Below are 72,089 nucleotides of genomic sequence, written 5' to 3'. Positions count from 1 at the left end.
AAACCTACACATGTGTGTTTATGGCAGCTTTATTCATAGTTGCCAAATCTTGGAAGAAACAAAGATGCTCTTCAGTAGGTACATGGATAAATAAACTTTGGTGCATTCAGACAATGGAATGTTATTCAGCACTAAAGAGAAATGAACTGTAAAACCATGAAAAGACATGAAGACTCCTTAAATCCTTAAATAGGATTCCACATATATAACATTCTGGAGAAAGTACAACTATGGACAGTTAAAGGATTACTGGTTGTCAGGGCGTAGCAGGAAGATAAGAATGAATACGTGTAATACAGTGATTTCTAGGATAGTGAAAATACTCTGTATGATACTATAGTAGTAGACAATGTGGCGTTACACATTTGTCAAAAACAGAGAATGTACACCACCAAGAGTGAATTCAATTGTAATCTATGGACTTTGGTGTTAATGATATGTCAATGCAGGTTAATTGATTACAACAGATGTACCACTTTGGATACAGGGAAAAGGAAATGTTTTTACTTCCACTTAGCTTTGCTGTAAAACTAAAACTTTTCTTAAAGTCTATTTAAAGAAAAACAACAACGAACTGACGGCAGGCTAGATTGGGCAATAGTTTGTTGACTCCTGATTTGCAGAAGTCATTTGTTGAAAGGACACCAAAGTGTATTCCAGTTATAGTTGCTGCATAATTGTTCATCCCAAAACAAAACAAAAATTACAATATTGGACTTTTTTAAAGCTTATTTTTATTTTCAGAGAGACAGAGAGCGAGCAGGGGAGAGGCAGAGAGAGAGGCAGAGAAAGAATCCCAAGCAGCCTCTGCACTGTCAGTTAATACAAAAATAAAACCAAAAGAGAAATGGGAGAATGATGGTTTTAGCATGTAAGAATCTATATTATTCACAAAATTAGCAGGAAAAAAATGAGAAAGAAAACATTTTCTTAGGGCATGCAGATAAAGCCTTTGATCAAGTTCTATTATTTATTTGTAGAGTAAAAAAAAATACACTTAGCAAAGAAAGAAAAGATAATCCTCTATTGGCTGAAAATATCTTCAAGAAGACCTATAGCTACCAGTATCATTAATGCTAATTAATGGGAAATTGTTGAATTTCTTCACTTATAATGAAAAAAATACAAGAATGACCATTTTTAGTTCTACTTAATCTTCACTTGATGTCCTATAGCCTTTGAAATAAGATATAACGGACAAAGAAATTTATAAAAATTTAAATGTATAAAAATTATAATTAACAGAAGACCAAGGTATTCCCTATGAAAATCCAAGAGAATTTCAATTATTTAGAATAGGTGAATTTCACAAAGTTGTTTCATATAAAGTCAATATAAAAAAGAAGTTGTATTTCTACTTATCAAAAACATACAACTAGGAAATGAAATTAATTGCTTCAAAACTCAAATATCTGAAAATAAATTTGGCAAAATATTTGTGAGATCTCTCCACTAAAAACTATAAAACACTAGTGACAGAAATTAAGCAAGACTGTTTGAATTAATATGCTATCATGGATTGAAATACTTATTAGCACAGACATGTCAGTAATTCCCAAAATGATCTGTTGATGCAATACAACTTGAATAAAAAAATGGGGAATTATTTGGGGTAAGTTAATTATAAAATTTATAAGAAAATATGAAACACTAAAAATAACCAAAGCAGGTTTATACCAAAAATTGAAACAAAACATGTATTACCTTATCCTATTACTAATGGAGTATTACTAATGAAGCAGTGAGATGTTGGCCCAATGGTTTACAAGTAATATACTCACAAAGGTATTCAGATAAATACTTATATGTCCTGATTTTTATGATTCTTCAGTATACTATATAAACACTATTTTTTAAAGATCCTGGTAAGTCAATTTAATATCTCTATGAGGGAAAAAAAAGAATCTTTACTGTGTATCCATAACCCACACACAGATACACACATATACATAATAAATTATAGATGGATTGTAGTTGATATAAAGTTAAGGGATAAAATAATGCAAATTTCAATGGAAATTGGGCGAAATATCTCTGTGACTTAATGAAGGAAGCAACAGAGTCTTATATGACACAAAAAAAGCACAAATGTAAAACTGTGATATATTGAACTGTATTAACAGTAAGAAAGTGCTTTACAAAAGACAAAGATAGAAAACGTAACCCATACTAGAATATATATTAATATGTGTATATGATACCTACCATTAGTTATCAAACTGTGATAGATCTGCACATGGGTCCTTTGATGGATCTGACTATAAGTCAACAACTAAAGGCAGAAGTAATAATTTGCCATAGTTGGGATCTACTTTCAAAAATTAAGGTATTAAAATGATCATGATACATAAATATATGCTAAATTTATTAGTCATCAAGCAAAGGTAAGTTAAGCATCACCATCAAATGTTGCTACCAACTACCAGATTGTTTACAATAAAAAGTTATATAATACCAAGCATTAGCAAGAATGTGAAACAATAGGAGTTTACTTCATAGCTGATGAGGAAATTGATACTATCTACTAAAACTAGACATAGCAAACCCTATGACTCAGTCATTGCCTGCATAGACATCTAATCAAACAAATTTGTTCATATGTCTGTTTCCTCCAAAAAATCCAAGAATATTTATAATAGCATTATAAATAAAAGCCCCAGATGGAAACACCAGTAGTTCAATGGATCAGTAATTGTGATATCATAGAGTTATTGAACTTTATGTTATGCAGGATTAGTGCCACTTACCACAGTATGGATGAATTCGTGAATATTGAGTGCAGCCAAACAAGAATGCGTAGATGCACACACAATCATGTTTACAGGTAATCTTACATAATCATGTATATACTTAAGAGCATATATGAATGTATGATTTTATATCTGTAAATCCTAAAAATAAGAAGCTAATCTATGATCTAAATTTCAGGAAAGCAGTTCCTATAGAAGGAGTATTGGTTTGGTAAGGAGGGAGGTGCTTAAATGGGGGAACTGTCGTTCGGGCAACACTGACTTTCTAGATATGTGTGCTTGAAACAAAGTTATACTCATTTTATGAAAAATCTTCTGAAATAATGACATGATTTCATGAACTTTTCCAAGTGTTTGCTTATATTTATTGCAAGTTTTACTTAAAGAAAATATAAAGTGATTTTGTTTTCCAAATATTGTTTTGCACTATATTTTATGGAAATACACCTTAAACATAGCAAGTAAAATACACTATCATTTGAACCATATTGAATAAATATTTCATGAAGAAAATAATGGTTTGGATAAACATATATTCAATGGCTACGTGAACTATGTGATAACATAAATACCATTACCAACAGTGGATCTGAACAAAAATAATCATTAGTTTCCATAATAAATTGTGACAATAGTATGGATAAAGTTCATTATGCAAGTCAAATGCCTGAGATGGTTATAGAATTTTAACTGTAAGCACCTACATAAGAATGCTCATTAACTCTGGGCAAGATGGCAGAGTAGGAGGATCCTAAACTTACCTCACCCCACAGGTACAACTAGATAACACTCTCATCAGTGAAAACAACCCAGAACATGACCCAAAGATTGGCCAAACAAACTCTATATCTACATGTAGAGAAGAGGATGCACTGAAGAAGGTAGGGAGGGTCAGGATGTTGTGTGACCCAGGGGGTCTGACAGAGGGAGGGAGCCTCAGGCACAGAGAGAGTCTATAGGGGAGCCTACAAGGAGAAGAGGAATCCCTATAGAATTTGGCTTTGAACATCAGAGGGGCCAAATTTTGTGAATGTTTACAACCAGTGGGACTTAAAGCCTGCAGCTTTAAAAATCACTGGGTTTGCCTCTGGGGGCATAGGAAGCTCAGCCCCTGGCCTTAAAGACACGGCACAGCAAGCAGCCCATGGAGATACACCTTGGAAGCAGCAGTTTACAAAGGTGCCTGGGATTTAAGGGAAGGAGAGTTAATTACTAATGTCAGTTCATGGAGGGACTTTTCCAGGAATGAAGCTGCCAGGTGCCATTTCCCTCCCTAGCTCCTCATCATAAACTGGCAGCCACCCATGGAAACCAGCCCCGCACCATCACTCACTATCTAAACTTGCTTACACTCTACCCTGCCCCCTCCTGCCAAGCCTGCCTCAGTCCAGGTGCTACAGATCTCCTTCCCCAGAAGACCCTTACAAATCTTACCAGCAGAGCCTCTCCCAGCCTCCCATGGAGGACAGAAGTTAAACATGCACCCCCGACACACATGTGGTTTGAAGAGCAGCCCCAGCTTGTCCCAGTCCCCTACCGGCTACCCATACCCTGTGGAGGAGGACCAGTACGCACAATTTGAGGTACCACCCCACCCCCACAGCTTCAGTCTCTGCTTCAGTTGTATGTCCCCTGTGGAAGAGAACCAGTGCCACCTAATTAAAAGTGCACCATACACAAAAGTAAATTCAGAATGGATTAAATACCTAAATGTGAGATCTGAAACACTAAAATTCCTAGAAGAGAACACAGGCAATAACTTCTCTGACATCAGCCCTAGCAATTTCAAGAGATATAATGAGATATAAGATATGTCTCCTGAGGCAAAGGAAACAAAAGCAAAAATAAACTATTAGAACTTCATCAAAATAAAAAGCTTTCACACAGTGAAGGAAACAATCAACAAAATTAAAAGGCAACCTATGGACTGGGAGAAGATATTTGCAAATGACATATCAGATAAAGGGTTAGTATCCAAAATATATAAGGAACTTATAAAACTCAATGCCCCAAAACCAAATAATCTAAATATGAGCAAAAGTCATGAATAGACATTTCTCTAAAAAGGACAGACAGATGGCCAATAGATGCATGTAAAGATGCTCAGTATCACTCCTCATCAGGGAAACGCAAATCAAAATTACAATGAGAGATCACCCCCCACCTTTCAGAATGGCAAAAAAAAAAAAAAAAAAACACACAAGAAACAAGTGTTGCTGTAGATGTGGAGAAAAAGGAACCCTTTTGTATTATTGATGAGAATGCATCATACTGGTACAGCCACTCTGGAAAATAGTATGGAGGTTCCTCAAAAAGTTAAAAATAGAGCGACTCTATGATCCAGTGATCACACCACTGAGTATTTAATCCCAAAATACAAAAACACTACTTCAAAAGAATACATGAACCCTGATGTTTATAGCAGCATTATTTACAATAGCCTGATTATGGAAGCAGCCCAAGAGTTCATCAACAGATGAATGGATAAAGAAGATATGGCATGTGTACACACACACACACACACACACACACACACACACACACACACTAGCATATTATTCAACCACAACGAAGAATGAGATCTCGCCATTTTCAAGCACATGGATGGAGCTACAGGGTATATAATACTAAGTGAAATGTCAATCACATAAAGAAAAATATCATATTATTTAATTCATATGTGAAATATATGAAACAAAATAAGAACAGTAAAGAAAAAAAAAGACACAGAGAAAGCAAGAAATGGACTCTTAACTATGGAGAACAAACTGAGGTTATCAGAAGGGAGATGTGTAGGGGGTTGGGCAAAATAGGTGATGGGGATTAGGAGGGCACTTGTGATGAGCGCTAGGTGCGTATGGAACTGTTGAATCACTATTGTACACTTAAAACTAATATAACACTGTATGTGAACTATATTGCAATTAATAATAGACAATCTTAAGAATAAACAAAGTAAAATTTTTATAGTACTTAAGTAAAAGAATACTAAATGGTGAGACATTGAAGATAACATAAGTAAAGTAATGGAACATAGATCTTACAATGTATTTAGCAAAATTTATTCTAAAAATGAAGTTATTATAATTAGTAAAACTGTGGTCCACATTAATAAGGATTTGTAAAATAAACCCACCAGATAAGCCCCCCAATGAAATGGGAATGGGAAATGACACTTTTCCCTTTTTTTGGCCCCCTGAAAAATATTTTTAAAAATATTTTACCCAGTGTCCTCAGTATTACTTGAATATTCAGTGTTAGTTACAGTTAAATAACATAACACCTGGAATAAAATTGATATATTAAATAATCAGGAAACATGTAGATATCACATGCAGACTAACAGTGTTTGACATACTCAAGAATAGGGGTTTTCATCATATGTGACTTCTGCTATAATTATGGAAATCTATGTACAGTTATATATTATCAACAAAGGCATTTTTTCTAACTGGATTTGGCTTATGTGTGGTGTAATACTTCAAGGGCTTTGAATTCTGCGGCCATCTGAGGTCAAACCTTATCTCCACCTAAATAGGTGATATTTGGCAGTTTATCCCCTATGTCTCTCTTTCTTCATCTATAAATGAAGGATATAATTCCTACCTTCACAGATGGCTTTGAGAATAAAATAATACATTCAAAACACTTTGAATATAGCACACAAGGAGGACCTCACAAATATGATCTACTGTTATTTAATATGCATGCACTTCATAACTACATAACCAGGATTATGAAAAGCATGAAAGAAAATTCATTTCTAATGGATGCACAAACGTTTTAATATACTTTACAAAATCAACCATATAAACAAAGTTATTACATTAAATATGATCTGAAAAAGCATCTTCAATCATAGAACTTGGAAAAGGACACACACACACACACACACACACACACACACTAAAAATCCTAAATATAACTCTAAAAGAAAAACTGGAAAATTATTTCCAAGTGTTGCCATTAATTTACAATAAAGAAAAACAATACAGATAAACTGCAAAGATGGGAAACATATTCTTTCCAGACGCTTCTCTAAGCCCAAACATAGCTCTGAGCCAAATTCTGAAACAAAGATTTTGGCAATTTGTTAACATGCTACTAGGTCAGTTAATACCTCGGTTCAAGTTCAGTTAATACCTCAGCTTATTGACTTTCAAATAAGCATAGTAATAACCTGTAATTCAAAAGTGTGTTGTTATAAATGCAAAACGGTCAAATCCATTTAAAAAAAACTTAAAAGTGAGGCATGATGTCTAAATTATATGCAAATAAATATAAATTAATATAAAATAATTTATGTCAACTCTCATGATTACAATCCTTACTATCTTTACAGTAATTTATTTGTTAAATATGGTTCTACTGATCTTGCTGTAAATACTCTATTACATAACTACACACTAATCTTGTTAGATTAGGTATACTGTTGGTACAAATTTCTCCATATATAATTTTTGGATGAATTATTAAACTATATAACTATATGCATATATATATACGTGTATATATATATATATATATATACACACACACATGTATATATATATATATATATGATTTCTCAACATATACTACATGGTAAGGTATGCCATTCTTCCCTATTCTTTGGCTTACAGGGATTTCCTCAAACTTTCCATCCATTCATCTTTCTTATGTTATTTATCATTTTTCTTCTAGTAATATATTGTGCTTCAGTAGTTTTCTCTCCAATTTCTACTCAGTCACTCCACTATCTGGAAACGTTTTACTGTCATGCCTACAAATGTAAATTTCCTGATTTCTGCGTATACACATTTTCTAGTTGCAGCTGTAGTAGTATCTCTCTTATAAAATGAAAATATCCTTCAACGAGATTACTTATATGATTCTTCTATATATCCTGATAATGAGAATAGTGAATAAAAAATAGCACATTAATAAATGGATGTATATGTGTGTTGTGTTACACTTACACATACATAAATACACACACACATACGCTAGAAATAAGCCAAATCTAAGTTCAACAAATTTGAATCAAAATATGCCTTGTTTTTATTTGGGTTGAAATGGAATCCTATTTTCCCCCATGAACCATTATGTTTATAATTGTAATAACCTAATTATAATTGTAATAACCTAAACTTTTGCGTAGATGTTTACAGATTTTAAAAAGATTTCAGTCATGGCAAAAAGAATGAATGACTCCTATTAAGAAAAACTAATAATTTTTTTTTTTTTCTAGATACAGAGACAACAGTATGCTGGATTGTCTCCTTGGCAAATTACTACTACGGAAATATGAGGCTGGTCACAATGATATGTGCATTGGTGCTCATTCATCTGTGAGAGAGTAATTTCTGGGCTGCTTAACTAGTACACATCCTAAATCTTCCTCTGCATCTGCAGAACATGTGCCTACAACAGAAGGGTCAATGTTAATGTAAATTTACTAGAAGGAAACAGCATGACTAATGACTTCCTCAAAGGAAAAAAAAAAGTAGCATTATACAATGCAAATTTTAAAAACACATTCAATGTTTTATTCTCTAAATGCAGTCCTCATTTTGGATTCAATATAAAATCTTATTCAGTGTTTATATTCTTAGCATATGTCTCAGCAATTAACATGGGACAATTAATCTTTGAAAATACCAGACAGTAAGAATAGATGTATCAGCTTCAATATTTATCTAAGCAACAGTTCCTAAGGCAAGAAAAAAGCAATACTATCTATTTGTTTATAATACATCGTACTATAATATATTGTACTATATATATGTATATATATACATATGTACATCTATAAAATACAAATCTGTACTATCAATATAAAACCTATGTTCTATGTAAAGCATATACTGTATTTCAAACATTTTATGTGCTACTTTAAATATTCTAAAGAGAAATGCAATCCATTTAAATGGATTATTATTATTAATAATAAATTTTGCCTATGTTTCACATTTAGTAAGTTAAATGTCCTTAGATAATATTTTCCTAAATATCTTTGGGTAATATTTTCTAATTTTCTATCATGGAATACTGTGTTTCTCTAGGTTGACTATCATTAATACGTTACATATTTTCATTTTCATTCTTCCCTTTATATTGTTTCTTCTTCAATTAAATCCCTGAAAAAATAAGCATGTGTAGAATGTGTTGTGATACATGGCTTGGAGCACAAGTAGTGGTTTGAAATAACTACATCTATGTAGGGTGATTTCCTACTTCCCTCATCTCTCTTGGTCTTTACCTCCATATTTCCCTCTCAAATCTGCTCAATTCTCAGGTTTCAGCAGATGTTCACTGAAGACACATGTTCACCATATGTAAAGTTATATAAACTTCTTCAAAGTCTTTGCTAGACATATGCTTTTTATAGCTCTCAGTTTTCCATAAGATAGGATCATGTTAATCACATGTTTAAATCTCCTTTAAAAAAAGCCACAAAACCATTTTTTATTAATGTGATATGTTATATGTCAATTTCATCTTTGTTTAGGTTTACATAAGGCAAGCAAAAATCTATTTTGAAGGTCTGAAATGTAAAAGAGCATGGCTTGAAAAGCAACCAGCTAGGAGAACTTAATTCTAATGTTCAATTTTTTGATATATCAACATGTTGGGAAAGAAATTCTGGTAGGTACACACTAAGAATTTCTGGAGACTTCAAATAAACTGAAAAGTGTGAGATATGAAAGTGTAATTAAGCTTTGAGATTTTATCTATAATGTGTTTGGAATATATTGCTTAAACCATTTTGCTTATATTTATTTTTCCCCTACCCTTTTCCTTTGCACAGATTTCATCAGATGCATGACGTGTTATCCAGAGTAATCCCAAGAACCATTCATTTCGATGGAACTCCATAGAATGGATAGGCTTTAATCCTCCCAGAAGGACTCATCCGTGTTTACTGATATAGATAAGCCATTATGTAAGTGGAGAAAATATAAATCTATGCTAAAGAATTTCAAATAATGGAATACTCTACACTCAATAAGTGGAAGCAGAACTCCTACTAACTCCCTAAAATTTAGCTACACTTAGTGACTTTCCACCAAACAATGCAGTATGGAAAAAGGAAAAGACAAGTAACTCTATAAGAAAGATGCCTGATAAGCATTCCAGCCAGGTAATCTAGGTCAACATGAACTTTAATAAGTCATGTTGGTAGGAGCATCTGAGTGGCTCAGCCGGTTAAGCATCTGACTAATGGCTCAGGTCAAGATCTCATGATTCCATGGGTTCAAGCCTGGCCTCCTGCTCTGTGCTGACAGCTCAGAGCCTGGAGCCTGCTTCAGATTCTGTGTCTCCCTCTCTCTCTGCCCTCCCCAACCTCCTCCCGCCCCCCCCCCCCACACTCTTGTCTCTCTCAAAAATAAACATTAAAAAGAAATTTAAAAAAATAAGTCATGTTGGTAGTATTAGCCCCCTTGATATTGTATAATATCATAAGATGCTTTATCCCCATGATCTTCCTCCTCAAAGCTCTTACCATCTAATTATGGGAAAAACATCATACTAATTCTAACAGAGGGCATCCTATGATATACCTAGCCAATACTCAAAATGGTCAAGGTCTATAGGAACAAGGAAAATCTAGGAAAGCGTTACACTTAAGAGGACCCTAAGGAGACATGAGAACTTAATGTAATGTGGTATCTTGAAACAGAAATTTGAGTGATATATGGACTTTAGTTGAAAATAGTGATCAACACTAGTTTATTAATTATAACAAATGTATCTTATAAGATGTCAATAATGGGGAAACTGCATTTAGGGTATAAGTAAACTCGCTAATTTTTATTTTCAAATTCTAAAGTCTAAGGCTATTTTAAAAAGTCTATTTTTATGGAAAGTAAATGGGGCTGATCTGGCAGTTCTCAGACGTTAGTAACTTTCTCAGGCAGGAGTGGAATGTTAATTTATAAAACAAATGCATACAATGAGGAAGATAGAATAGATACTGTGAATTAGAAGATGAAAACAAAGATCACATTCCTAATAAATCAAGTTTTATAGTTTTGTCTAGGGTTGTTTAAGTGATATAATATTTTTGATTCTAACTGAAATACATTTTCTTTTGGATAAGGAAAGGGAAAATGGCTCAATCAATGCTTTAATATAGCTTGCCTATCTGAAATATAACATATATGCATATTTTTACTGAATTATGGGACTCTAAAATATTTAACAGCTGGTGTGCTATACAATGTACTCTATTGACTCACTAAGACAATATGATCCACAGAAGGATGGTAATATGAAAAACTGCAGGTAGCCAACTTTGGAGAAAACCTACCACCGTTGTTTGCCTACCATAACTTACATATATCCCACATTCAAAGTATACCTACTTTCTTCCAATGCCCCCAAAGTATCATTTAATCATGGTATCAGGATCTAATCATCTAAATCAGATATAGGTATGTATAAGTCTCCTAGGAACTATTCCTCTTGATCTGGAGACGTATCAAGTAAGACTAAGTTAACTGTCTACCTTCCACCCACCCTATATACAATGATTAACTGATTATCATGAATATTGCATCACAATCTCATTTTAAAGAGAAAAGAAAGAAGCTCATAGGATCATTAGTTGATGGCAGTTCTGAAATGCAGCCAGGCTCATGTTGCCAGTTCCGCAAGCCTGGGAACAGAGAATTTTCCTTTAGTAGGTCTGTATTCTGACTTCTGGTACTGAGAATTTAATCCAGTTTTACAAAGGCTCTTGGTTTTGCCCCCTGTTATTTTGACTTAGATATCACCTTTCTTTTCTGTTACACATTTTCCAAACTTATAGTTAAGAACTCATTTTCAACTAACTCTGTATAGAGGTAAGCTGACAGTGCATCCCTCATATTTACCTAACACTTTGTGGGCTTAATGGATATTATTTAAGTTTAATCAAAAGTTGCATGCAGGGGCACCCGGGTGGCTCAGTCAGTTAAGCATCTGATTCTTGATTTTGGCTCAGATCATATCATCTCATGGTTCTTAAATCTGAGCCCCACATGGGGTTCTGTGCTGACAGTGCAGAATGTGCTTGGGATTCTGTTTTCCCTTCTCTCTCTGCCTCTCCCATGCACATTGTCTCTCACACACAAAATAAATAAACAAACTTAAAAACAAAGAAGTGTGCAATGGCAAATACTTAGAAACACTTCTTTCGAAATCAGAAATAAAACAAGTATATCTCTACTACCATATTATTTAATATTAGACAAATTGTGATGTAATTTTAAAGTGTAGGGTCAACAAAGAAAGAAATAAATCTAATCTCCAGAATCTTTCTATGCACATTCTCATATTCTCATGGAGGCAAGAGTCCTTTTGGGAAGATAGAGACTACTGCCATGGACAATTTATACTGAACTTTCATATATTGCCACCACCTGCCTCACCAGGAGACCTAATTTGCTTAGCAATCTTATTTTTACCAATCTCTGCTCTATTACTTTGTTAGGGATGCTATAACAAAGTATCATAAACTGGATGGCTTAAACAACAGAAATATATTCTTGCAATTTGGAACCAGAAGTCAATGATCAATGATTGCTTTTGTCTCAGAGCTGTGAGGGATAATCTGTTCTAGATCTCTCTCCTACCTTCTAGGGGTTGACTAATGGTCTTCAATGTCCCTAAGTTTCTGGACCATCCCTGTATCTGCCTTCGTCTGCATATGGAATTCTACCTTTGTGTGTGCATGTGTCCAAATTTCTCCCTTTTTATCAAGGCATCATTCATAGTAGATTAGGGGCCCACCATAGTCCAGTATGACTTTATCTTAACTAATTACATCTGCGCAATTAAGTCCACATTTTGAGGTACAGAAGAAGGGAGAGCTGTACAGAGGGACAGAGTTTCCTATCACATATTTCTAGCCTGGGAAAATATCAAATATCAAAGTACAGTTTCTACTGAATACATCCTTTTTGCTTCATTACAAAGTCAAAAAATTGTAAGTTGAACCATTTAAAATGGGGACCATTTGTGTGTGTGTGTGTGTGTGTGTGTGTGTATTTAAGAAATAGGGTTAATGCATGATCCTAAACTTGTCAGAACGAATATAACAAGATGAGTCAGGATTAATTACTGAAAAGGGATGAATTTGAAGTGTGGTCGATTTCAAAAGCTTAACTTTAAAAGTATAAAACTGGAGAATCTTAAATTCTGCTCTCTCTCTTAAAAGACCATGGTGGCAATAAGTTAGGAAGCTAAATATTTCATTATTCTATTAAGAAGGATTATGTCTACAGGCACACAGGCTTATTGCTGCCTCAGAATCAGCAAAGTCCTTACCCAGAGATTCTTTTGAGAAATCTACTCAGTCAGTAATTAGCTTCCCTATACTGTGTTCCAAAACAAACAAAAACATTCAATTTCATTTAAATCTAGCTGAAACTCAGTCCTTTCCCCCAAAATCCAACATAATCTCTCTCTTTTACTAGCTAAGGCTACATTCTCATGTTGGTTTCTCTGCATGAACAAGGATTTTGAATTCGATTCATATTTTCAGATTGGACTGAACTGTGATGTTCTTAAACATGTTTTTAATAATTTGTTATACATCCAATTGGAGATTTAGGCAATTGGTTATGAATCTTGTGTATAAACTTATGTGAATAAAATACTGTTGGTATTGAAGGACTGGTTAAGTAAAACTATGGAATGAAGTTAGATAATAGATGAAGATGGTGACTGAGTTCCAATCATTCTAAAAAGCACACATTGAATGTAAAAAAGAAGATATAAGTGGGGTGAACTTTAGTAGATTAGTAAAAGTAGAACAGGATGGAATCCTCTTAGAGGAAATTATTTCAAAGAAATAATCCACTGGGTTTGTGCTGTGGAGATGTTGGTTAAGATGGTTATTTGCTGTAGAGATGACTGGGCACTTTGACAACTGAAATAAAAAGTGTTGGTGAAGGATAATATGGAACAGAGACATTTAATCCAGTGTAACAGAGAGAAGACAAAGAATCTATATATAGATGCAGATAGGTTAAAAGTTTTTGTAACAAGCCAACTGGGTAGTTTTATCCTGATTACTTTTCTTTTCTTGTGAAATAAGGAGTGAGGCATCTGCTTAGAATGGGAGGTGGGGAAAGGGTTTTGAAGATTTGACAGGGTGTGAAAGTGTGTTATAGCTCTGTGTCAGCAGGGCAGTGAGCAGGGAAATGCAGGAGACAATGCTTAGGGACAATCTGAGATGCAATATCCTAAACTGAGAATAAGTTGCAGTTGGCAAAATTCTAAACTTTTCTCCAGTCACCTTCATTGTGTGGCTGAAAACCACAATAACTACAACAATATGGAGAGTGAGGATTGATTGGGTTTTGTTTGCTTTTCCCAGAAAGGCAAGAAGGTGGAAAGAATGTCAAGCAGATAGATTCCAGCCATTGTGGAATCTAAATTAGGTAAAATGGGAAAGGGTGATAAAGAGCAAGGTGAAAGCTGGATTAAAAATCTTATAGGTTTGTAGACTTTGAGATGAATAATGCCTAAATAAGTGAGCTGGAAAGATAGAAAGTGGTAAGAACAGAACACAAGGCTTCAAAATCAATATTGTAAAGGTGATGTGGTTATTGCTACTGATCAAGTTTTGGGAATCACAATAGTCGTTGCGGACCAGGGTAGGTTAGAGAAAAACATCACTGGAGAGTTGAAACTCAGGAACTACAAGACCAGAGTTCGGGGTTGAATGTTTTTGTATTTGTTTATGTGATATTTATATTTAATTTGGATTTATATTATCAAATATTTCTTAAAATTGTAGTTTTTCAATTAAACTTAAACAAAATAAGAGTAAACAGTTTATAATAATCAACATTCCTGGGGAGTTAATTTTTGTTTTCTTGTGCTTTTTTTTTAATGTTTATTTATTTTTGAGAGACAGAGACAGAGCATGAGCGCAGGAGGGCTAGACAGGAGACACAGAATCTGAAGCAGACTCTAGGCTCCCAGCTGTCAGCACAGAGCCCGACGTGGGACTCAAACGCACAAACTGTGAGATCATAACCTGAGCTGAAGTCGGATGCTTAACCACCTGAGCCACCCAAGTCCTCCAGGAGTTAATTTTTGAATGACCCCTTTGGCTAATCATTTCTTTCAGTGTAACTGTTTTAGTTGACCTGAGTCATGAGCAACTATTTATTGCTGCTGGAAATAAAATTTAACTGATTCAAAGCTGAAATGGGACTCATTGTATGGACATTTCTGAATTTCACAATATTCCTAAGGCTCTTATTTCATGTTTAAATGTCAAAGCTGCATCCTTTTTGTAAAACTTAAGCAGAAATATTTCTTTGAATTGCTGATGAATAATTAACATTTGTCATACCATGCTGACAGGTGTTCTCTTGACACACAGTCTTAAAGGCTTTATTCTCCTTTTCCCATTAGCATATGGTCTACCTTATAATCAACACTTGATGGTCCAGATGTGAAGTTTACAGTAGATGTTTCTTGTAAATGTCTAGTATGTCTTCTGAATTCTCAAGGCTACAATTTCAAACTGTAATTGATAAATGAATAATTAATGACAAAATTTAAATCTTACCACAAAAACAAATTAAAAGTTTGGGGGGAAAACCACATAATATGCTGTTAATATCTTCTTTTAAGCATTTAATGTTCCATTTTTTAAAGATTTAGTCTGTCCACTGTGAAAACCTCATCTTATTTTTATCTGATAAAAATATCTTGGGGCGCCTGGGTGGCGCAGTCGGTTAAGCGTCCGACTTCAGCCAGGTCACGATCTCGCGGTCCGGGAGTTCGAGCCCCGCGTCGGGCTCTGGGCTGATGGCTCAGAGCCTGGAGCCTGTTTCCGATTCAGTGTCTCCCTCTCTCTCTGCCCCTCCCCCGTTCATGCTCTGTCTCTCTCTGTCCCAAAAATAAATAAAAACATTGAAGAAAAAAAAAATTAAAAAAAAAAAAGACCCCACAGGGGTCTTTGTTTAAAAAAAAAAAATATCTTAAAGAAATTTTATTGGGGACATATCTTCAGTTTTTGAAGGAAATGTGAATATAAGGGAAACACTGAAGTGAAAAATTCAGAAGATATATTTTTACGTTATTTTGGTAATCATTCCTCCAAAATGTTAAGTTTTTTACTTAGAAATGCTTCACTTCAAAATACTTAAACTATAGAAACTTAAATGTCTGATTTAGAAATACATAAAAAGTAAAAAATTGACTGAAATATACATATTGTACTGCTGAGAAACAACACCATTTCCTCAAAAGCCTTTTAAGATTAACAATCATTCTAACAACTAATTTTGGAGTTATATTTTGATAGAATTTGTTTTGAAAACTAATGTTCCTTCAACAGACTATATATATATATATATATATATATATATATATATATATATATATATGTATATATATACACACACACACATATATGCCAGGATTGGGGATACAAAACTGTTTCATAAGGCATTTCTCTCAAGGAGCTTAGGTATAATCTCTTACGGCTCTTCATCTATAAATCTGGGGTGGCAGAGTATTGGGAATTTAACTGTGATACCATTTCGCCCTGCAACTAACGATCATTGCTGGAATTCAGTGCATATATAACTTTCAGGTCGTGGCTCAGAAGCTATCTAGGTGGCTTGTTCTCTCTGGAAAACGACAGCCTTCTGGTAAAGGCAGAATATTTCTTAAAAGCTTTTGCAGGAAAATCAAGACAATGGTAACGTTCATAGTGTTAATAGATTAAGTAATAGCAAAGCCTAGTCAATAGCAGGATGAGATGGAACCTAGGGTGGTAGATAATGACAATTTTAAATAACATATTACATCTTAGCTCTGGTTGATGTCAGGATCCAGAAAATAATGCTGAGAAGACAGATCCATGACCATCTCTACCATAGAGCTTATAACATATGAGCTGCTAGTTATAACCTCAGGCTGGGCTGTACTGAGGATATGTTGTTTATCAGCCTCAGTCATGCTTTTCTGTGACCATTCTCTCCACTCCATTTCTAATATATAAAATAGCCTTACTCTTTCAGTCCAGTGTTCTTGTCCTCCTCAGGAGGATAGTCTCTCTTGGGGCAATCAGAGCTCTGTTACCAGACCCAGTACTTGTTTAGAGATCACTAGTCCAGATGTACTCTGACAGAAGTGATGAAGACAGGATACACTGGGAAATCACGAACTGAATTGAGTTAGTGTATATATCTGGAGGTTTAAGCTGTGATATATTAACCCTGGAGTTCTGGAGAATAATTGGACCAAAAAAAAAAAAAAAGCTGTTTTCTTGAGAAGCAGATGTGAGGCAGAATTTTGTGACTTTGTTCAATTTTTTCCTGGTCTTGGGCCACATTTTATTGCTCAAGTGTCCCTATATATGAAAGCCAGTTATGGTTGCTTTCCCTTCCACCTATAATAAAAGAATCCTAAGTACAAGGAAAATTAAATGCCCAGAAGAAAGCACCAACACTGTAGATATTCAGCAAGTATTTGTTGAAATGAACAAAATTCCTAGGATTTCTGAGACAAGTGGGAAAATAATCAATAGTTTTGAAGAACAAATAGTACTCATATAATTCAATACTTTCTATAGGGATCATGGATTAATTATAGGAAGAAAGGTTTGGTCTGTTTACTATCAATTTCATCTGATCTTCAGAGATGACATTCATTTAAAAATAAGTAAAAGTAAGGAAGCTCTAATATAATCATGATGGCAACTTTGCATGAACTTAGAGGAATATCTGGCAGACTCCCTGGTAATAGTTCATATAGACTTGAAACAAACTTTTTATCTCACAAAAGGAAAAAAAAAAAAAACAAATGGAAATAGGTTTGTTTGCCTTTGTTTTTTTAATACTCTAATCTCAGACTTCACCTCGGATACCAGACCCCATGGAAAAGACAGTCCCAGTTGCACAGTGGCAATTGATCTGGACATGAAATTGTAAGTGCCTCTGATGGCACCACAAGGTTATGTAGGGAAAGCTGATGCCCTGGCATGGGGGATCTTCATCTGAGTACAAGGAATTAAATGGGCCTTATGTTATATTTTGGACAAGAGGCTTGCATATGAGCATGTACTAGTCTGCCATAAGATGTATATTATGAACTGAATTGTGTCCTCCCAAAATTCATATTTGCTTGTATTTGGAGACAGGAATTTTAGAGAGGTAATTAAAGTTGAATGAGGTCATAGAGCAGAGCTGGTGCCCTTAGAAGAGATAAGGAACTAAGGGATAGCGCTCTCTCTCTCTCTCTCTCTCTCTCTCTCTCTCTGTGTGTGTGTGTGTGTGTGTGTGTGTGTGTGTGTGTGTGTGTGTTCACACAGAGTAAAGTCCAGGTGAAAATAAAAAGTAAGAAAGCAGCTGTCTTCAGGCCAGGAAGAGAGGACTCACCAAACACCAACATGGATGCCACTTTGATGGTGGATTTCTAGCCTTCAGAACCATGAAAAAACAAATTTTTGTTGTTAAAGGTACGGAGATTTCCCATATACCTTCTTTCTCCACACATGAATAATCTCTCACATTATTAGCATTACTCATCAAATGGTACATTATTATTATTATTATTATTATTATTATTATTATTACTATTATTATTTTTACAAAGTATGAACCTGAATTGACATATAATCATCTAGATGATAATATGAGAGGCTATTCATGGGTGGCAAAAGGAGGTATAGGGGGTATCACTAGATCTTCGTTTCAATTGTGTTATAAACCTAAAACTTCTCATCTTTAAAAAATTATTTTATTTTAGAAAACAATGATAACATTGGAATGAAGTCTTTTCTTGTTCTCCTTTTAAAATCATTAGCTTTTCTGATATTTCCTAATCCTTCACAATTCTCTGTGACCTTATAAAGTCATTATCAAGTTTTGGGATCCTGGCAATATATGTAACAGAACAGCTGGTATTTGTTTTTTCCCTTTCACTTATCCTCTCAATCTTTCCCCATGAACTTTAAGTTCATTTGCATAGTGCAATGGTATTGCTTGAAATAAATTATCCAAATTTAAAATACAGAGGGTAGCATAATAACATATTAAATTAGTTGTCATAAAAATGATCAAATATGTCTTATCTTCCACCAATTTAAAAGATAAGCTGGAGAAAAGATTGTAAAAAGAAAAAAATCCAAAACCAGGACTTAAAATTGAACCTTTTTGAATTTTCGAAGCAATAATAATAAGGGTACGAATACTAAAAAGAAAAAGGCTCATGGTATCTACAAAGAAATCTAAGTCACGTCATACTATGTAAGATCCATTTTCTTGTTAGATCATTCTAATAAAATTAGAAGTAAAGAGACTTTAATTGGTCGTGTATTAAAAGAGCCAAATAATGCAAACAGAAATCACTACTTGTTTTGACCATGCACCTTGAGGGGAAAAAGAAAAAATCTAATGACTTAATTTATCATGAGTAAACATTTTTATAGATTTTATAGCAGCTAAATTTTTCCCATGGTGTTTTAAAAATAAAGATGAAATACTGTAAAGAGTCAAATTGCAAATTGTTGTTGTTTTGACCCTTTGCAAGGCCTAAATCTATAAAGGTTCTTCTTACCTAAAAAATATAATATTGAAGGGTCATACAAAAGTGGTTTTATTTTTTTCTTATTTTTTATCTGTATAGGATAAGAAAATCTATATGGTAGGTAAAGGAAACTATGAGTACTTTATCAAATTATTAATACACCATGGGGCCCTGCATTCTGAGACAAAAACTTGTGAAGGTACACATGGCCTCCACATTGCCTCATCATTTTTCTGAATATTAAAAAGAAAATTTATCAGGATAGTTCCATTTTCCAGTTCTACATGCAAGAAGCTTGAAAGTTGCCTCTTCCTCCTAACAACCTCCTAATAAAGTGAAAAAAAAAAATCAACTCTTATAGGATCCATATGGTAGGGGAGAAGACTGCCCCCATGACTGGGGAGACAGACAAATGAACAGAGGGAGTCACAACTTATAGGAACAGAGACTCAGGAGAGGAAGTCACCCTGGAACCAGTGTCATGATCGTAAATCTGAACTCCAATTGATTAATTGCTTAAAGCTTGTGCTGACACTTCTGAGAGCTAGAAGTCCAGGGGCACCTAGTCATAAGGAGACCCCATGGTATTATAAGATTTACCCCCAGGAACTCAACCAGACTCCCACAGTAAATATTAGAAAAAAAAAATACCCTTTGGCTTCCATCAGAGAGAGGGGGAAATATTTTGAAATATTTTGAAATTTTGAAATATACCATTCTGAAATATACCAGAGCACTCTGTTCTTAACAAGGCCTTGCCCTCAGTAAAAACTAGTTAACCAGAGCCTAACATGCTAGGGTATTATCAAAGCCTAACTGACCTAGGAAGGGAAATATTTAGCTTCAGTCCACTCTAGCCATCCTGTCCCACATAAGGAAAAAGAATAAAAAACACTTCAAGAAACACTTGTGAAGTTCACAGAACAGAGGTTCAGACTTACTAAACGACTGAAGAAATCCCAAGAGTATAGAACACTTCCCTTCCTCCCATACCTCACCATTATGTTACTAAACGCCAATTCACAGCAGTTCCTTTTACCCCACCAAATCACATCCTGTCATCAAGAAATGATTACAAGGTATACCAAAGGAAACACACACATACACACACAATTTGAAGACTCACAGCAAGAATCAGAACCAAATGTGACAGTGATGTAGTAACTGTCAGACCAGGACTTTAGAAAAACTACGATTAATAGGCTCCATGATTAAAGGGATGTAATGGAAAAAGTGGCTGACATAAGAATAAAAGGGAGATGTAAACAGAGAGATAGAAATCCTAAGAAAGAATAAAAAAAGGAATAGTAGAAAAAAACACTGCAATAGCAATGAAGAATGATTTTGACGGGTTTAATGGTACACTGGACATGGCTGAGAAAAGAAAGAATCTCTGAGCTAGAGGATGTATCAGTATAGATCTTCAATACTGAAAAGCAAAGAGAACAAAGATTGAGGGGGAAAAACTTCAGAATTTCTAAGTTTTATGGGACCATGTAGGACAACTACACATAATGGTACATCATACACATAATGAGAAGACCAGAAGGAAAAAGAGAAAAAGGAATTTAAGAAATATTTGAAACAATGGTGGAGAATTTTCCCAATTTAACATGAGACATCAAACCACAGGTCTAGGAAAATCAGAAAACCAAACAGCATAAAATCCAAAAAAATCTATACAAAGGCATATTATTTTCTAACTACACAAAATCAAAGAAAAATAAGAGAGACAGATCCATGGAACAGAGCAGAGAGCTCACAAATAGGCGCCCATGGCGCCTGGGTGGCTCAGTCGGTTGGGCGTCCGACTTCGGCTCAGGTCATGATCTTGCAGTCCGTGGGTTTGAGCCCTGAGTCGGGCTCTGTGCTGACAGCTCAGAGCCTGGAGCCTGTTTCAGATTCTGTGTCTCCCTCTCTCTCTGACCCTCTCCCGTTCATGCTCTGTCTCTCTCTGTCTCAAAAATAAATAAATGTTTGGGGCGCCTGGGTGGCGCAGTCGGTTAAGCGTCCGACTTCAGCCAGGTCACGATCTCGCAGTCTGTGAGTTCGAGCCCCACGTCGGGCTCTGGGCTGATGGCTCAGAGCCTGGAGCCTGTTTCCTATTCTGTGTCTCCCTCTCTCTCTGCCCCTCGCCCGTTCATGCTCTGTCTCTCTCTGTCCCAAAAATAAATAAACGTTGAAAAAAAAAATTTAAAAAAAAAAATAAATAAATAAATGTTAAATAAATAAATAAATAAATAAACCAAATAGGCACCCATAAATACAGCCAACTGATCATTGACAAAAGAGCAAAGGCGATATAATCGAGCAAAAATAGGCTTTTCAATGATTGGTACTGGAACCGTCAGACATCCAAAAGTCAAGAAAATGAACCTTCATACCCTTCACAAAAATTAACTCACTATGGATTTGATCATAGGCCTAAAACACAAAACTATAAAATTCCTAAAATAAAACACAGGAGAAGTTCTAGGTATAACATTTTAGATACAACATCAAAGGCATGACTCACAAAATAATTGATAAACTTGACTTCATTAAAATTTAAACTTTTATTGTGCAAAAGTCAATAACCAGGGAATGAGAGGCCAGGAAAAGATTGGGAGAAAATATTTGCAAGAGACACCTCTGATAAAGGATCATTAATCAAAATATATGAAGAACTATAAAACAAAAACAAAAACAAAAACAAAAACAAAAACAAAACACACCTGAATTAGAACATGGGTCAAAAACCTTAACAGACACCTCACCAGAGATTATAGATGGCAAATAAGCATATGAAATAATGATCTACATCCTAGGTTATCACGGAAATACAAATTAAGACAATAATTTGTCACTCACTATAAACCGATTAGAATGACCAAATCCTGAAACACTGACAACACCAGATATTGGGGAGAGTGTGGAAGCAATAGAAACTCTACAAATTTTACTATTCTTTGCTGGGGGGAATACAAGAATTTGGCAGTTTCTTACAAAACTAAACATACTCTTATCATATGATCCAGCAAATGCATTCCTTGATAACTCCCAAAGGAGTTGAAAATATATGTCAACACAATAACCTGCACACAGATGTTTATATCAGCTTTATTCACAATTGTCAAAACTTGGAAGCAACAAAGATGTCCTTCAGTAAGTGAATGGATAAATAAACTCTGATACATCCAAGCAATGGATTAGTGCTATTATTCAGCACTAAAAAGAAAGGAGCCATTGACCCATAAAAAGACATGGAGAAACTTTCAGTACATGTTCAGTGATAGAAGCTAAGCTGAATATTTTGTGCATTGTAAAATTTCAACCATGGGGCATTCTGGAAAGGCAAATCTATGGCAGGAGTAAAAAGATCAGTGACTTCCAGGAATTGTGAGGACGTTGAGTAGGTGATACATAGAGTATTTTTAGGGTAGTAAAACTACTCTGTACAATATGATAGTGGTGAACATTATACATGTGTCCAAATGCATAGAATGTGCAACACCAAGAGAGAACTATAGTAAGCTATAGACATTGGATGATTATGACGTGTCAATATAGGTTCATCAGTTCTAACAGATGTATCAAATGTGGTAGGGTATGTCATTAATGGGGGAGGCTGTGCATTTATTGGAGAAGGGTTTCTATGGCTGGTCTATGTACCTTCCTCTCAAATCTGTTGTGAACTTAAAACTTCTTTCAAAAAATAAAGCCTTAAAAATACATTTTTATTTTGTCTTTTCTCTGAGAATGCCTTTATATCATCACTTGATTTTTGACATGTAAAGAATGGATATCTTACACTTGTATTAATTTGTTGCTTATATTGGCATTCAGGCAAAGGCTGACATGATCTCATGGTTTTCTGTCCCAGGAGGATGGACTGTGCTAATTATGTACATTTAAAATGCAAAAACATAATGCCACTTTGCCTCTGGCCTTGTTCAGCCTCTGTTTCCTTTACAAATGCTTGTTACAATTTATTAACCATGAGTTGTATCTGAGTAAATGAAACTTTCTTTCCTCCCTTCCATACCTGCACTTCCCCAACTCACCAGGCATAAATGTTGCATAAATTTGCAAACCAGCCAATTGGCTTTCTGAGCATGCAATTAAGTTGTAAAGCATTTTCCTGCAGTGCTAAACCCCAAGAGAATCCAACAGCTTCTGTGAATCCAATGCTGAGGTTCATTTTCAAGCCAGGAGCAAAATAACTAAATCATGTTCAGCACCTGTCTTCAGAATGCTGTTTACAGTTATGTTTATTTATTAGTTTTCCATGGTTTAAAGCAATATGTTTACTTCTCTTTCTCCTCTTTGTATATCCCTCTCTTCACACACACACACACACACACACACACACACACACACATACATACACACACACTTGCTATCACAAAATCAACATGGTACATCAATAAGTGCCAGTTATGATAATTACCAATTGCCTGTATCATTATGTCCTTATATCATTGCTTTAGATAGTATCCCAAAGTGTGCCTTTTGGTATTTATGGTTATTTGCAGTTTCCTTTATGTTACCAAAGCTTGTTTTCTAAGGAATGTCTAACAGGTGAATATTGTTTAATATACAGCCTTAAAGAACTGTTAACATATTTCTAGGTACACACAATACCCTGAATTTCCCCTTTATTTTTAAATTGAAAATTCAGTTATTTAGAACATAAAAATAATATTCGCTTTTGTGCCTCTGTTTTTCCATCTGTAAAGTGGAAGTTGTGAGTTGACCAAATGAAAGGACGTAGGTTGAGAGCTTAGCACAGAATTTGGCATGGAGTAAAGTTTGTACCTCACCCCAAGGTTACAAAAGTGATAGCTGGAATGGCCATGAATCAAACCTGGATCTGACTCAAATCTGAATCCAGATAAGATGATGAGGATGATGGCGATAATGATAATGGCGAGTTAATAACTCAATGCTATTATTCTCCAAATCTACTCTATTTTTGGAGACTGGCTAAGCATTCAGGATTTTAAAGATCTTCCTTTTGTGGGGCACCTGAGTGGCTCAGTCATTTAAGCGTCTGACTCTCGGTTTTGGCTCAGGTCATGATCTCACTGGTTTTGTAAGTTCAAGCCTACATCGGTCTCCATGCTGACAAGGCAGAGTCTGCTTAAGATTCTCTGTCTCCCTCTCTCTCTGCCCCTCCCCCACTTGTGCTCTTGCTCTAGCTCTCTCTCTTTCTTTCAAAAACAAAGAAACTTAAAAAAAATTTTTTAAATCTGCCTGCTGCCTTTGTTACTGTTGGCGACAATGCTTTTGCAATGCCATTTCAGGGCTTTCTCTTACCTGAGAATAGAACATTAAGGCTGTTGTTTAGGTTTCCTGCCAGTGATGTCCACTAAGATCGAGGTTTGAGCACTGCTATATCCTTATTGACAAATGCAGAAGCTATGTCAACATTTTTTTATTACTTCACTGCTTATATGATTATGACTTGTGAATTTCAGCTCTCTTTCAAAAATATTTATGACAATATGACATTTGTGAGAAATCCAAGTATGGTTTTTCAGGAACCATTAAATTACACACCAAAAAAATGCACAATTAAGCTATAAGAAGGTTGAAACTAATTGGGTCAGTCAAATCATATAAACATTTTTAAATATTTTTTAAATGTTTATTCATTTTTGAGAGAGAGAGAGAGACAAGTGGGGTAGGGGTAGAGAGAGAGGGAGACACAGAATCTGAAGCAGGCTCCAGGCTCTGAGCTGTCAGCACAAAGCCTGATGTGGGACTCAAACCCACGAAACGCAAGATCATGGCCTGAGCTGAAGTCAGATCCTTAACCGACTGAGCCACCCAGGAGCCCCTCATATTAATTTTTTAAAGTAAATTTAATAAAATTTAAAATTTTTAAATTTGAGATGTTGACTCACAATAGTTCAGAAAGAACTCATCCAAACAAGAAGTTGAAAAACATCTATTACATAAGTTCATTGTATTTTTGTTTGTTTAAACTGGTCTTGCACTGCAAATTCATAACAGCTTTATGTTGACATAAAAAATCAGTGGGGAAAGGCTGATTTTGAAATTAACCAGAGTTATAACTTCATTAATACTTTGTTTTCCTTAAAATCTTTATTGGCAGGAAGAGCTGATAGTAGTTTGACAATAAGAGCAGTCTCAGAAATCTCCCACATCATGCCTCTGAGCTTCTGAACATGTCTCTGTATTTTTCACTGGGTTTTTTGACTGAGAGCATACGAGAATTTTAAGAACTGCTAACACTATAATGAGTTCTTTCTCTACTAGACCTTCAACTAGTAGAAAAGTTAGTGAAGGAGAAAAGAATATTTCTTGTTGTTTGTTTAGATCCCAAGATAAAGTTTATTGACTAAGAGATAGTGGCTATTTCCATAATTGTCAAAAATTCCCTATCTATATAGCATGATAAAAGTGAAAGGTTGTAGGATTTGACAGGATTGATACATTTGTGTTAGAAAAATATGTTTACTATTTATGTTTTCCTTGTGAATATAAATGTAATAGCAAAAATTGGGTCCTCATTTCTTAGAGCATTTTCTTTGAATATCTTTTTTAGTTTTTCTTCAGTTTCTTAGCTAGCATACCTCAATTGTTTCTATAGTATTTTTTCTGCTTAAATTATCTATAAGAATCCTTGTTAGGTGTCTCCAGACTAAAGTCTTTTTTTTTTTCTTAATGTTTATTTTTTGAATGAGAGAGAGAGAGAGAGAGAGAGAGAGAGAGAGAGAGAGAGAGAGAGACAGAGTGTGAGCCAGGGGAGGTGTAGAGAGAGAGGGAAACCCAGAATCCGAAGCAAGCTCCAGGCTCTGAGCTGTTGGCACAGAGCCCGACATGGGGTTCAAACTCACAAACTGTGAGATCATGACCTGAGCCAAAGTCGGACACTTAAACGACTGAGACACCCAGACGTCCCATCCAGACTAAGGTCTTAAACTGTGAGATCATCAGTTTATTATAGGTCTTATTTTGTTCCAAGACATTTTGCATATGCATACCAGTGAGTTGGTGAGCTTACAAAGGAGCTCCTTTCCACTTTATTTCTTATTTTTGAAGTTCCCATTTGTGGATAAGGTCATGTATACAAGTGAGGAGAGCACTGAACTCACACTTTCATTAGGATCTATAGCTGTGTACTATATCAAGCATTAAGAACCTATTCCTGATAATGTCAAAGGATTCATTCCCACCATTCCTGCCCTTTCTGGACTGAGAAAATCTATTTTTGAAGAAAAGGCTTTTGGGCACCTGGGTGGCTCAGTCAGTTAAGCCTCTGACTTCATCTCAGGTCATGATCTTATAGTTCATGAGTTCAAGCCCCGTGCCAGGCTCTGTGCTGACAACTCAGAGCCTGTAGCCTGCTTCAGATTCTGTGTCTCCTTCTCTCTACCCCTCCCCCACTCATGCTCTGTCTCCCTCTCTCTCTCAACAATAAATACACATTAAAAAATAATAATAAAAAGATAAGGCTTTGGAAATAGTCTCTGAAAGATCTTGTCACCCATCTATAGTTTTTTTTTCTTTCAAGTTTTTATTTAAATTCAGTTAACTCACATATTGTGTAATATTAGTTTCAGTAGTAGAATTTAGTCAATTCATCACTTACATGCAATACTCAGGGCTCATCACATATGCTTTCCTTAATCCCCATCACCCATTTAACCCATCCCCCCCCCCACCTACCTCCAGTCAACCAACCACCAGGTTGCTCTCTATATTTAAGTGTCTATTTCTTTAAAAAAAAAAAAACGTTTATCCATTTTTGAGAGACAGAGAGAGACAGAGCATGAGCAGGGTAGGGCAGAGACGGAGAGAGACACAAAATCTGAATCAGGCTCCAGGCTCTGAGCTGTCAGCACAGAGCCTGACATAAGGCTCGAACCCACAGACCGGACCACGAGATCATGACCTGAGCCAAAGTCGGACACTTAACCGACTGAGCCACCCAGGCACCCCCACATCTATAGTTTTTCTAATTCTCTCTGGTTTTCTGTGAAATTTTGTCTTTCTTAAGCCACCTCTGGGGATCTTCCTGCATTGTTTTTACATTCCCTAATTAGTATCTGAATTTTCTACTAACATAGGAAATAATTGATGCAGAGCTAGAGGTTGTCTTTTCTTATAAAATTATTCCAAGTTCCTCTGAATATGTTTGCCTATTTGCCTAGGTTTAGGAAAGTCTAAAACAATGACTTTTAACTCATATGATCACAATTTAAAATTAACTCTAAAAATGTTTCCTTTTCTGAAAAGGTTTAATATAAATAAGCAATTGAACTTTGGGCTTTCTGCCTGACAAGGAGGGAAATAAGGCTGATCAGAAAGAGAGGGAAGCAGGTAGTGGAGGAGCACAGGGTAGAGGAATCATAGAATAAAAGTCACTAGTCTGTTAACATCACCAAGATGGTAACACAGATTGACATAGATTGTTCCTAAGTTCACCCTCCCTCACAAGAGAAACTGATTAAAAAAAAAAAAAAAAAGACATCATTGAGAGAATTCTAGAACATGGAGGTGAGGCTGAAGCACCTCCCTGCACCACAGAGACAAGGACAAGGCCAACTGCATTAAAAGAATAAAAGCAGTGGCTACTCATTAACTACCTCATCCCTCCCAGTGGCCAGAGCAGCACCACACTAAAAAGTCTCCCCTGAGTCTTCCATTTCTCCAGTGGGAAAACAGAGCCCATAGGAATAACAAGCCCTCACCCAGCAATGGGAGTTGCTTTGCTGAAGTCCTTACTCTGATCTTATACTATGAGGATTACAGGGGAATTTGAAGAACCCAACCACTAGGAATGTGACTGTGATGGAGAAGAGGGGAGGGGCTTGCGACAACCAGCACACATATCTTAGAAGATCAAGTTCATACCTACAGTGCTCAAAGTAGTAATCCCAACCAGCAGTTTTGTTCATCTACACAGTCAGAGGAACACTCTGGCCATGGAATGTGTTTGGTGCAGATCTGCCTGATTCAGATATATTATAAAGTTTTAGTCATCAAAACAATATGGCACTGCATAAAATCTGACAAAAGAGCAACAGAACAGAATTGAGAACTCAGAAAGTAACCCAAACATACATAGTCAACTAATATTTGACAAGGGAGCCAACACTACTCAATGGAGAAAAAGGTGCTTTCAATAAATAGTGCCAGAGAATTGGATTCTCACTTGTAAAAGAATGAAACTGGACCCATTTCTTACACCACTAACAATAATTAGCTGCAATTAAATACTTAAATGTAAGACCTGAAACCATGAAACTCCTGGAAAAAAAATAAAGGAACAGAAAGTCTTTGCCATGGGTCTTAGTAATAATTTTTTTGATAGACACCTAAACCACAGGCAACAAAAAAAAAAAGTAAGTAATTGGAACTATATCAAACTAAAAACTATCTGCACAGTAAAGTAAAGCATCAATACACTGAAAAAGTAACCAGTGAAATGGGAAAAAAGATATTTGCAAAAATTTATCTGATCAAGGTTCATTTCCAAAATATATAAAGAACTCAAACAATTCAATTGCCAAAAGATAAATAACCTAACTAAAAAATAGGCAAAGGGCCAGATTAGACATTAAAGGACAATACGTACCTTAAAAAGATGCTCAACAGGGAAATCAGTCATCAGGGAAATTCAAATTAAATCTGCAAAGAGATATCACTTCACACCTGTTAGAAGAGCCATGATCTGGAAGACAAAAGATAACAAATGCTAGTGTGTATATGGAGAAAAGTGAACCTTTTTGCACTGTTGATGGCACCAGGCACCATGGGAAAAAACATGGAGGATCCTCAAAAACTTCAAAGAATTACCATATTATCCAACAATTCCTCCTCTGGGAATATATCCAAAGAAAGGGAAAACACTAACTTGAAAATATTTTTTTGCACCCACACATTCATAGCAGCATTATTTACAAAAGCCAAAACATGGAGAGAACCTCAGTCTCCGTTGATGAATTAAATTGTCTGGTTCCAAGGAAAGGGTCTTGAGTCAGAGTGGGAACCCCTCTGGTCATGACCGGATCTTACAGGGCCCTCCAGGTTTGCTGACTTCTATTTCCACAAAATCAGCACAGGAATACTACATTGATTAGGCAAACCTAAATGTAAAAGAACTATCGGCCTCCACTTTCAGTCTTTAATGTTTCAGAGTGGAAGGTCACAGTATAGTTGTAAGTTTGAGTGATCTAGACAAGTTATTTTAGGCAGTTGTTTTCCCTCTGTAAATATGTTCTATTTTTGAACTCCACGTGTTTTGGGGAAATACCCGGGTCTTCTCTGGCCTGATGTGGACTCCATATTTCCACTTTGGTGGAAAAAAAAACATGGCGTCTGCTCCTCTGTCTGAGCTAAGGTTTTGAATTAGGTTGTCCTTCTCTGCCTTCTACTGGCACTTTGCCTCTTCTGTCTTCCCTTCCCCCTGCTCTTTCTGCACCAACTTGGGTGTGGTCTACATAATTTGTTCCTATACCCTCCTCAGTGCCTCAGGCACCATTGGCTCCTCCTCCAATCCTCAAGGTCAAGGAGTAAAATGCACCCCCCTGGACATCTAGGTCTTTTCCAAATAGAATGAATTGCTAAAGCTTTGATTACTGAACATAGGTTTGTGTTTTTAACTTCTTATTGCAGAGAAATTAAGGCTATTTGGACCCATTGGAAAACATGCTTTGTACTTAATTGGTTCATGAATTTACCATCTAAAAAATTCTGGTGTAAACACCTCTCAGTTGGTTACTAAGTCCTCAATTGGAGACTAAGGTTCCCTAAGATTTAAAATTCTGCTAAGTGTACTTAAAACAGATGTAAATAAGGAAAGCAACCCTGTAGGTAGGAAAGTAGAAGGTATGTAAAAAAGATATAAGAAATGGAAATACATTTTTGTTGAGGGTAGAAGAAGGTAATTTTGTCCTAAATGAGACTGGTTATTTGGAGAGAAATGGCTTTGGGACAAAGTTTGAAGGCAAAGGAACGTTGTAAAAGGTTCATGAAAGGAAATCTCTGAAAAGGGATATTATGTGTGTTCAGGATGGACTAAGGTTGAGATGAATAGAATTTTAAAAGTACACTGGTATAAAGTTGAAATTCTGCTTTTCTCTCTGCTCAAATGACAAAGTTTTCTTGGACTACTGATCTGCTCTTGACAAGACAATGCAAACAAAGGTTTGTCTTCCAGGAAAACCAAAGTTTTAGGTTTCATCTTTATCAGATCTTTGATTACTTAGTTAAAACTTCCCAATGTTAGGGGCACCTGGGTGGCTCAGTCAGTTAATTGTCTGACTTCGGCTCAGGTCATGATCTCATGGCTTGTGAGTTTCAGCCCCGTGTTGGGCTCTGTGCTGACAGCTCGGAGCCTGGAGCCTGCTTCGGATTCTGTGTCTCCCTCTCTCCCTCTGCCCCTCCCCTGCTCATACTCTGTCTCTCTCTCTCAAAAAATAAACATTTAAAAAAAATTTTTTTTAAACTTCTCAATGTTAAAGGAGCTAGGTTTTGGTAACAACTATATAATGCTATACATTCACCTTTAGGATCTTTTATTGCCACCTTGGTTGAATAAATAAAGTTTTAATATTTGTAGTAATCTGTAATCCTATTTAGGATGCACTTATAACTTCCTAAGGTTTTAACAAACTTCCCAGGATTTAAATGGTAAATGAAGTCTTTTTGACCAATTAGGCCCTTTTATTTGGGATGCTAAGTTACTTGGAAAACCACTGTTGTACAACGGTAAACCTTAGGTTGTACTGCATAAGTAAATGCTGTAACTGCCCAAATATATATGCAATTCCTAAAGTTTGGATGTTTTGGTATAAGGTCATCACTTAATATTCTAATTACTCGAAGTGTTATGTGTTGCAGAAATAACCGAATTTCTTTGTCAACTGCATCATAATGAACTCTCATCAGATCTTTAACAATGTCTATTTCTGAGATTTTGTCATTTATAATTGTTCTTATTCTCTCACAAAATGTGTTTTTTCTTCAAGGAAATTTATAAAGAGGACTTTGGGGACAAATACAGGTATTCAACATCTTTAAGATTAATACTAAAATGGGTAAGAATTTCCAGAACTAAAAAGCTTTATTCAAATTGAACAAGAATTAGGAACATGGGATTAAATGAACTGAGGAATATTATAGTTTTGTGATTCTTGTTGAAAATATTGCTGGTTCTCTAATGTTTGCTCTTCTAGATTAAGGACACTTTCTCTTAAGATACGTATCATATACAGAAATGGCATAAAGTATTCATTTGTAAACTAAAGCATTTACTTTTCTCTCTACATAACTCCCCTGAAATTCAAAAACTCTCAGTGAGTATTCTTTCTTTAAGGCAACTACAATTGTTTGCATAAGTTCAATAAGAATCTGTTCATCTTGTAACAGGTCACCATTGGAAATACTGGTTATTTTACCAAGATTTTGACTGGAATGTCATATTTGAGAGTGACATTCATAGACTCAGATATGACCAGACAGCTTTAAGGAACTAAGGTTGGCTTTATGAAACATGGAGCCATAAAATCCCTTAGAAATGTTGGCCTGATACCTTGCTTACAGAGTTCCCAGCAGCCTCACCAAGTGAGTAAAGAAGGTCACTTCCTGGCAGGTGCAGGAACCTCAGGATATGACCTCATAAGAGGAATTCGCCCAGTTCTACAGGTATTGCAGGCCTGTCTGATGGAAAGTATTTGGCTTGGCTTCTGGCCTGGAGAGGCTACTAAAAGTTCAACCCACAGATTCCTTATAACAAGTTCCAGCAAAGCAAACTTTAAAAGATCCTCATGATCAATCACTATTCTTGTTGAGCTTATGTAAATACTTCGGCCAGACTGGACTTTTTCTACAAATGCATTGGTCTCAATTTGGCTATCTCTGGAAAGGGGGGTTTTTAGAGAGAACAATTATGTTTCAATAATGCACCATTATAGATGTTAAATTCTAGTTATGATTGCCTTTAAATGTTTGTTGTTTGCCTAAACTGGACAACTTGAGATAAACTTCAGAAAATTGTCACAGTATTTCATATATAGGCAATCTTCTGTGCTTGTTATACTATGGGGATAATAATAAGACCTCATGGGCATATGATTATTTAAACAACTGGAAAACAGGATGGATCTCTAAATATGCAAACCATATCTTGCCTAAACCTGATCTGACAGTTACCAGAAACCTGCCCCTTTTGAAAACTTGGAGGTGGACTTTACAGATATACAACCAAATAGAGGATTCAGTTTCAGGTATCAACCCATGGGTCCCTCACTTCAGAGCTAAGAAGGCCAACTCAGAGGAACCCTCAACCTGGTGAAGTGATCCAGATCCAGTCAACCCGCTTAAACTGACCCTCAAAAAGACACTGGCCCCTGAGACCTCCAGCCCTCCTCCAGCCACACCCTGGAAGCTGGCTGGTCTCCGCATGGCAGAAGCTTGAGGAATCAACACGTGAACCGAGCCCAGGGGGTTGGATGCAACTCTGCCAGCCCTTGCCCCTTAACTGGTGTCACAGCCCTGATCTTACTTCTTTCTGTTGGGCTGATAAAGATTACACCAACAAGCTGGACATGGGACAAAAGATGCATGCTGGGTCTCAGATACCTCCTCTGGATGGGAGGATTATTAAGTATTGCCTGTATATTATGATAACCTCTCTCACCCTCACAACTGCCACTTAGCCATTTTGCCCCCAGGATTGTTATATGACAATAAGGGGGTCAAGGGCATTCAGCGCCTTCACCTCCCCCCACAAAGATTGCTACAAGGAAAAAACACCCACTCTCTGTCAGTCACCCAGTGCCCCAAGGACTAAGTATTGGGCCATAGAGATAACCGAAAATATCGGGAACCCATGTTACAACAAGGGCCTCCAGAAAGGGAAGTGAGCTTGCTACACTTACCTTCTTCAATGAGGGATCTCAGACCGGGGAGGGGTGCAAGACAGGTCCCTTCAAAAAGCTATAAAGGATACCCAGGATAGGAATACAAGCCGTTAAGACAACCACTCCCCTGGCAGCCTACCAAGGTTTGAACCTTTCAGCCCTCAATCATATGCTTACCAATTCCCCACTCCAGCGTTGGGCCAACACTACTCTACAAGTCCCCCATAAAATAGATAATCACACCCAAACCTGCTGGATGTGTTTGCCCTTCAGCCAGAGGGCTTACTTAGCCACTCCCATCTCTTTGACCTAGGAGGCTCCTGAAATCTCGAAACCAACACCTCTGTCTTAAGTGACCCTGGCCACTGGGATCTGTCTCACAAATGCCGACAATCTAATCTGTACAGTCCCTGAAGGTATGAACAGTACCTCTCTATGCAGAAGAAATATAACTTTAAAAAGGAATGCAACCCTACATTCAATCCCTGGGGTGCTCTACCTGTGTTCTAATTTGGCCTACCGGTGATGCTTAGAGGCCAACTGGACTCAGATATGTTATTCATCTTCCTAACCCCAGAGATATCCGTATACACTGAAGATCAGTTCCTAACAGCCTTTAGCCCCAAGTCCAGGGCTAAACTGGCAATCTTGCTACCCGTTCTGATAGGAGCAGGAATTGCGACAGGAATAAGAACTGGAATAGGCAGCATAGGTTCATCCATAGGACTATACCATAGTCTATTTCAAGAGCTAAATGAAGACATGGAACGGGTGGCAGATTCTCTGGTAACCTTACAAAGCCAAATAAACTCTCTGGTGGCAGTGACCCTCCAAAATAGGCGAGCCCTCGACCTCCTCACTTCAGAAAAAGGAGGGACTTGCATCTTTCTGGGGGGGAAATGTTGCTCTTTTGTAAACCAGTCAGGAATACTTACAACTAAGGTTAAGGAACTCAAGGAAAGAATTCAATGTAGACAACAGGAAAGTATCAATCAATGGAAAGGATGGGATCTCACGGACTGGGCATTCTGGCTTCCTGACCCTCCTCTCCATAATTTTACTTGTATCCATCAACTCCTGTATACTGAATGCCGAGGTACCTTTTATTGAAAACACTGTTGCTTGCTAAACTACAGCACGTATCTTAGCCTTCTGCAAGTACCACCCTGTAAAACTGAAAGGTGATGGGTACTAAAAGTTTTTTTTAAAAGGCATCAAAGCGGGGAATGTTGGAGAAATGAAGAAAGTATTGAGCCAAAGATGGCCGACAGGACTAAAACAAGCTCTCTTCTCTAGCTTAGAGACCCCTCTTCCAGGTTCTTCTTGCCCTGCTTGTCGCACGCGCGAAAACCTGCCGCAGATACAGAAGCTGACAACTATAAATTACCCTTCCCACTTGCATTCGGCGCTCAGATCTTTGGAGAAATGGTCTCCTCTGAACCAGCTGGTGTTAAATAAATCTCTGATCCGCCAAGATCTCTGAGTGCCGCTTGGTTTTTCTGCCAGCATTCCAGCCTGTTTCCGTACCACAAGTACAAAACCACCGAGATCGTATCATGCATATTTTCAGACCACAACACTATGAAACTTGGAGCCAACCACAAGAAAAAAATTGGAAAGACCACAAATACGTGGAAGTTAAAGAACATCCTACTAAAGAATGAATGGGTTGACAGAGTTAAAAAAAAAAATACATGGGAGCAAATGAAAATGAAAGCACAAAGTCCAGAACCTTCACAATGCAGCAAAGGTGGTCATAAGAGGGAAGTGTATAGCAATACAGGTCTACATCAAGAAGCAAGGAAAATCCCAAATACACAACCCAACTTTACATCTAAAGTAGCTAGAAAGGGAATAGCAAATAAGGCCTAAAGACAGCAGAATAAGGGAAATAATAAAGATTAGAGCAGGAATAAAAGATATAGAAACAAACAAACAAAAACAGAACAGATCAACAAAACTAAGAGGTGGTTCTTTCTTTCTTTCTTTCTTTCTTTCTTTCTTTCTTTCTTTCTTTCTTTTCTTTTCTTTTCTTTCTTTCTCTCTCTCTTTCTTCTTTCTTTCTTTCTTTCTTTCTTTCTTTCTTTCTTTCTTTCTTTCTTTCTATGTTTATTTCTTTTTGAGAGAGAAAGAGAGAGCCAGCATGAGCAGGGAAGGGACAGGGAGAGACAGAGACACAGAATCCAAAGGCAGCTCCAGGCTCTAGGCTGTCAGCACAGAGCCCGATGTGGGGCTCGAACTCATGAATCGCAAGATCATAACCTGAGCTGAAGTCAGACGCTTAACTGACTGAGCCCACCTAAGTGCTCCAAGAGCTGGTTCTTTAAAAGAATTAATAAAATCAATAACCCAATAGTTAGTCATTCAAAACGAAAGGAGAAAAGACCCAAATAAATAAAATTATGAATAAAAAGAGATCAGAACCAAAACCACAGAAATACAATTAGAAAAGAACATTATGAAAAACATATGATAAAAAACTGGGCAATATGGAAGCAATGGATAAATTCCTAGAAATATATAAACTACCAAAACTAAAACTGAAAGAAACAGAAAATTTAAACACATCCATACCCAGCAAACAAATTGAATGAGTAATTAAAAATCTCTGAACAAACAAAAGTCTATGACCAACAACAACAAATGTCTATCAGACATTTAAAGAAGTGTTACTAACTATTCTTCTAACTATTCTTCTTAAACTGTTCCAAAAACTAGAAATGAAAGGAAAACTTCCAAATTCATTCTATGAGGCCAGCATTACCTTTACTCCAAAGATAAAGTACCCACTAAAAAGGAGAATTATAGGGGCACCTGGGTGGCTCAGTCAGTTAAGTGTCTGACTTTGGCTCAGGTCATGATTTCATGGTTCCTGAGTTCAAGTCCTGAGCTGTGCTGACAGGTCAGAGCCTGGATCCTGTTTCTGTGTCTCCCTCTCTTTCTGCCCCTCCCCTACTTGTACTTTGTCTCTCTCTCTCAGAAATAAATATAAGTAAGTAAGTATATAGGAGAATTGTAGGCCAATATCTCTGATGAACATGGATACAACAAGATACTAGTCACTTGAATCCAAAAGTACATTAAAAGAATTGTTCACCATGATCAAGTGGGATTTATTCCTGGGTTCCAAGGGTGGTTCAATATTCACAAAGCAATCAACATGATACACCACATTAATAAAAGAAATGCACCACATTAATATCCTGAAAGGATAACGTTCTTCCAATGTTACAATATCCTCTCAAATGCAGAAAAAGTGTCTGACAAAATATAGCATTGATTCTTGATAAAAACCTCAACAAAGTAGGGATAGAGGGAACATACTTCACCATCATAAAGGTCATATATGTCAGCCTAAAAACCCAGTCTAATATCATCCTCAGCAGGGAAAAACTGAGACCTTTTCCTCTATGGTCAAGAACAAGACAGGATGTCCACTCTCACCATTGTTATTTAACATAGTACTGGAAGTCCTAGCTTCAGCATTCAGACAACAAAAAGAAATAAAAGGCATCCAAATTGGCAAGGAAGAAGACAAACTTTCCCTATTTGCAGACAATGTGATACTGTATGTAGAAAACCTGAAAAACAACCAAAAAGTTGTTAGAACTGATCTCATGGTTCAGGAGTTCAATCTCATCAGGCTCTCTGCTGTCAGCATGGGCCTACTTCAGATCCTCTGTCCCCCGCTCTCTAGCTGCACCTCCCCCACTCGTGCTCTCTCTCTCAAAAATAAATAAACATTTTATTTTTTTCAAAAAGAGAGTTTAGGAGCACCTGGGCGGCTCAGTCAGTTGAGCATCCAACTTCAGCTCAGGTCATGATCTCGCAGTTTGCAAGTTTGAGCCCCACATTGGGCTCGCTGCTGTCAGCACAGAGCCCACTTCAGATCCTCTGTCTCTCTCTGTCTCAAAAACAAATTAAGCATTTAAAAGTAATAATAAAAATAAAAGAGAGTTCAGTTCTTTATTACAAACACCATCTACACAATCACCAACCATTTTTCCAATGTTACCACCCATTTTTTTTTCATTTCTTTCCTTTCTATTCATATGGCCCCCCTTTTAATTTTAAGCAGTGACCATTTTGTCTGAATCCATGATAGATTTCTCACTCAACATATTACTGTAGTCTTGTATTCACATTCTATCCTTCACATATATAGTTTCCAGAACATAGCAAAAGGCACACTTTTTTCTGTAGCCTCCTCCAAAAACCTTCTATGCTTAAAACTGACGAACATCTTTATTACTATACAAATCAATCACTCAATTTATCTATTTTCACCTACCCATCGATACATCTCCCCCATTAGGCACTTTAAGTGAAAGCCAACCCTACTAATTATTGTATCATGTTAATTACCTGTTCTTGGCCCATAAATTGACAAGAACAGTTGCTAAAAATTTGAACATTGGGCTCAGGATCATGAAGTTCTCAAATGTTACTGGAGGTTCCCTGTTTATGGATTTTTTTTTTGAAAGATAGAATCAAATGTGTGATTTGGAATTAGAATAAATAATTAAAATTATTTCAAGTAACAGAATTAAGAATTATACTGAAGATTAAATAATCAAAATATATATTTTCCATTGCTGTATAATTTTGATGACCAGGTGATAATTACGAGCTGGTGATAAAATATTTTACATTTGTTCAATGCCTCCAGAATGTGTTTGATGGGCTTCTTACACTGCATACTATTAGGAAATGGCTTTATCTAGGGAGCACAAAGGCGTTGTCTGCTTTGAATACAACTGTGTTTTCATAAAAACGTATTAATGGCCACACTGCCAATGCTAAAACTGCAGTAAATATTAGCCTATGACTAAAAATTTGAAAACTTTCAACATTATATCTTAGAACTGAAATATACTGGACAAAAATTATGAATATATGTTTTTAAAGCATGGAATGCATTTGAACCTTTATTTTGGCTGCTCATACAATGCAGAATTTCAAAACGATGCATAAAAACTCAATTTTACTTCATTATTGATTATTTTCTATTATGTTAAAGAAGAAAGACTAAAATATTGCCATAATATATACAGTGTTTTTTTTTTTCAGTCTTCAAACACTCACCTGGTAACATTTAGTGTATTATTTGCTTATTTCACAAGGGTAATTAACACCAGTAATATTTGGGATGTGTTTCATACCTAGCACTATAATTTTGCCTTTACATTGAGCCTAGGCTCTAAAATTGACACACCTGTACAGAAAAAAGATTAGGAATCAAACATTTCTGCTTTTATTTGTGAGTAATCAGTATTTAATGTAAAACAGAAAAGATAATCCAATTATGTGATTGAAAACTAAAGTGATTGAAGGTAGCTTTTATTTTTACCTTATTAATAAACCATGGGCCATTATGCAAAAAAATGCATTCAAAATATTAAACATCTTCAAATAATTATTTATTAGCATGTCAGTTTTCCACAATGAGAAATGCAATGTAATTTAAACACAGCACAGTGGTCTATGTATACGCATAGAATGTTTTATAATATTCCTCCTTCCTTTCTTTTTTTTTTTTTTTTTCTTCCCCTCCTCTTCTTTCCTTTCAATGATCATCAATATTCACAACAATGGCTAATACAAAGACAGTGCCAGCCACTTCTCTGAGAAGGAGGCAATGACATCTAGGAAGAAGTTCTTTTCCAGTACATTTCAAGTTGATGAAAAAAAATTCAATTTCAACATAAAACCCACGTGTGTGATGGTAGCAAACAAAATGTTTTTATTTTTTATTTTTTTAACGTTTATTTATTTTTGGAGAGACAGAGAGAGAGAGCGTGAGCAGGAGAGGGGCAGAGAGAGAGACACAGAATCTGAAGCAGGCTCCAGGCTCTAAGTTGTCAACACAGAGCCCAACATGGGGCTCGAACCCATGAACCATCAGATCATGAGCTAAGGCAAAGTCAGAGGCTTGACCAACTGAGCCACCTAGGCACCCTGCAGACAAAATGTCTTTAGAGATGGGAGATGAGGGACTTCTGGGGTCTTTACTCTGGGAAATATTGTTTATTGATTAGCTGATGATTGGTTAATGATTCATCTGATAAAAACTTTCCAGTCAGTTTTAAGTAAAGCACTGTCATCAAACAGAAGATTTGGTCACTAGGAGCAACAGAAAATGAGAATGAATACAATCCTTAGTTATAGCAAGGTGCACATAAATGGAAAAAGGGAAAGATTTCAGTTGAAAGATTATAGATTTTCCATTGGTTTTGTGGAATCGAATGACATCTATAATGTGTTCTAAATATGATTATTTAAAAAGTCTTGATCTCAAGGATCCAAATTTACACGTATTAAGATAATCACATAAATACTGAGTATGTGTTTATGTAATATGCCTTTAATTGCTGGGAGATCCTCCTTTCCAAGAGCAATTTTAATTGATGCTGGAAACTGTCCAATTTCAAAACCAAAATTTTGACTTGAAAAAAGGATGACTTCTGGCTGTCCCAAAACACCCAAACAATGGGGTTTGTTCTCCAGGAACCAAAAGGTGTCATTGTCACTAGCCCCTATCAAGTGTCAGAAATCACCACAGTCTACCTGTGAATCCATATCAGACAGTTAATTTTCCTACACTAGACAGTACAAGTGGAAGACCAAAATAATAAAAAATATAATAATGTTCAGTATACCCAAAGTGGTATACCTCAAGTAAAATACATTCTGTAGACTATATTATACAAAATTCAGTCTGAAATACTAATCCTGTTAGCTTTCAGAAATGGAAGACTTAAAAAAATGAATTACTTATGGTAAGTAGGAAACTCTTCTCCCAGATCTGGATGTGTACTTAGAAGGGGCAGAAGAAAAAGTTTCTGGTGGGAAAGTTGGAGGAGAACACTCATAGGTCCAATGAATAGTGTAGATTGACCCCTTTTTGGGGTCTCAGTTCCCTATATAGAAAACCCTTGGGATTGGGGCACCCGGGTAGCTCAGTTGGTTAAGCGTCTGACTTCAGCTCATGTCCTGATCTCATGGTTTGTGGGTTCAAACCCCGCGTTGGGCTATGTGCTGACAGCTCAGAGCCTGGAGCCTGGAGCCTGCTTTGGATTCTGTGTCTCCCTCTCTCTCTCTGTTCCTCCCCTGCGTGCAGTCTGTCTCTCAAAAACAAACATTACAAAACTATAGATAATACTTGGGACTGACCTGTAAGGAATTTTCTTCATCTCACTGCACTGAGCATGAAATCCTGTACCTAATACAGATTTAAGACCCCAAGGATAACACCTGCACAGTATACTACCATTTTTTTTCATGGAGGTAGGCAGTATGTACATCTTAGCTATTGATATTTGATTACACATACTGAACAGTCTGGAAAGTTTTGAAATATTTAACTAAGTACCTCATTTAATGCAATAGATATTTTTCTGCAAAGTTTTATGTACAATGTCTTTTGTCAGTACATTTGCATTTTAATTCAGTAGCACAACAAATTTGTGGTCATTTTGCAATGCAAATGTGGTTCCAGAATCTAATTTATTGTTTTAGAAATGTGTATTTATACAGGTGTATTTATCTTACACCAAGATATCTTGTGGCTGTAAAAAATGAAATACTTCTTAAGACAAAATGAACTCTGATTACAGACCATGAGTCTGGCATGTATGTCAAAGAAAATATTTACTGGTACAATCATTCTCTGTAATACTCTATTTCTGTTTTCCCGAGGAAAGTACAATATTGTATAAAAAAGTACTTAAATTTTATTTGCCAGAAATAGTTAATATTTCATGAAATGTCTGTTGTATACTATACTTTAAGATCTCCTTTAAATTTTGGTGACTTTTAACCCATAAGCTTCTAACACGAAATTTGGTATTTCTTAAAGGAAAAGACCTTAGAATGTTGCATTCTTCATGTTAACAAATCCCTGTTATCAAGTATTTCTTGCTGTATGTGTTGGCCATGAGAATACAGTTCTCCAGTCTCCAAATGCTTGAAGCATTACTGCCTGACAGCTCCAGCTGCTGAGCTCTGTAACTCATCACATGTTTGTACGGAGGCCACACTTCCCACAGGCTGCTCCCAGCCAATGACCAAATGTGGCAGAGCATTCCTGGGAGACGCAGAAGTCTTCTGATGACGATTTTAATTTAAGGCCTCCCCAAGAATTCTTCCAATCTTCACTGACCTTTCCTTAGTACTGCACCACACGTGCTTCCACAAACCACCTTTCCTTCTTTCTCTCTCTCCTTCACTCAGGGTAAGACCTACATGGTGGGTCAGATGGCTCTCTCAGCCGATCTCACCTCCCCTTCCCCAATTTTCTCTCACTAGTGTTCCCCCTGATAAATCTGAATAATTTAATCCCACATTGATTTCTGCTTATCTATGCTATATGGGTTAAAAACCCAGATTAACGTACTCCTAAATGCTAGGCAGTTTGGTAAGTGCTATGAAATATAAAAATTTTAAGTCAGGGTCATTGACCCAAATTTCTCCCTTATCTTTATATCTTCTGTGCCTACTCTTGTAAATGCATGGCATTTGATTAAATTATTGCTAGGACTTATGGCTCTAAAATTCTGTGATCTTTACTTACAAGATTATTAGTAAGAATACTGTGGTAAATTAAATATGGCCACAAATGTTTTGTCATTTCCCCAGTCAAGATGTAGTATTTATTTCCCCTCTCCTAGAATCAGAGCTGTCCCTGTAACTGCTTAAACCACAGGAGGTGGAGAAAGCAACATGGCCACTTTCAGACTAAACCTTAAGAACTATGGGCAGCTTCTATGTTCCATATCAGCAGTTCAGTTGTTAGCTAGAGAGAACACACAGAGATTTCAGGTGGGGAGAGGAGGCTCTGAAGATTACATGGAGAGGGAAAGCAGTCCAGCAGTGCCATTGACCCAGCTCCAGATGCCATCTGACTGCAACTACATGAGACCCAAGTGAGACCAGAAAGAGAACTACCCAGTTGATCCCAGATAATCAACAGAACCACGAGAGTTATTAAAATGGTACTGTCCAACCACTAAGTTTCAGAATAGTTTGTTACACAGCAAGAGATAACTGAAACAATATCATGTCTATCACAATGAATTATCTTATTAATCTTATGAAATACATATGTTTAAATTCACTTATTGAATAAATAATGTGTATATATAAAATATATTTAATACATGAACATTTCCATGGATATATACAGACACACTTATGTGTATATATGTGTGTTTGTATATACAAAATGTATACGTGTATGTGTATGGATGTGTGTGTGTGTCCATATAAATTCTATAGAGAGTTTTCAGCTACAAAGCAAAGATAGTGATTAGGATTGGTAGAGATAAATAACTGTCATGGGGTTAAAGAAAAGACCAGGGCAACCAGGGTAATTAGTGTGATGTTCCAGCTGGTAGAGCCATAAAAGGGGAGTAGGATTTAGATAAGGAAAGAAACAGTGAGGGGAAGTGATGTATGCGAGGGACATATTCTATGTCATAGCTCTGTGTTTACCTATGTGTGATTAAAGTAAATATAAGTAGCCAAATGAAAGATCTAATTGAAACTGAAGTTTCTTCCTATGAATGATAGTTAACTCTATTGCACCTTTAATATTACATAGCTTATTATATTATATCATGGGTTATAACTGCAGGGTAAAATATCTTACATCTTTCTATGACTGTATTACAATTTTAGTTTTTTAATGTCTTTGTCAAGTGTTTTGGACTGGAAAGGAAATATATTTCAACATTTTACATCTCAGATGCCAGCATTTCTTAATGTCAGAAGTGAAAGGCATGCCACTTTTACAATTATTATCTGTGATTATGCAGAAAACCATTTGCTCTCAACTTTTATGGATGATATTAGAAAATCATCAAGGACAATTTTTTTTCATTTTGGAAGATGTTAAAATACTGAGTCACATATTCTTTTTTATTTTTATTTTTTTAATGTTTATTTAGTTTTGAGAGACAGAGAGAAAAAGAACCCGAGTGGGGGAGGAGCAGAGAGAGAGGGAGACACAGAATCTGAAGCAGGTTCCAGGCTCTGAGCTGTCAGCACAGAGCCCAACGCGGGGCTCGAACCCATGAACTGTGAGATCATGACCTGAGCCGAAGTCTGATGCTTAACCGACTGAGCTACCCAGGTGCCCCTATTCTTTTTAATTAAACGCTCCATGTTCCCTTCTGAAGCCAAAGGTAGTGCAGTAGGGTACTGAAGCTCAAGAAAAATGAATGTCCCCAGCTTCCCAAATCTACATTCAGTGACTCTACACTGATAGCTTGGAATACCAAGGTGGGAGTATTTAAATTAAAAGAGCACATACGTTAAATGAGGTAATTTTGTTTGTTTTCTGGAAAGCAGGTGGTTAAACATTTATTAGTATACTGAGGGTGAGATTTGGTCCAATGTATACATGTATAAATGTATACAAAGTATACAGTTTTCCCCAATGTATACAATGATACATTAAGATTCACCCCAAATAGGGGCGCCTGGGTGGCTCAGTAGGTTAAGCGGCAGCTCAGGTCATGATCTCGCAGTCCGTGAGTTCGAGCCCCGCACCGGGCTCTGTGCTGACAGCTCAGAGCCTGGAGCCTGTTTCAGATTCTGTGTCTCCCTCTCTCTGACCCTCCCCCGTTTATGCTCTGTCTCTGTCTCAAAAATAAATAAATGTTAAAAAAAATTTAAAAAAAAATTCATCCCAAATCAAGACTTTCTACAATTGTTTTATTCACCTGCACTTTTCCGTGGTCCAACTTAATCTTTGATATGACTCTCAGAAGATACTGTCTCCACTGAGACCTGGTCCTGCACTAGCTCCTACTCATCTCTGCTCTTTATTAGCTCTGAAAACTGTAGAAGAGACTGATATGTTGTAGTCACTCCTGCAGGTCATGGCACTGCAGCAGCAGGCAGAGGCAAAGGTCTCACCTCCTCATGACCCCTCTTACTGGTGGGACATCACTAGGAGAGCAGGTGCATGTGGAAAGTTATGTTCCTCCACACAGTTCCTCTATGAAGCCTTCTCTAGCTTTCCAAATTTGGTTAAGACCCAGCAGTCATTTCCTAGTTCCTTTGTGTTTTTTCTCACAATGGTCTTACTGTACTTGCTAACTGAATTCTTTAACACGTCCCATAAGTCCCAGGGCATTGTGCCTCCGCCCGAATATGTGATGCGCCCTCTACTAAGTTTAAGTTCTAGGCAAAGGGGTACTTTCTCAATTAATCCTCCAAATGAGCCACTCTTTTCTGACTCTGCATTCTGACAGCCACTTCCTTTGTCTACACCCTTTCTCCTATACTTTGTTTGGCTTCATCTTCTCAATCCTTTGGCTCTACATTTAAATGTTCCTGCCTCAGAAAATTGCCGGTTTCCCAGATCAGTCAGTTCTCTCTGCTATACACCTCAATCATTACTTTCCATCCATAGCATGTATTTCAGTTCTATTTAATTAAGAAGCTGTGTGATTACCCATGTACTGTGGAAAGTTTCTACAGGAAGGTTTGTTCACCTCTCTATGATCTTAAATAGTAAATAGCATAACAGTATGACAGGGCATGACATAACAGAGCTTGACATGACAGCAGCCCATGTCATGGGCTGTTTATTTACCCTGTTAAGTAAATATGAGCCACCACTAAAATTCACAAATAGGAGTTCAGCCCCTAGCATAGTCTTGAAGTCAAGCCATTTTCAGTCAATGGACACTTCCATAAATCATATTCGAACTATGATGGTGATAATATCAACATTGAATGGTAGTAACTGAACCATCATGAATCTGGCATATTTAGATGTAGAGTGTACCTTTCACTGAATCCAACTTGAGGATCTCATTTTTCCATTTTAGGATTTCTAGAATGTAGTGGGAATTATATGTGTGTGTGTGTGTGTGTGTGAGTGTGTGGGTACACACACACACACACACACACATATACACATATATGTATATAATATCATGATGTATTTGTATTTTTCCCACACTATATTATTATTGTGTGTGTGCGCGTGTGCGCACTACCCTCAAAACTTGCTAAAGAAAACATCTGCCGGGGCGCCTGGGTGGCTCAATCGGTTAAGTGGCCGACTTCGGCTCAGGTCATGATCTCGCGGTCCGTGAGTTCGAGCCCCGGGTCGGGCTCTGTGCTGACAGCTCAGAGCCTGGAGCCTGTTTCAGATTCTGTGTCTTCCTCTCTCTGACCCTCCCCTGTTCATGCTCTGTCTCTCCCTGTCTCAAAAATAAATAAAAAAAAAGTTAAAAAAATAATGTTTAAAAAAATAATAATGTTTAAAAAAAAAGAAAACATCTGCCACCATTTTTTAAAAAAAACAACTAGAGTTACCAATTACTTTTTGGAAGTACAAGCCATATCGTCTACACAATGATACAACCAAATTCCTGCAAAAGTACATTCTGCAAAGTTTTGCAAAGTATTGATTACAAGATTTTGTAAAATCAGCAAAGAGTTTCAACCTATGTATTTTGGTTCCTCCAAAACCTGGAATTATGCCTGGATGTAAAAAATTTCATAAGTCAAAGAAAGTCATCCTGAAATTAGTGACACAAACAATGAGAAAGGAGGGGAAAAAAACGAATGTTACCTGGAATATACTTATTAGTAAATAAGGAACATCAGGTTCTTTCCAATAATTAAAATATATTAATTAGTTCTTGACAATATCTTTCAAAAATTAACTATACAGATTTAAAAATACATATGTAGAGGCCTTAAACTATATTATATAAAATTGCTAAAAGTAATTCAGTAATATTAGAATACAGTATAAAACATGTTTTTCTCAGAGGGAATATGTGTGAAATTGTAACACGCTAATTAAATGAATGTTGCATGGAGTACAATCAAGAAAACTACCTCTAGAACCTTTCAAGACAGAGGGCAGGAGAAATGTACTCTGAGACATTGTCTAGGCTTGATACATTAAATGGAACAGGAGTTTCTATTTCAGGGAACTAATCTACTTTGTATTTATATTTACATTTATATTTATATTTATATTTATATTTATATTTATATTTATATTTACTTGTATTGATTTGTACTTAACCACTAGAAAGGAATGGTAACTTTTGATGTTATTCTACGCACCAGTCAAGAGAAAATTAACAATTACCAATTGATGGCAATCTTGAACAATTTTAAGGGGAGGGTCCTCTTCTTCAAAAGAGAATGTTTAAAAGTGCATCAGAGTAAAAAGAAGTTGTCTTTTCTTTTCTTTTTTCTTTTTTTTAATACAATTTAAGTAAAAGCCTTTCTTGTACCTAATAGAACAGATTTCAACACTCTCTCAACCTGGAATTTGAGTTGACTAAGAGAAAACAGAGTTGATCTTTCTCCTTTAAAAGTTCCCACATTTATGACTGAGACATAGAAACACTTACCTGGGTTAAAGACAACAGAGTTTAAGAAAGTTTTAACAAACAAGATATGCCAACCAACCAAGCACTGCAGTATCCGACCACCTTGGGACAAAGGCTTCACAAGGGGCAGAAGGAACAGCCTAGCCTGTCACCTTCTTGTTATCTGACACCTTATTAATATTAGCCATCAGAAGTTTGTCAAACTGGGGAAGGTCAGTGAAGGGGAGATGTTTCATGCTAAACCTTTCCTGAAGGACTAGTTTTGGCACTACTGTAGTAAGAGGGATGCTAATAGTAGTGGAAAATAACAGCTCTTGCAAACACAATGTCAAGTTAAGATGTGTCTTCAAAAAAATGCCAATTTTCCGACTACGAAAATAACAAGTAGGTAAGTCTGCACATGTAAATTACCACAGCAAGCAAAACTTCCAGGGTTAGGTTTGGAACTCGACCGTCACCAAGACACTACCTTGTTGTTACCTAAATAAACTTGCTAACAGGAAAAGAAAAACTGGTTAAATAAAACGAGTGACAGTTCAGGACCACTTCAAACCGCGAGAAACTTGTTCGGACCGACGGTGCCACCTCCGGAGTCCCCATCGCAAGTCGCCCGGGTCGGGTGTCTGCGCGAGGACCGGCCCCGTCCGTCATCTGGCGATTACCTCGGGCTGCAGCCGTCCGCGGGATCCTCCTTCCCGGGGTGGCCCCGCGGTCCGGGCGGCGTCCGGAGGCGACGCGGTGGCGGGAGCCCGGCGCGGGGGGTGACTCGGGCTGGTCCCGGGCGCAGGCGGCGCGGGGAAGGAAGCGGCTGCCGGGCGAGCGTGGAGGGCGCGCCGGGGACTCGCGCGCTCGCCCCGACGCGCACCGCGTCCCGGGAACCGCCCCGCCGCGGCGCCGCGTCCCGGCTCCCGGCCCGAGAGCGCCCCCGCCCGGAGAGGAGGAGAGGAACCCGGCGGGACACCCCGACTGGAGGCCCCTCCATGGGCTGTGCCAAGGAGTGAATTGCTCAGAGAGCCCAAACTAGGACGCAGGCACAGAGGATGGTTTACTCCCCAATCCTAAAACGGTGGGTGGGAAGAGGCCCATTATTCGCCTCATAATATAAACTTATTATCAAAACAGGTGACTGTCATTTTGGCCTGACAGTGAATGAGTCCAGATCACATGTCTCCGTTGGGTTTCGTCGGACCCTCAGCAAGTGTCTTTAGGATTGTATGTTCCTGACGCTAAAAATGACAGAGAGCCCCAAGGAAAAGGCTGAGATGTTGCTTCTCTGTCCTCAGAATCCAGCACAAATTCCCTGAACATAGTAGGCACATGGTAACAGATGGTTTTGTTGCATGTACAGAATGAACTGATGCAGAGAGGAAAGCGGGTATTTCCCTTTCTAAATGACCATTTTGCCCAGGCTTTAGCAGGCAAATACAAGACCACCAATTTAATACTATTTTTGTTGTTTTGTTTTCCAGAAGCAGCATTTGATTAGGGGGCTGAGACACCCCCACCTCCACCAGCCCTTTTGCTTCTGGTAACCGAAAACAAAGAGGAGCCGTTTCTCCATTTCCATCACCCTATACAAATTCCTGACCTGACCTCAGGTGATATGATACAGACTTGCACTGATGTCATTGTACCCCCATCCCCCGCCCCACAATATAGATACTGTTTCAGAGATGATTGTGGTAGAAATCAAGCTCCCCAGAGACAAAAAAGATAGCTATCCCTATCGGAATTTTTGCATTCACTTGGATTGGACAAGAGTATACATTCACACTCCACATCTATGTTAATTCTCCAGCCTATTTAACTCTCCAGTCACCCGTTGTAATGGAATCTGAAAAAATCCAAACCAGCTGGACATCCGACAGAATTTAACAGTGGTCCACATAATAATCCTTTGCTAAGCAAACTGGATGGACAAGAAGTGACTAGTATCTTGGCAGCCTTGGTAAAACACATGGACTCTAGAAGGTGGTACATAAATCCTACAAAGATACATATCAAAAAAACTTTTAGAAGTCCTAAGGTCTGGGACATGTTAAGATATCCCTTCAAAGTAAAGGAAGAACTACTACATCTTGTACCTCTCACTGCTAAAAAGGAAGCTGAATGCCTGGTATGCCTTTTTGAATTCTGGAAGCCACATATTCCATGTTTGGGAATACTGCTTTGACCAATACATCAGGTAGCCATAAATGTCACCAGCTGTGTGGGGACAAGAGCAGGAAAATACTGTAGTAAGTTTGGGCTGCAGTGCAGTGTTTAATCCTAGTAAGTCCTGTGGAACTAGAGGTTTAAGTGGGAAAAGATGCCATTTAGAGTTATTCAAACCCATGCTGCTGATACTGATACCAAAGGTTGTTTTTTTTTTTTTTCTTATTTTTTTCTTTTTTAAAATTTACATCCAAATTAGTTAGCATATAGTGCAACAATGATTTCAGGAGTAGATTCCTTAGTGTCCCTTACCCATTTAGCCCACCCCCGCCCACAACCCCTCCAGTAATCCTCAGTTTGTTCTCCATATTTATGAGTCTCTTCTGTTTTGTTCCTCTCCCTGTTTTTATATTATTTTTGTTTCCCTTCCTGTATGTTCATCATTTTTAACACCAAAAATTATTCAGAGCTTTTTTCCTCATAGGGATCTCAGATAATCATTCAAGTCTTAAATTTCACATAAATAAATACAAACTGTCATTTTCATTAATATTGTAAAGTGCTAATAAAAGTTATGACATCCCTGGGGCACCTGGGTGGCTCAGTCAGTCAAAGGTCCGACTTTTGATTTCAGCTCCAGTCATGATATCATGGTTGTGGGATCGAGCCCCATGTCAAATTCCACACTGACCATGGAGCCTGCTTAAGATTCTCTCTCTCTCTCTGCCCCTCCCACTGTGCTTGCTTGGATGCACATGCTCTCTCTCTCTCTCAAAAAAAAAAAAAAAAAAAGTTATGACAGCACAAATTTACCGCTTCCTTAGCATAAGCTTTGTAAAGGTTGAAAATTTGCTAAGTCATTCTTTGGGAGATATTTTATTAAAATGCTAATAAAATCCAAATGCTATCCTTTCTGCACAGTTTATTTAACTCTCAACTTCTCCAGGGATTTTCTCCTGGATTAAAAAATCACCATTCTCCTCTCATGTCATAGCATATTCTGTCTATGCTAGTGATGCTCTTTTTGGCACTTTAGAATCACCTGAGGAGAGTAAACACCCTGCTGCTGAGGCCATGCAGTTCAATCAGAATTTCCCAGAAGGGACTTAGACATCATTTTTTTTCTTTCTTTTTTTTTTTTATTATTTTTTTTAACTCTCCTAGTGATTCCAATTAGAAACCAGGTTAAAGAACTACTGGTATATACATTTTAGAGGGCATTGCACACTTGCTACTTCCTTACATCCCTGACTCCCTAACAGAATCTCCCTGAGTGAACTTTTCCATCCTATTATTCATTTACTGATCTGCCTGATAGATATTTATTATGCGATTTGCTAGACAGTTAGTTGACAAACACAGCCTTTTAACACATAAAAACTTCTTACAGAGGGCATCTGGGTGGCTCAGTTAAGTGTCTGACTCTTGGTTTCAGCTCAAACCATGATCTTGTGGCTTCATGAGTTTGAACCCTGCGTTGGGCTCTGCCCTGGCAGTGTGGAGTCTGCTTGGGATTCTCTCTCTGTCCCTCTCTCTGTGTCCCTCTCCTCCTCATGCTGTCTCTGTCTCTTTCAAAATAAATATATAGACTTAAAAAAATTTTTTTTTAATCTTTTTTTCAACGTTTATTTATTTTTAGGACAGAGAGAGACAGAGCATGAACGGGGGAGGGGCAGAGAGAGAGGGAGACACAGAATCGGAAACAGGCTCCAGGCTCCGAGCCATCAGCCCAGAGCCTGACGCGGGGCTCGAACTCACGGACCGCGAGATCGTGACCTGGCTGAAGTCGGACGCTTAACCGACTGCGCCACCCAGACGCCCCAGACTTAAAAAAATTCTTAATAGAAATACCTTTTGCACTAAACAGGTTGGCTGATTATCATTGTCTTTAGTATACATTGTTCTGAATTAAAGAAATCCTGTACATTTAATTGTACTGTATCCTCAATAAACAAAAAATGAATGAAATATGCATGCATTACATGCAAAGAGGAAGAAAAGATAGTATTTTATGGAGGGTGCATTTTTATAAACTATCGCTCTCCAATTCAAGGTGAAAATAATTATTTGTACTCAAAAGCTGTTACATTTAAGAGGCATTTCACAAAGTTAAAATAAAAACAAATAAAAGATAAACTGAACTTCTCCCTTTTTGGAAATTTTTATCAAGTTTATACCAACTTTTTGATACTACAAGCCTGTAGGAACAAGGATTGAGATGTGCATATTTAGGGTACATAAAGACATAGCTGCAAAATATTTGTATTTGATAACTTCTACCTAATAAAATTTTGTTTGTAACTGATTTGATTTTCTACTGGGAAAACCAAAGAACAACTAATATCAATGAGGTGACATCATACTTTTTAAATATTTAATGATTTTCATCTCATTAAACACTGAGATTGCTGCATTATTACAAATCTTAGAAGTGAATATATTAACTTGTTCAACCTGTAAGTCAGTTACAGAGAGAAGCCCCAAGTCTATTCTTTTGACTCAAAATTTCTCTTCTGACTAAAAATAAACCCACAAATCGGGAGCGGGGAAGGGCACTTCCATAGTGGTGATAAGGCGTTATAATAACCATCCCAGATATTTAAGGAATAAAAATTTCTAATAAAAAAGATTATAAAAGAATACTATAAAAAGTTATATGTCAACAAATGGATAAATTCCTAGAAATATAGTTTTCCAAAACTGAACTGGGAGGAAGTATAAAAACAAAAGTGATAAAAAGAATAATTTTTTCCCACATAAATTTCTGAAAGCCGATTATTGTTTTCAAACAGTCCAACAAAGCTTTTACAATATCTCATTTTTTTCTTTCTCTGAAAGAAAAAAAGTATAAATAAATAGAATATTGTTTGTAATTGATACATTTTTAGATACAGTTTCTTTCATGCTTAAGCAAGAGCTAATCAGTTGACAAATCTGCCTACACATGGTGAAGTACAAAGCTGATGAAAAGGGAAATTTCTATTATTGTTCTTCCTTTCATTGGCAAGTCACTTAATATTTTTGGTATAGAAACTCTAGAATCCATTTTGACGTATTGTATACTCTGAGTTTTTATATAAAATCAAATATTTCAATAATTTGTCATTTTGTGAATAATTTACATCTCAGAATTAAGGAGTAGTGATTTTTTCCATACTAATGTTCATTTATTAATGGCAAATTGCTGCCAAATATGTCTTGCAAGGAATGTTCCTTGAAAACTCTCTGTAAATTCATGACCCAAAGGTCTTATTTTTTATTCCCAGCTATACCTTAATTAAGATCTGATATGTGGTTTAAGGTAACCACATATCAGATCTTAATTATCCTTCTCTGTAGCCACAACCACAATAATATGAAAATAGCCAAAATGACTGCTGTGTAGCTTGGTAGGTAAGCCAAGTACTCCCAAGAATGAAGAGTGACATTTATAGCTGATGATGTTAATAATCTATGATCAAGAATTACTATGAACTATGAACTAATCTATAATTCATTTATCATATACCCATTATACTGTAGGAACTTTGTGGTAAAGTGGAAAAAGCCTGAAGCTTGGAATGATGGGTCTCCTTCTGTTGAAGTCCCTGTTTCTCAAATGACTTTCCTGGATAAAGAGACATTTGGAGATGAAAATTCTCCAGATCCTTCATCAAAACAGCAGATTCTTACAAAATGCCCCTGAGTATGAATTTAGCTTGAGTTGTAAATGTATACCACTTCATAACAACACATTGTGCTTACTCTCAACAGCAGAGTAAACATGCCTAATTTCTTTGCACACATGAAGAAAATACAGTTGAAAACTTATCTATCTATCTATATTTAAAATTTTTAAATGTTTATTTATTTTGCAAGAGAGAAGGAAAGAAGAAAGAGGCAGATAGTGGAAAGAGAGAGAGAGAGAGACAGAGAGAGAGAGAGAGAGAGAGAGAGAGAGAGAGAGAAGAGGGGCAGAGAAAGAGGGAGAGAGAGAATCCCAAGCAGGCTCCACACTGTCAGCACAGACCCCAATGTGGGGCTCGATCCCACAAACTGTGAGATCATGACCTGAGCCAAGATCAAGAGTCAGAAGCTGAACTGACTGAGCCACCCAGGCACCTCAATTTTTTTAATCCAAAGGAAGAAAGTTTTATGTAGAGTAGAAATCAAGAATTCTGGGTAAGGCAATGTGAGATGGTGTTTGAGATCTGGGACATCTGAGGATACTATGGGTAATCCTCCCCTTACATCCTGCCCAAATTTTTATAGAGGTGAAATAATCAGCTTTAAGATTCTATAAATATAAGATTAAAGAAAAGAAATAAAACAGGGACATATGGGAGAGAAATTTTTTTATCAGAAATGAGAAGAAACACTTTATTCACTTTTGCCTTGGGAGTAATGTCATTTATATGAAGAGATCACATCTTAAAAAGCATTGGGTTCAGTCCAACATTTTATTTATCACTATAATGATACTCTTCCACTGGTCTGAGTTACAAAAATGATTTTAGTTTAGATAGAAGATCTTGGCTGTAGTTCATAATTTCCATCTCTGGGAAAAATCATCTCATGTGTCTCCTAAATGCTTATTACAATGATGACTTTTAACTCAAATATAGCACACACATGAGAACATTTTGGCATTCCAGTGCTGAAATATTAGTGTATGAAGTAAATATTTCAAATAGAAAAAGAATTTCTAATGTCCCGGTAATAAAAGAAAAGACATGATGGGAGGATGCTTTTTTAGAGGAAAGACTGCCTGAAGTGTGTATACAAAAATGCCCAAGATTTTTCAGAACCCAGGAAGACTGAAAACAAAAACAAAAAAACAAAAAACAAAAACAATAGTATTGTGGAAATATTCCTAAATTTCTAAAAAAAATTTTTTTTTAAGGAAGTGAATCACTTACAGTGAAATTTTAGGATGAACTACATTGGTAAAGGGTAGATTCTCACTTTGATCTGCCCGTTTTAGTCCTATTTTCCGACTTTGGTGTGGTACCAAGGATATAGATATAAATAAATATTTATATTTATCGAATTATATAAAATGACTCTTAGATTCTCCTGTCCAGTTAGTGAAACTGTCAAGTTATTTTATTTGCAAATGCAAATGTAACTGAGTAAGTTTGCACTGTGTTCAGTTCCATTGACCCCCCAGTTTTTCTTTCTGGTTTCTTCTTAGAGTGGCAACAAAATCGTGGCAGCACTTAGCCTCATGTCTTCTCGCAGTAACATGCAAAGGCTGAAAGGGGAAATGTTTGTCTTTGTGTGCTCGTTTTTGTGTTTCTCCTAAACTTTTCTAGTACTCTGCATTTCTATTCCCTTGACGTTGTCCAGTATCACTTCATGCAGCCATGAATGTCTTTTTTTAAGTGCCAATCTATGTGACTTCTTTATTAGACACACACTACTGTATTACATGTTATTTCACCAGTGAATTTTCTTCTACATTTTGCCAAAATAGCTTTAAAAACAGATCTTCAAGGAGTATCCTGACCCATCGAGAGAAGTATAGTAATAGAAAATAAAAGTGAAATCAATGAGAGACACTGAAACCATTCTTAAAATAGATTATTAGTGACAAGAAGCAATCAACGTACAATCTGTTGATAGTGTAAGATATGCAGAAAAGGAATTGAAACTTTTATGCCACTGAAAATGAGTGATTTAATGTGTCAGTTCTGTTACACTGCCTGATAAAAATATTACTGGTGGTAAATTTAGACACTAAAAGATTGAAACAATTCTGTTTCATTATGTTAGCCAGGCATATAGTACGCTAATATTAGGAATGTTTTTAACACAAATTTTCTTGTTATATTATTTTTCCATTTTTGTAACTCAGATAGCCATTTGAATCTTGTTCTGAATAATAAATTAGTAGAAGTGAAGTATAAACCTTTGACAAAAGTATACTTACTTTTCTTGGTCTAACTGCTATATTATTTCCTATCATTGATATAAATGCTGCTCAAGGTACTTATATCCAAGCATGTATGATACAAATGGAGCACACACAAAATAACTCATGCATAACTACAATTTTCAAGAGAAGGTTCAAGAGACCAGACATCAACATGGTTATGTGAAGTCTCTTAATTTTTTAATGTTGGAAATTATTATAAAACAAATAACAATATGACCCAAGAAAAACAAATTTGCAGATCATATCTGATGTCAGCCTCTGCTGACTTCTGGATGTAGTTATATTATTTTACAAAAGATACAATTCATTTTTTTTAATAAGAAGGGTTTTTTGCTTTTTTTTAATTTTTAAATGTTTATTTTTTGAAAGGGGGGGCGGAATGGAGGGGCAGAGAGAAAGGGAGACACAGAAGCCAAAGCAGGCTTCAGGCTCTGAGCTGTCAGCACAGAGCCTGATGCAGGGCTCGAACTCACAGACTGAGAGATCATGACCTGAGCTGAAGGCAGACACTTAACCAACTCAGCCCCCCCAGGCGCCTCAGAAAAGATATAATTCTTGTAAAATGAATCACAGCTAATTTGTCACAAAGCTGGCAATAGCAAAGAGGGTTCATCCATCATTCCTTAAACACACACATGCAAACACACACACACACACACACACACACACACACACACACACATAAGCACACATATACACCCATTAATACTAATGAAAACATTCTTTAATGCCTATTTTTTAAAAAAATATATTTTAATTATTGCCTGAGTATAATATAATGGCCTATAAATATTTCTGGGCATTTGGATCTGCCAAACAGAAAATATTTTATTCTCTGGATATTTAGTAATTCTAGAATATCTGAAAATTCTAAAGCTAATTTTTTTTCAATGTTTATTTATTTTTGGGACAGAGAGAGACAGAGCATGAACGGGGGAGGGGCAGAGAGAGAGGGAGACACAGAATCGGAAACAGGCTCCAGGCTCCAAGCCATCAACCCAGAGCCTGACGCGGGGCTCGAACTCCCGGACCGCGAGATCGTGACCTGGCTGAAGTCGGACGCTCAACCGACTGCGCCACCCAGGCGCCCCCTAAGGCTCATTTTTTTTTTTAATTTTTTTTTTTTTCAACGTTTATTTTGGGACAGAGAGAGACAGAGCGTGAACGGGGGAGGGGCAGAGAGAGAGGGAGACACAGAATCAGAAACAGGCTCCAGGCTCTGAGCCATCAGCCCAGAGCCTGACGCGGGGCTCGAACTCACGGACCGCGAGATCGTGACCTGGCTGAAATCGGACGCTTAACCGACTGCGCCACCCAGGCGCCCCTAAAGCTCATTTTTAATGGAATCTCCTAAACCTCCACTTTGCTAAAAAAGGACAAAATATTTCTGAGTATGGAGAATTCCATTTGTATTACAACAGATTATTCTCTCAAAAGCCGAAATCAGAAAGAAGTGGAAATGTATCCACCTTTCTACATCCCAAATGGTGTTGGCATTTGAGGACAATTATTTACATGGAGATTTGTGTGCTGCATAGCTTATTTATCAAATGTGTATTCTAAGCAGTGGATTTCAGAATGTTGACATCCGTGTTTTCCTGCAGTTGTCAAAATAATAAATGATGTACAATATCATTTATACTTTCAAATTCTTTATGTATAATTGATCATATCCTCCAGCCTAACTCTGAGATTTTGCTTGCATTCTGAATGCCTTCTCAATGTCATCTTTCTTTCTATTATCTCCTTTCCTTTGCTACCTTAACACTTCTAGGCATGCCAGGTAACTCAGTGGCATATTTATTTATAATAAATTTCCACATATGCTAAAACATTATCATAAGGAAAGACTCAGAAAAATAAACCCCTTGACTATGGGTCCTCTTGACTGTCCACTGAGTTGTCCTATTTTTGCATTTCTCTTCTCCAGTCTATTCCACATTCTATGTGGAATGATTCTCCCCCAAACACTGCTTTGATTAGGTCATTCCTCTGCTTAAAACCCAAGACGCTCCTTATTACCTAGAATTCTATCTACAAACTTTTCCTAAAATTGTCTCAACCTTAGCTTGAATTCAGAATATTCTCTATGCTTTCTCTATTAAAATGAAAATTATAGAAACTATATTTAGAATATAGAAACTATAGAATATAGAAACTATAAATAGAAACTATTTATTAATTGTATCTTAACCTTATTTGTCCAATCTTTTAGATACTTGTTTCACTTCCTAGAGTTCTTGACAAATACTTTTTCACATTAAACAAGATCATATTGGCAAATATTAATTTTTCTTTTTAAATATGGGTATTTCCCCCCTCATTATTGTAAGTAAAAGGACTTTATTTTTCCTTAACACAAGGAAATGTGTTTTTGCCAGACAGAAAGTAGAAAGTTGTTCATAGACTTCTTATTTTCCTGGCTGTGTTTTTTGTTTTTGTTTTGTTTTGTTTTTGTTTTTGTTTTTGTTTTTGTTTTTGTTTTTGTTTTCCAAGAAGGCAAATGTCCTGGTGGGTTTTGTGATTTGGCTAAGGGGAGAGAAGGGAAAATACTATCCTGGGATGGAAGAAAAAGAGTAAAAGAGAGGGGAAGCTCATGAGTTGGAGGGGAAAGACTGGCAGTTAGCTAGTACACTCGTGGATACAGTCTTAGGGCAGGTACAAAAATCTCAGATGACAATGACTTGATTCCAGCTACATCTGGGAAGGAGAGACATGGTGCCATGTTTCCCAGACAAGCAAAGATTATTCTGTTCAATGTGGCATGAAAGTAGTAGTCAGCTGCATTCAAGGGACTGCAGTCTTGAATGCACTGAACTACATTTAATCTGAATATAATAACTTTACATCTTTTTCACATCCAAGTATGGAGAATAAGATATTATACCCTCATTCACAGATCCCATTCATTCTCCAAGGCTGAATTAAAACTCTGCCTTTGCTCCATTTTTTTTCTGAAATATTCCTAGCTTAATTCATTCCTTTTCTGTATATTGATTTAGCTTGATGATTATCATTCTCCTCACTTATTGATACTTAAAATATTTTAAAATAATTTCTTATAAGAAAATATTTTATAACAGAATGTTGAGCCTGAAAATAATGTTTAATGTCTCAACCAACCCATTGCTGATTTTCAACATTTCTTGGCATCTCATGAGAACCAGGATTGTTTCCTGAGCAATGTTGATAACCAATATTAGTAAGTTTTTGAATTGGTAATTTATTTTATTTTATTAAAAATAGGTCCATCAACTGATGAATGGATAAAGAAGATGTGGTTTATATATTCAATGGAATACAACTTGGCAATGAGAAAGAATGAAATCATGCCATTTGCAGCAATGTGGATGGAACTGGAAGGTATTATTCTGAGTGAAATAATTCAGTCAGAGAAGAACAGATATATGTTTTCACTTATATGTGGATATTGAAAAACTGAACAGAAGACCATGGGGGGAAGGGAAGGTGAAAGAATAGTTACAAAGAGAGCGGGAGGGAGGCAAACCACAAGAGACTCTTAAATACAGAGAATGAACTGAGGTTTGGTGGGGGGTGGGGGAGAGGGAAATGGGTGATGGGCACTGAGGAGGGCCTTGTTGAGATGAGCGCTGGGTGTTGTACATAAGCCAATTTGACAATAAATTATACGCATAAAAATATATACGTATATACATATATACATATACATACTATATATATATATATTTATGACAATTTCTGCTTAAGTATGAAATGCATTCAATACAATCTGATAAACAAACAAATGCTCTGGAAGTCCATCAATATTCTAATGGGAATGTTCTGCTCTACTTGGTTGTTTCCCTGGTGAATACATTTTAGATCATATTGGAACTGAAAATAACTCAAAACGGAAAAACTAAATCCCATTAATGTTCATAGTCATTTCTAAAATGCAAAACTCCATTTCACTCATATATTGTAAATACAAGTCAAGTTCCTCATTCCCTATTGATTTCTGTGATATAACAATCTCCCTTAATCCTTGCTTTTGGATGTCCAATCTATACAGCTGGGCCCTTTAAACCTCTACATCTAGGCTGAGCAGTACCTGCGGTTCTGAGATAAATCATGCCCTCCATTCAGGTCGCAGACCTCCTTTATGTCAGTCTCACTCTAGCCCAAGGCAGGTAATTAGATTTTTGTCTTGTTGGTAAAAACAGCCATTCCCTTAAGGACACTGGTAGTTTCTGTCTGGTCTTTTAGTCTCCTTGCTTACCCAAACAATACACTGGATGTTTTATGCATAGTATTTTATTTAATACAGAGAAAAGCATTAAACTGTTTTCAGAATATTGGTTTCAGAAATAACAGTAAAATTATTAGCTTCAAAAGAGTAAATATTTGTTGAGCTGTCACTACTGTTCTTAGTAAATATTATAAATGCAATAGGTGATAAATAAATATATTGTGGATTGGATATCTGATTGTTTCACATAATATCCATTTCACCTTTCAGACAGTTCTCTGATTCCATCCTTTCTCAGTCCAAAATGTTCAAACTTTCTGTGTCATATCCTTATGGAAGAACAATAAACTGTCATGCAAATACTCCCACATACACACAAAACAAAAAAGTTCAGAAAATATCAATTACTGCTATTAACCATGATGCATTGTGATAATTACCCTTGAATTCTATTCTAGTATTTTATTTTTAAAAATGATGTAGAAATTGATGTATTGATTTTGACCTACTATTAAGACATCATCTGCAGTCTGAAAAATGTTCTTCACAGAAGTAGGATCTGACTGCAGGGATGACCCATCATACTGGCAGTAGTGATGAATTCTGGGATGAACATATAACCCAGCCACATCTCAGGAGATAAAAGGAAATTTTTATTGGTATATTATCATACAAACTGGAGACTTTATCTGTGTGAAAATTATGGGTCACACTTACACTACAGGAGACGGCATGGAGACCTTGAAAAAAAAATATGACTCTTTCACTCATATGTGGAATTTAAGAAACAAAGTAGATGAACGTAGGGGAAGGAGAGAGAGAGAGAGAGAGAGAGAGAGAGAGAGAGAGAAGCAAACCATGAGAGAGATTCTTAATGATAGAGAAGCTGAGGGTTTGCTGGAGGGGTGTTGGGTGGGGGGATGGGCTAAATGGGTGATAGGTATTAAGGAGGGCACTTGTGATGAGCACTGGGGGTTATATGCAAGTGATGAATTGCTAAATTTTACTCCTGACACAAAAGAGAGAAGGAAGGAAGGAAGGAAGGAAGGAAGGAAGGAAGGAAGGAAGGAAGGAAAAGGAAGGGAAAAGGGAGAAAGAAAGAAAGAAAGAAAGAAAGAAAGAAAGAAAGAAAGAAAGAAAGAAAGAAAATAGGACTCTCATGACATTATATGTTATGGTATCAAGCTTTGTCTGAAATTAGCCATTTCTGGGCTTTCAGTTATGTACACCAGTAAATTCCCTTTAGTGTTTAAGTAACTTTGTCACTTTCAATTAAAAAAAATTTAATGCTTATTTATTTTTGAGACAGAGACAGAGCATGAGCAGGAGAGGGACAGAGAGAGGGAGACAGAATCTGAAGCAGTCTCTGGTCTCTGAGCCATCAGCACAGAGCCTGATGTGGGGCTTGAACCCACGGACTGCGAGATCATGACCTGAGTCAAAGTCAGATGCCCAACCGACTGAGCCACCCAGGTACTCCATGTCACTTTTAATTTTTAAAGAGACTTTTTTCTTTTTTAATGTGTATATCCATAGAAGTTGATCTTGTAGAATGAAATTTAAATTAAACTTTTTTTTTTAATTTTACCAACTGGATACTATTTATTTATAGAAAAACTGAAATAACTGAAAGAGGGATATCATTTTTCAAGACTCTAACATGTGATTGTGAGCTATTCACAGGTAATGGGGTGGAATAGCTTATTTTAAATTTATTGCTTGCCTCAGTGAAATCTGAGTCAAACAATACCACTTTGTTACTGACAACTCAAGCCCCTAAGGAGCAAATTATTCCCAAATGACTCATAACTACAAGTAGTGAGAGCTATATTTGTGAGGACAGGTATCACAACTATTTGAAATGAAAGTGGCATTTCTGGCATTTACACCTGGATTTTCTCAGGATATTTCCTGTGTGCTCCCAAAGCCTATTGGAATAAATCTGAGGAATATTTGATATGATCCTAGAGATTCTTTATAAAAGTGGGGAAAGAAGAGAACACCAGTGCCAGGATAGGCTAGTGAAGGGATCCCTGGCCTGGGTGAGGCACCCTATGTAACAAAGGAGTTAGTATCCCTTTCAGGCCAAAGACACTAGGAAGTTCTGGGGCGCCTGGGTGGCTCAGTCAATTGAGCATCCCATTTCAGCTCAGGTCATGATCTCATGGCTCATGCCCATCATCAGGCTCACTGCTATCAGCACAAAGCCCATTTCAGATCCTCTACCCCCACTGTCTCTGGCCCTCCCATGCTCACACACTCTCTCTCTCAAAAGTAAATAAACATTAAAAAAAAAAAAAGACACTAGGAAGTTCCAAAGAAGCATGAAACTCAGAGGTCTGGTGTTCAGAGACCAATCAGAAAAAAAAAAAAAAAATTTTTTTTTAATTGTTTGTTTAACTTAGGGATAAGTTATAATTTTAGAGATGATGGAATAAAATTACATATGCTTTATTTACAGACAATATAGTTTTTTTTTAATCTAGAAAACTTGATGGAACCTACAAAAAAGCTACCTGAATTAACAAATGAGTTTTAAATTTTCAGGAGAGAAGACCAACACAAAATTCTCTTGCCTTTATATATAGTAACTATAGATAATTAGAAACTTGAGATTTAAAAACAGTACCATGTAGTATAACATTACAATTTGAAATAGTAAATATGGCAAAAGTTGTCTAAGAATTCTACACTAAAAAATACAAAATATTACAGATAAAAATCAAAAAGCACCTAAATTTACCTTGTTCACGGGATCAAGGACCCACTATTATTAAATTAATTCAACATTTGCAGATGCCCTTGAGGATTCTTTCTTTCTTTCTTTCTTTCTTTCTTTCTTTCTTTCTTTTTTCATTTACCTTTCAAATAATTTTCAAAGTTTCTCATTTTGATCTCAGGCAAGGACGGAGCTCTATTCTTCCAAATTAATTTATAGAGTCAATGCAATACCATTCAAAGCCCCAGTAGAGTTTTGTAGAAATTAAGAAGCTTTTATTTAAAACTTCAAAATATAATGCCATGTATGTAGAATAGTCCTGGAAAAATAATACTAGAAGGAAGTCCTCCCTTTACTAAAATCCTCCACCTTTTTCTTTCTTTCTGAGGTGGGGGTATGGGGAGTAGGGGTTGGAGTGGATCTCTCTGGAAGAGGTTTACCTCAAACCTCTGGCAACCAAGGTTTCTCTGCTTCCCTGATCAACTCTACTAAATGTCCTACCAGTTTGAGTGCTGGCACCAAACCCCACCAGAATAGTCAGGCATTGCATATCAAAAGGCAACTACCAGGAGAACTAAAAGCAACTCTCCAACTGACTTTCTATTTTTTTTTTTATTTATTTTGTGAGAGAACATGAGAAGAGGAGGGGCAGATAGTGAGGGAGACAGAGAATCCCAAGCAGGTTCCGTGCTGCCAGCACAGAGCCCAACGTGGGGCTCAATCTCAAATGCAGGAGCAGTGACATCATGCCCTGAACTGAAATCAAAAGTCATATGCTTAGCCCACTAAGCCAGCCAGGTGCCCCTTCCTTACTGTGTTTTAAATGCACCCTTGCCTCAGGCTGCAGCTACCCACAGCCCAACACACAACAGTTCAAACAACCTTTTACCCCCAAAGGGTTGTCTCACAGCTTTCTCTCATTTGTTCTCTACAGTTTCTCAAATTTTAGATCATGTAGAAGGAAGCCTGTTTAAATTCAGTATCTTGTAAGAAACATAAATGGGCATTAAAGACATTATTTTTCCCCAGAGAGATTTAAAACCTTGGAAGGAGCTGATTTCTCAAGCTGTCTTACCTTGCCTGGCTATGGTAAGTAAGCCTGTCTGCAGAATTGAATAAGAAAAGCACACCAAAACATTGCTAGGATTAAGCTATATATGTCTGTCTGTGTGTTTCTATCTGTGCCTTATGTATCTGTGTGCTGTTCATGTGTGCCAGGGAGATAGATAGAAGGATCAATGGCGTGTTCATGAATCTGGATGCTGTGTCTGATGCATCCCTGAACTTTCCAGTTAATGATACAATAAATTGCCTTCCCTTTTGCATGCTAGTTTGAGTTGGATTTCTGATCCTGAAAACAAAAGAGTTTTACTTAATAGGCAAGACATTTCTGGATGGAGCCAGTATTATTAGTGTGCTGTTTGTGACACTTTTTAAACTGCAAGAACCAGGTGATCAACTCTACCTTGCTCTAAGTCTGTCCCTGACTGAGATCAAAATGAGAAACTCTGAAAATTATTTGAAAGATATCTGTCTAAAAAGAAAAAGAAAGTCATATGCTATGCAGCCTCAAGGGCATCTAAAAAACACTGAATTAATAATTTATGACTCTGATAAAGAATTAGGATATATTTCATTATTTCATTATTTTTTTTTCTTTACTCGCATGCAAAACATGGTAGTGCTATTGCTCAGGCATTGTATTTTTATTATTATATAAATTATTTTAAAGTGAATAAAATTGGGGAAAACACCATTAAGTTTTAGTTTCTAAAAATGAAAACAACATTGTAGTGTGTTAGACATCAGTATGAACCTGAGAAGCAAATGTTTATGCTAGAAAGCAGTAACTAGGTCTGAAGATCATTTTTGTGTTTTTCCAGAATATAGAGGACACTTCACTTAACTAATCCTTCTATATCCACCCCCTGCCCTCACAGCTGCAGTTCGTGCCCAGGTTTCAAGGATGGCAGCTGCAAGAGTTGGAGAAAACAAGAAGTGGAGAAAATAGGGGTGACCTTGAACCTTGGCCCTTTGTGTCAATAAGACTTCAGGATCAGTAGAGGAAAGAGGGATCCCAATGGAACCCATCTCTGAGGGATTGTCATGGCATGTAGCAGGGCATGTAGCTCTTGGCCAGACCTAGGGCTCCATCCTTGAAACACAGTGTGAATTTGGAGTCTCACCTTGACTTGACATGACTGCCTCTTTGGGGCAGTTCAAGTTCCTGTCACAATATTCATAAGCCTGATAATTTCCTTCTTTAGGGGAGGTGATGGTGTTGCAACCCCTTTCTGTGTTTTCCAGAGCCTGGGTGAGAAATCCTCAGGCATTTTGCAACTTCCTGCATCCCTGGAAGCTAGGAGAATAAAGAGGACCTACCTGCATGCCTGCTTAAGTATGAGGATATAGTCTGTGCCATACTGGAGGACTGAGCCATGAGAAATTCTTCTTGATGCTTATCTGGGCACACTGACCATCCGGGGTACCACTTTGGAATGACATTGATTATATATACCCCAAGCTGAGGAAGGTGGACATATATATTCATTTAATAATTAAATGAGATAAATTAAATGACACATTATATTTGGCTTATGATAGTTACTGAATGGTTGTAAACATAGTTATTATTATTATGACTATTACTACCATTATGACCGCAGTTTTATCTCAGCCAGGCTCTGATTGTATTTTGTTTCAATGTTTAAACTTTGAGCCACCTAGGGCATTTTTCTTCCATTCCACGGAGCACCGCGCCAGCAGATAGCCTACAATACATAACATTATGCTTTATTCCATAATACACTGTTTTCATTTTTTTCAATGGCTGGATGAGTCCTTAAGTTTAACAAAATTGTTCTTAAATATGTATTCCATGCATCCAGGAATCCATGTGCATCTGTCATCACCATGGAAAAAGAAAACAGAACAGCTTATCCTAGTGAGTGATATTTTAATTAAACTTCGGATTTACCCATGTCCTGACTTTTAAATGCCAGCTTTCTTTTTTTTAGATTCTGTTTTTACAGATACAACTTTGTTTGATTCTATCATAGGAAGTGTTAGGATGGAAGTTACAGATGTTCTCAGTCTGTGTGCATTTAAGCATTGCCAGCCACTTGAGGATGGCTCTTGGCAAAGTCAAAGCTGTTGAAACACACAGGTTGCGCCATATGCAAAATGTTGTGCCCCTCGCTACACTTCCTTCAACTTCAAACACTTGGGAGCCAATGACTTGGAACATGGTGTCATATAGAGCTGGGTTATACACTACAATGAAAGGGAAAAACTTAACAGGTAATAAACTTTTATAGTTCTTTTGTATGGTGTGGTTGACAGAGAAACAATTAAAATCTATAGTGTATTCCTTTTTTCTTGTTCTATTTTCTTTGAACTCAGGGCCATGTAAAATTTACTAAATCAGTTAAGTTTGAGCACAAGTTTTCATATCAAATTACTATTGTTCTTGCACTGTTTTGTGAAAGTTACAGAATGTTTGCACAAGCATCACATCTACCCACCCTTTGGCCTGTGTTTGAACAGAAACAGTGAGCTTTTCCAGGGCTGCAAACATTATGAAATATAAGACTAGATGCTGACCTTTTTCCTATGGTTATGAAAAGGAAAGGAAAGACAGAGGTCTAAGTGATGTTCTCTCATTGCACTTAGAAGTCCCATTCGAATATTTGCTTACTCTAAAATAATCTAAACAGTCCTAGTATATATTATACTGCTCCCAACCTCCACTTGCAAATTTATACTGTTTTGCCTGCTTCATAATTGACTTCAGATAATCAGTATAAAAATAGCATGAAGTACATACTTGTTACAAAAAAAAAAGCTACTAATTCAGTTTTGCAAATGGTCGAAACCTTGATATAGGAAGAATAGGGTATATTGGTGTGTTGATGCATGCAACACAAAGATGGTGATAAAACATAATCTTTGTATATAAGGTTAGTTCAGGGCTATTAGATTAGATAAAAATAAATATGGGATTGTTTTTCTTAAAATGTACTTGATACTAACTTTTTTAAAGAGCAAAATGTTTCATGTTGCTTTAGCAATGGTGATATTGGGATTCTAGTTTTCTTGTAGCCACTGATCTTATTAGCTAAGTCCCTTCATTTACTTTATGATCCCCCGAACCATTTGCTGGTAAAAATATTTTGCCTGACTATGCCCTGAGAGTTTCTCCTTTCTTTATTCTGTTCTTCAACTACAAGAAATGTATTTTGTGTACTGTTAAAATTTTTGGGTCAGGGCACCTGGGTGGCTCAGTCGGTTAAGCATCTGACTTTGGCTCAGGTCATGATCTGCTCGTGAGTTCGAGCCCTTCATTGGGCTCTGTGCTGACAACTCAGAGCCTGGAGCCTGCTTCCAATTATGTATCTCCCTCTCTCTCTGCCCCTCCCCTGCTCACACTCTGTCACTTTCTCTCTCTCAAAAATAAATAAACATTAATTTTTTTTTAAACTGGGTCCATGGTTAATCTGTAAACATCTGGTGAACAATGGCTATGGGCAAAGAACTGGAATGTGCAGGACACAAAGAAAGTGGTTTGGAAGAAAAATACTGCATGATTTTGCATTGGTAACTTTTGATAAATGCTATTCATTTAGAATAAGACCTGAGTGGAGGATTTTTCTCTTACATAACCCCCATTAAGGCATCCAAAACATTCACTCTACATGAGGGTGTTTGAGGTGCAAAGAGATATTTTTTAAATGTTTATTTATTTTTGAGAAGACAGAGGGTGAGCAGGGGAGGGGCAGAGAGAAAAGGACACACAGAATCTGAAGCAGGCTCCAGGCTCCAGGCTCCAAGCTGTGAGTACCGAGCCCAACGCAGGGCTCAAACTCATGGACCATGAGATCATGACCTGAGCCGAAGCCAGACACTTAACTGACTGAGACACCAGGCGCCCCCAGGTACAAAGAGATTTTAAGACATGTCCTCTATGCTCCCCGCTCAGGCGGTAACTCTGACAGTAACTGGAGCTGCCATTGATGCCACTGTGTCTTGCAGAATGCAATTTTTTTCTACCTTTGTGCTTTCTTCACAAACATTTGATACATCTTTATGAAAGATTTCTGGTTATAAAATAATTTCCATACCTAGAGAAATGACCCAAAATAAAAGTTTATGTTAACCAATTTAAAGAATTTTTGCCAAAATAAATACCCTCACATGACAAGTGCTGTCTCCAGTTCCCGTGTAGGTCGAGTTCTCTTCAGTTAAGATTAAACCATGTTTGGGGCGCCTGGGTGGCACAGTCAGTTAAGCGTCTGACTTCAGCCAGGTCACGATCTCGCGGTCCGGGAGTTCGAGCCCCGCGTCAGGCTCTGGGCTGATGGCTCAGAGCCTGGAGCCTGTTTCCGATTCTGTGTCTCCCTCCCTCTCTGCCTCTCGCCCGTTCATGCTCTGTCTCCCTCTGTCCCAAAAATAAATAAACGTTGAAAAAAAAATTTTAAAAAAAAGATTAAACCATGTTTTTAAATACATGGTATTTCCAAACAGACTCAGATAAGCCCTAGTTTGCCCACAGAACCCATTCAAGTTGGCTGAAGCTGACTGATAAGTGCTCCTCATGCTTTGAGCACCTCCTGGCTTTCAGGATCATCATGTATTCCAGAGGCAGCTTGTACTTGGATTGTTGCCTTTTCAAGTCCTCTCTACACCCAGCCCCAAAGAACACTCGCCCTGCTTTGGTTCCAACTTCGCATGTCAAGCCAGCCCCGGGTATGATCCCGTGCCTGGTCCTGCACGGGTCCTGGATCCTCTTCTCATGGATGCCTTCCTTGTGTTTACTTTAGGAGTGAATTATAGGGTGAAAAAAGCAACACAAAACAAGGAAAGCATATAAACAACCAGTGAGGAAATTGAAACGAATGATTTACCTACATAGGAAACAAAAGAGTTAAAATAGTTAGAAAAATATATAAATGACATATATATATATATATATATATATATATATATATATGTGTGTGTGTAAAGATTATTGTTACTATGAAGAGGGGGGAAGACCTGTTTTGGAGTATATGAAATTATAAAGTTGCCAATCCCATTTATTTTATCCCATACATTTAATGAGGTCTTATTAAAAATATCAATAGAATTACACACAAGTGTGTGTGTGCTCTAAATGATTCAAAAATTCATATAGAAAAATGTGCACGAAGATACTTGGTGATAAGAAAAGGGCGAGTGTTGTGGAGCAACTCGGCAAACAGGTTAAAGGGATATAATAGCATTCAGAAATAGATACCCAGATATATAAGAATTCATTCTACTTCTGGATGGCATTTTAAATGAGTGGCAAAATGTGAATTACTTGATATTTTTTTGTCAGGAAATTGAGTAGCTATACCACGTGAAAATCCTACCAAATCAATTCTGGATGAATAAGATATTAAATTGATGATATTTAACCATAAAATTATTAGAATAAATCAAGGAGTGTAAAATGGTATAATTTCCAATGGAAAATTAATGCGAAGTTTTTAGATATAGTAAAATGTTGAGAAAAATAAAAATATTCTTCAAGAAATAAAATAATGTGAAATACCTTTCACATATCTCTGGGGGAATCCTAAGCATTTCATTACACATTGTAAACTTTAGTCTTTGAAAAGTATTCCCCCATTTTGAATGGCCCCTGCTGCTCACATTCTCATTTCTGCTTTCCCATGTTATGTAGATTTTCCAGTGCATACAAAATGTAGATATTGGTGATATATTAGAGTAGTTAATTTTCCCTCACACATTGAATGTTTGAAAGAGTGAGATTACTTTTTTTTTCTTTAATATTTCCAAAATTTTCCAACAACCTAATACTTGGCTGAGGCCAAGGAAGATTCAGATTCCTTTATATCTATCTGGGGACTCTGGTTGTAGGCCCCCTGTGATCTACAGTTGGGAAGGTCTTTGTGATTTCAGGGGAAGGTGAGAATGTCTGGAAAACATTATGAGTCAAACTTAGTCCCCCAAGAAAAGTATGTTGAAGATCTAACCCCAACACCTTAAAATGTGACCTTATTTGAAAATAGGGTTTTCATAGATTTAAGTAGGTTAAGATGAGGTCATTAGAGTGGGCCTTAATCCAGTATGACTGGTGCCCTTAATAAAATAGAATTCGGTGCACAAACACAGAGGGAACATATTGTGAAAACACACATAAAGAATACCTTGTGAAGGAGAATTGGAATGAAGCATCTACAAATCGAGGAATGTGTGAGGCTATCAGAAGTTAGAAAGAGGCCTGGAATACCTCTTTCTTTAGTGTCTTCAGAGGGAGCAAGTTCTTGCGGTCATCTTGATTTTGGACTTCTGGCCTCTGGGTGGAGACATGAGACAATAAAAGGTGCTGCTTTAAGTCACCCACTCCGTGACACTTTATTACAGTAGTCCTAGGAAACTAATACAGTACACAAGGTCTTTATGGAGCAAGAAAAGAGACCAACGGAGTCTGAACTTCCTTCATCTTTCTGAACTACTTTTTTTCTGATTCTGTGAGCCCATGTGGAGAAGAGCAGAGCCCAAAAGCACTGTTTCCTGGAGAACTCTTTGAGGTACGTGGAGGGATATGAACAATAGCACTCTCCAGGATGCTTAAACTGAAGAATGCATACAAATTGAAACTGAGTTCATTCTCATTTTTACTACTGCATTTTTGAACTTTGAGGATTGTGGACCTTTGGAGCCACCATCTCTGGTGACTTCACATGGTAGGTGCCATCAGGAATGGTGGCAGTGAGGCAATTGTCATGCACATTGATGATCAGGACATGTTGCCAAGAGGAAGCTGGGGCAAGACAGGAAGGTCGGCAGACATTTCTGGGTATTATGGCTTAAATAAGTTTTGAGAGCTCATGTGGGCCATCCCTAGGAATTACTGAGAAATACCATGAAAAAACTGGAGAATTTCCCCAGATAACTGGGAACATGAGCAAGTTATTTGTGTTATTATTAGTGACTCCTATCTGCCTCCATAGCCTGAATCCTAAGGACAATGAGTTTACTATTATCTAATTCTGACTAAAAATCAATGATTTTGATTTGACTTTTAGTTTGGTCAAGACTCACTACTTATCTCCCCCCCTCCCATTAGTAAACACTTTTTTCATTCATTCTTCAATTATATATTTACTTGGCTTCAAGCAACAAGCATTTAATAACTACCACAAAAAGTTATAGTATTTATACCTACAGTGGCTTTTAGTAGGAAGCCAACAAGCATATTGACAACCATAATATGATACAATATTGCAAAAAGTTTAAGGGCTGTATTTACAGAGTTAAAAAGTCATATAGAGAAATGGAAGCTTTATTCAGCTTAGAGTAGCCACAGGAAGTGAAACCTGTTATAAAGGAAGATTAAATGATTTCCAGATGGTGAGGAGAAGGGGAATTCCTAGGCAGAGGCAACAGTACATGCAAATGATAAGAGAACTGTTAGTGAACTACAGATGACTTTAAATTTCTTCAGCATTTAAGACGAGATGCATGAGGTGAAAGATGAAGTTAACTGATATTTAGGACACACATAATAAAATTATCTTTATGCATACTATATACTTTATCACTGGAAATCACTGAAAATTGAAGAGTATAAGATTGGTAAGACTTTTGTGAAGCATAAAAGATTGATGATATTATGTATCATAAAAAATATAAAAAGTACACATGGCTGTTCATAAACATTCCCCAATGTAGGTTTCCATCTCTCTTCTTACTTTCTTGGGCATCTTTTTCATTTTACTTAGTTACACCTTGAATGCTCAGTGTCAATGTCCCATGAAAAGACTCTTCGGATGAAGAAAATCCATCAAATGAAACCTGGGAGGCCATGTGAGAATAAGGTGCTGTCATATAACTGCCAGGGTTCTTATTTTTTAAGTGCACAAAAAACCATCTGGAATCTACTGCTTGAGAAACATAGTAAGAAAGACCATCCTCACAGAAAAGTCTCTCTACAAATTACCTCAGTGCATGTAACTTCTAAGTTAAGGTTAACAAATAAACAGTCAACTATACATTTCAGCGTTTCTTTACTTTCTTTACTTCTTTTTATTTTAAAGTTTATTTATTTTGAGAGACAGAGAGAGAGAGAGAGAAAGGAAAGAGAGAATCCCAAGTAGGCTCTGTGCTGTCATCACAGAGCCCTAGTGAGGGCTTAGACTCAGGAACCATGAGATCATGACTTGGGAATCATGAGATCATGACCTGAGCTGAAACCCAGTTGGATACTTAACTGACTGAGCCACCCAGAAGCCCCATACTTCTTTTCCTTCTTAATAAAAGACAGTGCTTTATTAAATCCCAGGTCTGGCCATTGTTTTTATTCCTTCCAGCTCCTTTTCTCCTCACTAGAGATATAATTCCTTAAGGAATCCTTGCATAAAAAAAGACATTTTCTTCCTCATAGGAGGGAGTGTTTAAGCACTAAACAGTGTATTTCAAGCACTTTGAATCCTCCAACGTCAACTGTATTTGCAATAACCACGTGGCACTCACCCCAAACACTGAGTCCCTGGATCCTCTGAAGAAAGAATGAAAAGTATTATCTCTGACCCATCATGTTTGACTGTCTCTGTCACTCATTATGAAGTACTTTTTAAATTTTTACTTGCAGAATTAGTGAATAAGATGTTCAATGTATTGTACAGCTCCCCCAAAGCAGGGGCATCTATCCATATTGTAAATTGTAAAATAATATTATTTACACTACCTGGAAGGTAAAATTTGTCCCAAATGATATTACAATTTAAAAAGGACTCCTCATGTGATTAGACTGGTCCCACCCATATAGTGAAAGATAATCTCTCCATCTCAAGGTCCGTGATTTAACCAAATGTGAAAGTCCTTTTGCCATATATGGAAACATATTCTCAGGTCCTAGGAATTAGTATGTATATAATTTGGGAGCTACTATTCTGCTACCACACTTATGGTCTTACATTCTTCTTTAGCTTTTTGTGTCTTCCGCTAGGTAAATTGGTATCTTGTGTGAGTGTGTGTGTGTGTGTGTATGTGTGTATGTGTGTGTGTGTGTGTGTGTGTGTGTGTGTGTATGTAATTATTCAAGTAAGTTTTTTTTTTAATTTTTTAATGTTTACTTATTTTTGAAGGAGAGACAGAGCATGACAGAGAAAGAGCAGAGAGAGAGGGAGACACAGAATCTGAAGCAGGCTCCAGGCTCTGAGTTGTCAGCACAGAGCCTGATGTGGGGCTCGAACTCACAAACTGTGAGATTGTGACCTGAGCCGGAAGTGGATGCTCAACCTACTGAGTTACTCAGGTGCCCCTCAAGTAAGGTTTAACATAATAGTACTGTGAAATTTCCCTCACTAGTTCACATTAGATAATTTTTAGATTTCATATATGTGAAATAAGAAATATATGCCTGTATGCTTCTGTTACATGATAATATTTTTCAATTTTTACACAAATATTTTAATAAAGAGTTTGTAAAAATTATTGTGCTTGTATACTGTATTGTGTAATTAATTATTGCTGGGATGATGTTGATTGAAAGCAGCAAGGAGATCAATATGTGTGAA

This window comes from Felis catus, chromosome B1 (genome assembly GCF_018350175.1).
Source record: "Felis catus isolate Fca126 chromosome B1, F.catus_Fca126_mat1.0, whole genome shotgun sequence".
Lineage (NCBI taxonomy): Eukaryota > Metazoa > Chordata > Mammalia > Carnivora > Felidae > Felis > Felis catus.
Note: the sequence above shows the minus strand (reverse complement) of the source record.